At 40.9% G+C, this 61,765-nt stretch overlaps 7 protein-coding genes across 7 annotated transcripts; all 7 read right to left on the bottom strand.

The window, feature by feature from the left end:
* Positions 1–1,920: 1,920 nt before the first annotated feature.
* On the bottom strand, positions 1,921–4,314 carry LOC103195457 (protocadherin beta-16). The gene has a single exon (XM_007939036.1). It carries the CDS (start codon positions 4,312–4,314, stop codon positions 1,921–1,923), a length of 2,394 nt encoding a protein of 797 aa, XP_007937227.1.
* A 5,527-nt stretch (positions 4,315–9,841) lies between these two features.
* LOC103195459 (protocadherin beta-13-like) lies at positions 9,842–12,238 on the bottom strand. Its single transcript, XM_007939037.1, has one exon. The coding sequence runs from the start codon at positions 12,236–12,238 to the stop codon at positions 9,842–9,844; it is 2,397 nt and encodes a 798-aa protein (XP_007937228.1).
* Positions 12,239–15,006: 2,768 nt separating this feature from the next.
* PCDHB7 (protocadherin beta 7) lies at positions 15,007–17,397 on the bottom strand. Its single transcript, XM_007939038.1, has one exon. The coding sequence runs from the start codon at positions 17,395–17,397 to the stop codon at positions 15,007–15,009; it is 2,391 nt and encodes a 796-aa protein (XP_007937229.1).
* An 8,461-nt stretch (positions 17,398–25,858) lies between these two features.
* LOC103195461 (protocadherin beta-17-like) lies at positions 25,859–28,249 on the bottom strand. The gene has a single exon (XM_007939039.1). It carries the CDS (start codon positions 28,247–28,249, stop codon positions 25,859–25,861), a length of 2,391 nt encoding a protein of 796 aa, XP_007937230.1.
* A 3,012-nt stretch (positions 28,250–31,261) lies between these two features.
* LOC103195453 (protocadherin beta-6) lies at positions 31,262–33,634 on the bottom strand. Its single transcript, XM_007939030.2, has one exon. The coding sequence runs from the start codon at positions 33,629–33,631 to the stop codon at positions 31,262–31,264; it is 2,370 nt and encodes a 789-aa protein (XP_007937221.1). The 5' UTR covers positions 33,632–33,634.
* A 6,667-nt stretch (positions 33,635–40,301) lies between these two features.
* LOC103195452 (protocadherin beta-5) lies at positions 40,302–42,689 on the bottom strand. Its single transcript, XM_007939029.1, has one exon. It carries the CDS (start codon positions 42,687–42,689, stop codon positions 40,302–40,304), a length of 2,388 nt encoding a protein of 795 aa, XP_007937220.1.
* An 8,215-nt stretch (positions 42,690–50,904) lies between these two features.
* On the bottom strand, positions 50,905–59,499 carry LOC103195449. The gene is given in 2 exon segments (XM_007939025.2): positions 50,905–53,361; positions 57,142–59,499. Coding segments are annotated over 2 exon segments (4,815 nt in total).
* Between the last annotated feature and the right edge of the window lie 2,266 nt (positions 59,500–61,765).

Genomic DNA, 61,765 nt, shown 5'->3' with positions numbered 1-61,765 from the left:
TTTTTTTTTTTTTTTCATTTTTCTTTTTCTTTCTTCTCTTTTTTTTTAAGAATGCTGAAATAGAGAACTATTCACGTTGTTTGGATTCTTCACTGCTTAATGGGAAAATTCAAATGTTATAACTTGAAGATATTTCTACCGGTAATGTCCACAATAGTGTTAGATTTTGCTCTTTTCAGGCATTTAAACTCCTGACACAACTCCCACGCAATGTCAGGAACCAGAGGGGTAATTATGGTGATCTCTGGCACTATAAACATAATAGATTTTACTTTTCCAGGAACACTGGGCACAGGAACACCTAAACTGACAAAAGAAACTTGTTTCACACCTTCTTCATTCAACAAACTTCTTCCAAATCTTATTACATTGCCCAAACAGAATCATTGCTACACAGACCAGTTCAGAAAGCATTTAGGCTGTCCCTACTCCGTGTTCTCATCAAAGTGTATGTAAATATCTTGCTTCTTGTTTCATGCCAGTTCATCCTTTCTTCAATATGTAAGCTACTAAAGCACAAGAACTATGTCTTCATCATCTTTGTTGGCACATAAGATGCTCACTAAATGCATGCTGAATTAGAGCAGGCATGAATAAACTCTGGTAAGTAAACATGAAACAATTTTCAGTGCCCTTCAATCCCTATCATTTGAACACTGTATTCTACCATTTATTCATTCTTAGTCTATACGTCCATCACTCACTGCAGTTTCTATTCCTGTTCTTTTGATTTCATCTTGTTTTTCTGATATTAGCCTTAAATTACTTGCAGAGTAAAATAAGTGTCTGACCTTGGGTGGCATAGTGCCTAAGGCATTTGACTGCTAACCAGAAGGCTGGCAGTTCAAGCTACTCCTCAGAAGGAAAGTTGGGCAATCTACTTCCATAGTGATACCACCTCAGAAACCCAAGGAGGGATCACTATGAGTCAGGATCCACTTGACAGCAGTGAGTTTGTTTGCTTTTTTTTTTTTTTTTTTTGGTCTAAATGGAAATCTAGTGGGATCAAATTTCTCTGCACTGACTAAAGGTAGTAAAGAATAGACTAATGCCTATCCTAACACTTTTGAAAGTAAGAATAACACTGGAACATCTGCTTCACATAGAAATTTATTCAAAGGCATAATAGTTATTAGGGAGCTCTATTTACCCTACAATAAGCAAGAGATATCATTCAAATGAAGAGATATACTGGGGAACGCTAGATACCATGGAAACAACACTCTAATTCTTGACTATAAAAACCACACTATATAATCCTCTACTTAATTTCTATTGAGCTTTTTTTAAAAAAACAAAACAAACAAACAGGAAGGAACTTGTTAGCCAGTTATTAAAAACTTAACAAGGACCTCTGTTTTTTTTTTTTTTTTGAATTAAAAGCAATAAATTATTAAAGATTTCCATATGATGTTATGGAATGTCTAAGCTTTGCTTTTTATCCCCTCCAAACTTAAATTCACATACACACACTTACAATGGATTTTCTTCTTATTTTTAGAAAAGCATGGTTAGTTATTTATTTCTCAAATAATTCATAATAGAAACATTCCAAATAAGGACATACCACTAAAGTGACAATAAAACTTTGTGTAAGAACTTGACACAGTTAGGAAAAAATTGTTATAAGGAAAACCATGGATGATAAACCAACAATAATACCAGTTTTGAAGGGAAAATAAAAGGAAGAATATCAAATAATAAATACATGTATCACATGCTACACATTGTGTTAAAAATTTAAGAAGTTCTAGGAAAAAGAAGTAACATGAATCATGTCAAGATATACATGTATACATAGAGTAGAAGGAAATTAAGGATAGAGGAAATGAAATGATATCTTATTGGTGGTGGTGGATACAAGCTTTAGCTAAACATCAAGAAAATATTAAATAAATGTCTTTATTAGATGGGCTTCTATCAATAATTAAACCCAAAGCTATTCTGGAAATTAGAATTTTCCTCGATTTCACTAGTAGTGCCCTGTGGAGGATAACAAGAAATAATTGGCTTAAGAAACTGGAATTCGCTGGTCCCAGAACCTCTCGTCAGACACACCTCATATTGGTAGCTCTGGGACAGGGTCCCAGTGCCATTAATGTCTACTAAGTGGCCCGGAAAGTGGCCCTCAGGCACCGAGCAGCGACCCACCAAGGCGGCCCTGTTCCTCCTGCACAGCCGCACTGCGACAAACAGAAGCACTGAGAACAGGAAGAGCGTCGAAACCGACGCCAGCGCAGTGACCAAGTAGATGGTGAGCGAGTCGGCCTGGGTTTCATCCAGGGGCACTTCCGGGAGCGGCAGGTAAGGCTGCGAGAAACCATCCACCAGGAGCACGTGCAGTGTGACGGTGGCCGACATTGAGGGCTCACCATTGTCCTTCACCAGCACGACGAGTCTGTGCTTGGTCGCGTCGCGCTCGCTCAGGAGCCTGGCGGTGCGCACCTCGCCATTGTGCGCCCACACTCTGAACAGCCCGGGCTCTGTGGCCTTGAGCAGCTGGTAGGACAGCCAGGCGTTCTGGCCGGAGTCGTTGTCTACTGCCACCACCTTGGTCACCAGGTAGCCCGCCTCGGCCGCCCTGGGCACCAGCTCGGTGCAGGGCGCAGAGCCGTTCTGCAGCGGGTACAGCACAAAGGGCGAGTTGTCGTTGTCGTCCACAACCACCACGCGCACCAGCGCCTCGCTGCTCAGCGCCGGGGAGCCTGCGTCGACCGCGCCCACGCGGAACTCGAAGGCTCGCAGGGCCTCGTAATCCAGCGACCTCAGAGCGAACAGATGCCCATTGTCCGCGTTGATGGAGACCAAGGAGGCGATGGGAAGGTGAGGGTCCTGGGGCGGCAGCAGGGAGTAGGTGACTTGAGCGTTGGTGCCTGAGTCTCTGTCTGTGGCGCTGACAGTACCTATGTGCAGGGCTGGGCTGTTGTTCTCCCAGACAAACAAGGTGTAGGAGCTTTGATTGAAAGTTGGAGCGTTGTCGTTGACGTCGGAAACCACTACCATTATGTTGCACTGGGTTTTCAGTCTGGGCGTCCCCAAATCTGTGAAAGTGATGGTGATATTGTACTCAGCTCTTGCTTCTCTGTCTAGTGCTCTCTCGGTTACTAGAGTGTAGAAGTTCTTGACGGAAGGTTTCAAAAGAAAGGGAAGGTCCTCCTGGATGGAGGATACTGTCTTCCCGTTGTCCCCAGAGTCAGGATCCCAAACACTGAAAACAGCAACTACAATCTCAGGTGAGTTCTCTGGGATGGGGCTGGTGAGTGCAGACGTGGTCACTTCCGGGGCGTTATCATTCACATCCACCACCTGCAGGAGAAGAGTGCATTTTCCCGAAAGACCTCCGCCATCCGTGGCCTCGATGTCCACTTCAATAGACAGAATTGTTTCATAATCTACTTGTGTTGTCAGTCGAATTTCTCCGGTGATAGGATTCACCTCCAAAATTTTGCTAATATCTTCCGAAGGCTGAAAGAGTGTGTATGATATTTTTCCATTGAGTCCGCTATCTAAATCACTGGCAGAGACGGTGACAACTAGGGAGCCTATGGGGCTGTCCTCAGGAATCTGGACCTTATAGAGAGCCTGCTCAAACTCAGGGGCGTTGTCGTTTATGTCCACGACTTCGATGTGGACCTGAGAAGTCCCAGACCTGGGCGGAGAGCCGCCATCCAGCGCCGTGAGGGTTAATCTGAGTTCAGCCTCCTCTTCCCGATCCAGCTCTTTATCTAGCACCAGCTCAGGGTACTTCCTGCCATCACTGCGGTTGCTGGTTAGAACCCGGAAATGGGAATTGGGGCTGATGTTATATTCCTGAACATTGTTGCTTCCTACATCCAAGTCCACAGCGTTTTTGAGAGGGAACATATTCCCTAGAGGACTGTTTTCTAGTATTTTTAGAATCATTTCTCTTTCGGGGAATATGGGAGAGTGGTCATTTATGTCTCTCACTCTCAGTTCAGCCTGAAATATCTCTAAGGGCTTTTCCATTAACACTTGGAAATGTAGTACACAAGGTTCAGTGGGGCCGCATAGCTCCTCTCGATCTAGTTTCTCATTTATGAGCAAATCCCCGGTCTGAACCTTCAGCTGCAAGTGCTCTCTGTTCCCCTGGGAGATGATCCGGGCCCCTCGGGTGGAGAGCTCTGTCAACCCCACCCCCAGGTCTTTCCCTAGGTTTGCCACAAAGGAACCTCTGTCCGTTTCTTCCACCACTGTATAAGGCCCCAACGCGGTGCCCGCCCTAGACAACCCGAGCAAAACATAGAAAATTAGGACTTGCCTTTGTCTCGCATTGTGCATCCATCCAATCTCCATTGTTCTTTTCCTGCAAATTTTGCTCACAAGAGTTTCATGGACGGCCAGGATTCTGGGAGCGCAGTCTTGCAGTCCGGAATCTCAGAATATGCAGCTGAATAGATTTTTTAAGACGTTCACATCCACTCTGAGAAAGCTTTTCTTTTGCTTCCGGGACGGGTGAGTTTGGCTGCGTAGGGAGGCTGGTACTGGAGCTATGGAGGCAATTCTGCTTTCCAACATCTTAACCTGCAGCGCCACCATGTGTTCTCACTGTGTTTTACATTTTCTAGTTTAACACTGAAGGCAAAATTCTCCTAACTATACTCAATAGGCAAGGTAAACGGTGCTTTGTAATGCAAAACACTGAGTTCTATTTTCATGTCATGTTTATGTGTTCATATAGAGCTCTTGGTTATTGCACAGGTAAAAATACAAAAGCAAATGATTTCACATTTTATTGACTGTTCAATGTTGTTGAGATATTGGGTAATTAAATAAAATAATTTAATTAACATAAATCAGAAAAATATAGGAGCAAAATGTTTCTGAAGTAATAAGAATAGTTTCACAACCATATATATATATATATATATATATATATATATATATATAACATACTATGGATTTACAAATGAGTGGATACTGTAAATTGCAACCAATGGCAGTTCTAAAGATAGTATTTGACCAATGCTTCTTAAAGAGTTGATTACTTCCTCTTCTTTCCACCACCTAAGCATAAGAACTGTGAGTTTTCCCAAAGTATGAAAAATTACTTGCCAAATACGTAGATCTTAAGATTGAGCCACCATTATTTTGGATTCTTTTGTTGAGACATTTCCATATTTTAATTGAATTGTACTAAAGATTCATGGTATCTTTATTAAGTCATTGCTTTTGTTAATAACTTTTAGAACTCTGTTAATTGCCTAAGGAGCTCTGATCCCATAGTGGTTAAAGCATTAGGCTGTGAACCAAAAGGTCAGAGGTTCAAATCCCAGCTGTTCCATGGGAGAAAGATGAGGCAGTCTGCTTCCATACAGATTTACAGCCTTGGAAACCCTATGGGGCAGTTCTACTTTGTCCTGCAGGGTCACTGTGGGTTGGAATTAACTCGATGGCAATGGGTTTTGGGTTAATTGCCTTGTCTAAATTAAAACACCTAATCAATAAGGCCTAAGTCCCTGGCATGAAGACCTTCACATACCCTCCTTTGACCACAGAAGGTACTATTGGACTGGATAATTCTCTTTCAACCAGCCAAACTATGGTAGGCAGAATCATGGTGCTTCAAAGATGTCCACATCCTAATGTCCAGAACTCATGAATATATTACCTTACATGGCAAAAAGGAAGTTGCAGATGTGCTTAAATTAAAGACCTTGGGAAGGGGAAATTAAATTATCTGAGTGGGTCCAATTTAATCATATGGAATCAAAAAGAGTGGAATACTTTCCAGGCTGTGGCAGAATGGTCGGAGAGATGCAACACTGCTGACTTTGAAGATGGGGGAAGAACGCTATGAGCCAAGGAATGTTGGTAGCTTTTAGCTAAATGAGCAAAGAAACAGATCCTTCCTGAGAGTCCCCAGAAAGGAATGGATCTCTGCTGACACCTTTACTGTCAGACCCGAGTCAGACTTCTGACCTTAAGAACTATATGCTAATAAATTTGTTTCAAGCCACAGAGGTTGGGATAAATTTTTACATCAGCAATGGAAAGCTAACACATATAGATTCTCATGCACTACCACCCGAGTAAATAAAAATTCAACACCCTTTATAGGAAAAGTATTAGAAAAGAAAATGCTGAAGAATGCCTGATTCAACTATGGTTATTCTTCAGACCAAAGTGACTTAAATGACCTGTACATGTATTTTTTCATCCTAATTTTAAGAGGAGTTACCAAAGATATACGACTCATTTTAACAAAAAAAAAAAAAAAAAACAACTGAAGCCGAGCAGCTTTTTCTGATTAAATTTCAAGAATCTCTAAGTTATTTAGTGATAAAAATTCCTCCAGAACATTGCCTATATTTCTATGAACTTAATTACTATATTACATTTAGAATCAGTACTAGAATAGCAACAGCTTTCAAACAAATGGAATGTTAAAATGAATACAGTATATTTAGTTTGAATAAGTAACTTATAAAATGCATATCGTAAAGTTTTAACTTTCTAAAGAAAATAGAAAGATATAATATTGAGTTGACAGAAAAAGATAAAGAAAGAATACAAAAAACAAATTCAATAAATAAAATCATAGGGTAGCTTCATTCCCTGTTCAAGATACTCATATCTGCAATAATGAATGTCGTATGTTGAAAAGATGCAGAAAGATAATTAGGCTTATTCTCTCATGATGAAGAGAAATTGTGGTGTCTGATCCAGCTTACTTAGGCTGGTGCTTCTGTAAGAAATTTGGTGTTATTGGTCCAGAGCAGTGAGGCTTCGGTAAAGAAATAAATGCAAACTACAGGCTGTAAGTTTCATTTCTACATGAGAGTTCAGGCTATAGAGAAGCACTAGGAATAATTGATGGATTTTATTTCCTTAGTTATGAAGACAATGTAATCAGTTAATGTCAACAATATAGCATATTGATTAAGAATTAGGACAATGAAGTCAAACAGACTTAAATTTAAAATACCACACCCATATTTTTCAGAATTTTGAGCAAGTTACTTAACCTTTCTAAGCCTCAGTTTCCTTGTATGCGAACTCCAAAAATCAAACTCAACTGCCATCGAGTTAGATACAACTCATAGCGACCCCTCCTTGGGTTTCAAAGGTGATATCACTATGGAAGTAGATTGTTCAACCTTCTTTCTGAGGAGTGGCCGGTGGATTGAACTGCCAGCCTTCTGGTTAGCAGTCAAATAGGCACTATACCATGCTAACCTCCATTGATTTTGGCACAGGAGTAAAAAGATGATGCATATGAAGCACTTGGGCACAACTTTTAACTGAATTAGAATGAAAGATCAGGTCAGTCAAACTGTCTATTTAAGATCTGTGCATTTTCGTGTATGTATGTAACATCTTATTAAAGCTCACTGTAAAACAACAACTAGGATTAGATTCCACTGGAGGTACCACAAAAGCTAAAATAATTGTGGCTTAAATGAGATGTTGCTGTTATATTATTGTTATGCCATCGAATGGATTCCAACTCATAGCAACCTTATTTACAACAGAATGAAACACTGCCTGGTGCTATGCCCTTCTTACAATGGTTGTTATGGTTGAGCCCATCATTGCAGCCACTGTGTCAATCCATCTCGTTGATGGTCTTCCCCTTTTTCACTGACCCTCCACTTTAGCAAGGACAATATTCTTCTCCAGGGAATGGTCCTTTCTGATAATATGACCAAAGTAGGTGAGACGAAGTCTGGCCATTCTTGCTTCTAAGGAGATTTCCAGCTGCACTTCTTCCAGGACAGATCTGTTTGTTTTTCTGGTAGTCCATGGTATTTTCAGTATTCTTCGCCAACACAGCAATTCAAAGGCATCAATTCTTCTTTGATCTTCTTTATTCATTGTCCGGATTTCACATGCATATGAGGTGATTGAAAATACTATGGTTTGGGTTAGGTGGACCTTAGTCCTCAAAGTGACATCTTTGCTCTTCAACATTTTAAAGGGTCTTTTGCAGCAGATTTGCCCAGCGCAACATGATGTCTGATCTCTTGACCACCGCCTCCATGGGTATTGATTTAAGTGACACTGCTGATCTGTCTGTTGTACTATGGTGGCTTTTGTGTTGCTGTGAGGCTGGAGGCTATGCACCATCAGTATTTTGAGTACTAACAGGGTCACCCATAGTGGACAGGTCTCAATGGAGCTTCCAGACTAAGACAGACTGGAAAGAAGGATGGGGCCATCTACTTCTGAAAAACCTGGCCAATGGATACCTTATGATTAGCAAAAAAACGCTGTCTGACATATTTCTGGAAAATTGTATGAAAAGCAGTGAGACAATAAATGAGTTAGAAGGCTTTGTTTCTTAAGTAAAATGAGTTCAGAAGAAGATAATCTATGGATGATGTGATAAATTCATTATCATCAGTTCCCTTTGTTCCTTCTAAGTTTATTCAACATGGTTTTAGTCCATTATTTACATCACTAAGTTTCCTTCATGGCCCAGCATGGCTTTGTGCACCAGTCATGACATCCACATTTCAGGCAGCATCGAGTAGTTTCAAAAACCAAAGCAAAAGCCAGTCAGAATCGATTCTGACTCATAGTGACACCACAGGACACAATAGGACTGAGCCATAGGGTTTTTGAGGCTATAAATCTTTATAGAAGCAGACTCCCACATCTTTCTACAGAGGTGTAGCTGGCGGGTTTGAACCACCCATCTTTTGGTTAGCAGATGAATGCTTTAACAACTATGCCACCAGAGCTCCTTAAGAAGCAGTTAGAGAAGGGGAAAAAAGCTGTGGTGGCATAGAGGTTAAGGCATTTGGCTGCTAACCAAAAGGTCATTGGTTTGAACCTACCAGCCACTTCATGAAAGAAAGTTGGGGCAATCTGTTCCCATAAAGATTTACAGCTTTGGGAACCAATGTGAGTTGCAATCAACTGGATAGCAGTGAGTTTGTTTTGGTTTTCCTAGATACATCATCTCCCTTTAAGTAGACTAATTGGAAGTCTCCCATAACATTTGCACATAATCCCATGGACCATAACCTAATTAATTGTATAGCCAGTCATGGCTGTCAAGGAAGCTGGAAAATTTGTTCTTCCAACTAGACACATTAATGTCCTGAACAATATTTGAAATCTATTACAAAAGAAAAAATGATTCATGGATCTTGGGTGGCTACTGCAATTTCTGTCACAGACAATTTATGTTTAATGTTTCTAAAAATGGGAAAAGTCACTTTCACTACCATGCTGCGTCATCTTATAGGATATACACAGTGCAGCATGTTTTCCTCTTTGAAAACTGATTAAAATAATTGAGAAACCATTTAAAAGCTATATTAGAACCAACATGGGTATATTAATGAAAGGATGCACAACTAGCATCATATTTTTGGCATAACATTTTAAGGAAAAACTATTTTAAAGAATTTTATGACTAAGATGGCTGCATAAGGCAAGAACCAGGCATTCTTTCTGCACAAGTTTTCTTTCCTTCCCAACTAGGCATACTTCAATGTCACTGTTAATGCACCACTATTCTGCAGGTACCCAATAATTTACAACTAGTGGAAAAAGTTTCCATGAAAAGAAAGCTGATGATGAGTTAATTTTCCAGTTGTTTTTTTCTTAACACATTCTCCAGTTATTCTAGAACAAGGGTTTGTGAAAACATTGACTTCATGCATGCTCCAAGAGGCAAGATTCAGGACCGTTATCTTTATATAGACATGAAGAAAAGATAAGACACAATTTTTAAAACATATGGATAATATAAATCTTACAAGCAAGTTTGGTGCAATTTCAAATCAATAATAGGTTGGCCCAAAACCCATCATTATCATGAATTTACCATGAAATTTTATAACATACGGAATATGAAAAACAATTACTATCACTTAATACTGAAACCAAAATCATTCCTAAAATTGGAGTTTTCTTCTATTTCTGACCCAGATGAACGGCTCTGGAAATTGGGTAAAATCGGCTTCAAGAACTTGAACTCGCTGTTCCCAGAGTCTCCAGTCAGGCAGATCTCGTACTGGTAGTTCTGGGACAGGGTCCCTGTCCCACTGACTTCCACCACGTGGCCCGGAAAGTGGCCCTCAGGCACTGGGAAGCTATTCACCGGGGCCGCCCTGTTCCTCCTGCACAGCCGCACCGCGACGAACAGGAGCACCGAGAACAGGAAGAGCGCCGAAACCGACGCCAGCGCCATGACCAAGTAGACGGTGAGCGAGTCGGCCTGGGCCTCGTTTGGGGCCACCTCCGGGAGCGGGAGGTAGGGCTGCGAGAAGCCGTCCACCAGGAGCACGTGCAGCGTGACGGTGGCTGACATTGGCGGCTCACCATTGTCCTTCACCAGCACGACGAGTCTGTGCTTGGTCGCGTCGCGCTCGCTCAGGAGCCTGGCGGTGCGCACCTCGCCACTGTGCGCCCACACGCTGAACAGCCCGGGCTCCGTGGCCTTGAGCAGCTGGTAGGACAGCCAGGCGTTCTGGCCTGAGTCATCGTCCACAGCCACCACCTTGGTCACCAGGTAGCCCGCGTCGGCCGCCCTGGGCACCAGCTCGGTGCAGGGCGCGGAGCCATTCTGCAGCGGGTACAGCACGAAGGGCGAGTTGTCGTTGTCGTCCACAACCACCACGCGCACCAGGGCCTCGCTGCTCAGCGCCGGGGAGCCTGCGTCGACAGCGCCCACACGGAACTCGAAGGCTCGCAGGGCCTCGTAATCCAGCGACCTCAGAGAGAACAGGTGCCCGTTGTCCGCGTTGATGGAGACCAAGGAGGAGATGGGGAGGTGCGGCTCCTGGGGCGGCAGCAGAGAGTAGGTGACTTGAGCGTTGGTGCCTGAGTCTCTGTCTGTGGCGCTGACGCTGCCGAAGTGCAGGGCGGGACTGTTGTTTTCGCGGATAAACAAGGTGTAAGAGGTTTGGACGAAGGTGGGCTCATTGTCATTGACGTCAGATACCAGTATGATTACATTGACCTGTGTTTTCAGCCTTGGGGTTCCCAAGTCCGTGACGGTGATGCTGACATTATACTCAGATCGACTCTCCCTGTCCAGCGGTCTGTCTGTTACCAGAGTATACAAGTTTTCTAGAGAAGATTTCAGGAGGAACGGTAGATCATCTTGAATGGAGCAAACTAATCTTCCGTTTTCTTCGGAATCAAGATCTGAAACGCTGAAAACGGCAACCACAGTCTCAGGAGAGTTCTCGGGGATCGGACTGGTAAATGCAGAAATGGAGATTTCTGGGGCATTATCATTCACATCCATGACTTGAACCAAAACGGTGCATTTTCCGGAAAAACTTCCAGCATCTCTGGCCTCCATATTGACCTCATAGGACTGAATTGTTTCAAAATCAAGTTGTTTATTGAGCCGAATTTCTCCTGTCATGGGATTTACCCCAAAAGTTTTACTAATCTCCTCTGAAACTTGGAAAAGGGAATAAGAAATTTCTCCATTGGCTCCTATGTCTTTGTCAGTAGCAGAGACCCTGACAATCAGGAAGCCTATGGGACTGTCCTCAGGGACCAGCGCCCTATAGAGAGGCTGCTCAAATTCAGGAACATTGTCATTGGTGTCCATGACTTCGATGTGCATCTGGACTGTTCCAGACCGGGGAGGAGAGCCACCATCCTGGACCATGAGGGTTAACCTGAGCCTGGGTTCCTCCTCTCGATCCAATGCTTTCTCCAGCACCAGCTCTGGGTATTTCCTGTTATCACTGCGTTTGCGGGTAAGGACCCGAAAATGGGCGTTGGAGCTGATGATATAATTCTCAATATTATTTTGACCTACGTCTGCATCCTGGGCATTCTTCAGAGGAAATGTAGTCCCAGGAGCACTGCTCTCTGATATTTTCAGTAATATTTCTCTGTCCAAGAACACTGGGTCATGGTCATTTATGTCTATTACTTGCAGCTCAGCTTGAAAAAACTCTAAGGGATTTTCTAGCAACACCTGGAAACGCAGCACACAGGGCTCTGTGTCACCGCACAGTTCCTCGCGATCCAGTTTCTCATTTAGAACCAAATCCCCGGTCTCCGGATCGAGCTGCAAACGCAGTTTGTTCCCTTTGGAAATGACCTTAGCACCCCGCCTGGAGAGTTCCCTCCGCCCCAGACCCAGGTCCTTTGCTACATTGGTCACGAAGGAGGTGCCCTCAGTTTCCTCCACTACAGAATAGCGCCTAGGTTCCGCTCCCACCAGAGATAAACTCAAGAGGATAAAGAAAGAAATGACTTGCCTTTGTCTGCAAATGAGTTTCCTGCTGGCTTCCATTGTCCTTGCTTGGTACAGCGTCCTGAATGGATGGATTTGCGGAAGTGTAACACTCCAGTGTCTGAGACTGATTAATCCAGCAGATACCTTGGAAATATTCTGGAGACGAGCCCTTTCACCTCCCAGTTCTCCTTCCTTGGTGTCCAAGCTTCCCGTGGGCTTCCAGGCTTTGTCCCTAAATTTTGCCTGTTAATGGAGTCAGAGCTGCGGTTCCAGTTCGTACCATCTTATCCTGCAGCGCCACCATGTGTCCTAACAGGATCTTACATATTCTGGGATGGAAATGAATGCACTGTTTCCAACTCTGTAAGGTATGTACTACCGGGTAGGTAAGGGTACAACACTATTAACACCTGCACTTACTGCACAGACAAGAGCCTGAGGACCACACAAGAGAAATGTTATTCAGTAGAAGGGATTCTATTATTTATTGAGTTCTGAGCAGAAAAAAGATACTTGGTTTACTTCCTGGTTGGGAAGAAAGAATATATTCAGGAACAATTTTCAAAATATAATGGGAGTGACACAGAAATTATATACTTCTATTATCATGAACTGTGAGAATGCATACTAGCTGTGGACCTTGGACTAGTTTTTAGTCTCTCTGGCTCAAATTTCTCATCTGTAAGGTGAGGATAATAAATGTACCTACCACATAGGGTTATTGTGAATCGCCCCTCCTTTTACAAATGAGGAAACTGACAGATTTAACCTTTTAAATCAACTTTACCTACTCATCTATTCATAGAATCATACCTCGCAAAAAGTAAACTCTTTAAAAACACTTGGCACTTATTGTAAGTTGTCAGTAAAAAAATGAATTTCTCTAAAGAATCGAGCTCTGGTACCAGGAGCTCTGGTAGCATACTGCCTAAGGCACTTGACTGCTAACCAGAAGGCTGGCGGTTCAAATCCATCAGTCACTCCTCGGAAGGAAGATGAGGCAATCTACTGCCTTGGAAACCCAAGGAGTGGTTGCTCTGAGATATGTCAACCCAGTGTAATCTGTAGACCTGTTTGGATCTTGATTCACAAAGCAACAAAAACAACTTAGAAAGAACTGGAGAAAATTGAATATAGGTGTAAATAATGTTGTTGTTGTTGTTGTTATGTGCCGTGGAGTTGGACCCGACTCATAGCGACCCCTCCTTGGGTTTCCAAGGCAGTATCACTACGGAAGTAGATTGTCTAACCTTCCTTCTAAATAGTGGCTGGTGGGTTTGAACTGCCAGCATTCTGCTTAGCAGTCAAGTGCCTTGGGCACTATGTTACCAGAGCTCCCAAGTAATATGTACTACATACAATGTTGCAGGGTAAAATTTGCTGATGTTATCATTCTCAGATGTTCATTTGCAGATGTTCAGTGTTATGGTTTACTACTGTTCAAAACACTGCCTCAAACAGGCTATGCAAATTTTAAAAAAAAGTGTTTGACTTACTTCAGAACCTGTATGTGACAGAGTTATCGGAATGCAACCCCATCATAAGTCAGGACTACCTCTACTAGTTTAGAGCCACCATGATCAGTCTGTAATATTTTCAGAATACACCTTTGCAAAATCACCTGAATAATTTGTAAAGAAACAAGAGTTACAAATTACTATAACAGAGCTTCTCATTAACTCCCAGAATCTTTAAGTAATTTAGGGATGTTTTTCTTTAATGTTACATATCCAAAACTATTTGATTTCTTATAATTTCCTGATTTAGTATTGCAATATATGGAGTGTGAAACTCTTATAAAATAAACCTTCCAGTTAAAGCAGGAAAACATATTACACAAGTAGGTAAGGAATACTGTAGAAAGATTACTGAAATGTATGGAAAACACAGAAACCAATGTGCAATAAAAATTATATAATGATCCTATTCATGAGCACTCATCTTTTCTGTGAAGTGAACTGTAACTGTTCAGATAACAAAAATAAAGTGTAAGTCGATCTTTCAATCTTTTAAAATTGAAATTTGGCTAGATTGGAGCATTAATAATAATTGATTGATTCAGAAAAGCTGGACAGTTGGTCTATAAGAAAATACAAACTATAGACCAGTACATACATTATTGTTTGTGAATTCAGTAAATCTCTGAACAGGAGTATGAACATGAGAGAAAGATTTCTTCTCCACCGCTAAGAGGGAAATTTGGCATGTGCTAAAATATGCTGACAGAATTCAGTGAGGCGTGGCGACAAAGTCACTGGCCTAGAGTCAGACAGACCTAAGGAGAGATACTCAGCTTTCCCACTTAGTTGGTGAGCTCAGTGAACTTACTGAACCTTTAGGAACATTCTTTACCTCTCTTAGAACATTCTCCCCTTGTGGGTTTACTTTTGAAGTCTAAAGTGTTAAAATAGTGTATGATGCATAGGAAATGCTAAAATTATTAAAGTTTAAAAATCCTAAAATCTGTGCTTTCAAAATTTACTGTATGCATGCTTGTACAGCACTCTAATCAGCTCAGAAAATTAAAGAAGAGGGATAAAGATGGAAGACAAAAAAAAAAAGCAATTTAAATTGTCTCGACAAGATTTATTATGTAATACACTGGGCATTAAACATAATTGTTTAAAATAAAATATGATGCAAGAAAATTCCATGCTTTGTAGGGCTGACGCTGGATCCCTTTCTGTGTAAAGAAAATCATTCTTGGACTTGCAGAGTACTTGGAATAATCTGAGAGCTCTTTCTCTTTCTCACAGGTGCCTCAGAAGAAATTTCTTAGTAGGAATATGTTTAGAGACACAGTATCACTTATTTTTAATTTCTTATCAAAAGCCCAAATTATTCTGAAATGAGAGATTTTCTTCCACTTCTCGAATCTCAGTGCTCTGGGGTGGAAGATTGGGGATAATTGGTTTCAGGAACTTGAATTCGCTGGCCCCAGAACCTCCTGTCAGACATACCTGGTACTGGTAAGTCTCGGACAGGGTCCCAGTACCGCTGAAGTCCAGCAACTGGCCCGATAAGTGGCCCTCAGGCACCGAGCAGCGACCCATCGGAGCGGCCCTGTTCCTCCTGCACAGCCGCCCCGCTACAAACCAGAGCACAGAAAACAAGAAGAGCGACGTGACCGACGCCAGCGCAGTGACCAAGTAGACGGTGAGCGAGTCGGCCTGGGCCTCGTTCAGGGTCATCTCCGGGAGTGGGAGGTAAGGCTGCGAGAAGCCGTCCACCAGGAGCACGTGCAGCGTAACGGTGGCTGACATTGGCGGCTCGCCATTGTCCTTCACCAGCACGACGAGTCTGTGCTTGGCCGCGTCGCGCTCGCTCAGCAGCCTGGCGGTGCGCACCTCGCCATTGTGCGCCCACACGCTGAACAGCCCGGGCTCCGTGGCCTTGAGCAGCTGGTAGGACAGCCAGGCGTTCTGGCCTGAGTCGTCGTCCACTGCCACCACCTTGGTCACCAGGTAGCCCGCCTCGGCCGCCCTGGGCACCAGCTCGGTGCAGGGCGCAGAGCCATTCTGCAGCGGGTACAGCACGAAGGGCGAGTTGTCGTTGTCGTCCACAACCACCACGCGCACCAGCGCCTCGCTGCTCAGCGTCGGGGAGCCAGCGTCGACCGCGCCCACGTGGAACTCGAAGGCTCGCAGGGCCTCGTAATCCAGCGACCTCAGAGCGAACAGGTGCCCGTTGTCCGCGTTGATGGAGACCAAAGAGGCGATGGGGAGGTGCCGGTCCTGGGGCGGCAGCAGCGAGTAGGTGACTTGAGCGTTGGTGCCTGAGTCTCTGTCTGTGGCGCTGACGCTGCCAATGTACAGGGCAGGGCTGTTGTTCTCGCGGACGAACAAAGTGTAGGAGGTTTGGGCAAATATGGGCGCGTTGTCATTGACATCGGAGACCAACACCGTTATTCTGTGCTCTGTTTTTAGCCTGGGTGACCCCATGTCGGTGACAGTGATTGTGATGTTGTACTTGGCGTTCCACTCTCTGTCCAAAGGTTTCTCTGTTACCAAACTGTAGAAATTCTCTACTGATGGCCTCAGGAGGAAGGGAAGATCGTCCTGGATAGAGCACATCATTTTTCCATTGCTCTCTGAGTCTCTGTCTCTAATCCTAAAAACAGCAACTACTGTGTCGAGCGAGTTTTCTGCAATTGGGCTAGTAAGCGATGACATGAGCAGTTCCGGCGGGTTATCATTTATATCTGTCACCTGCACTAACACAGTGCATTTTCCAGACAGCCCTCCGCCGTCTTTGGCCTGGATAGTCAACGTGTAAGTTTGAATTGCCTCATAGTCCAACTCGGCTTTAAGATGGAGATCACCAGATGTTGAATTGATATGAAACGTTTTGAGAATTCTTTCAGTGGCATAAAAAAATGCATAAACTACTTCCCCATTGCTTCCGGTATCTAAGTCCCTAGCTGACACGGCGACAACCAGAGAGCCAACGGGGCTGCTCTCGGGCACTTGCACCTTGTAGAGTGGCTGCACAAATTTAGGGGCATTGTCATTTATGTCCAAGACCAAGATGCGTACCAGGGCGGTCCCGGATCTAGGCGGAGAGCCGCCATCCAAAGCTGTGAGGGTTAAACTGAGCTCAGGCACCTCTTCGCGATCCAGCATTTCATCCAATACCAATTCCGGATAGATAGTCCCCTCCTCGCCACTACGGACATTCATATGGAAATAGGCATTTGGGCTGATGGTATAGTTATTCAGGCTGTTGACTCCAACATCTGGGTCCTGTGCACGTTCCAGGAGAAATGCCTCCCCTGGAACGGTGCTTTCTAATATTTTCAAGGGAATTTCTCTATCTAGAAATACTGGAGAATGATCGTTGATGTCTGTGACCCATAGTTCAGCACGGAAAATCTGAAATGGCTTTTCCAGTAATAACTGAAAGGGCAACACGCAGGGGTCAGTGGGGCCACACAGTTCCTCTCGGTCCAATTTCTCATTTAGTATTAAATCACCAGTAAGCGGATTGAGTAGTAAAAATCTCACGTTCTGGTCTGAAAAGATGCTACATCCTCTGGCTGACAGTTCCTCCACCCCTAACCCCAGGGCATTTGCAAGATTGGCCAGAAATGTGCCTCTCTCGGTTTCCTCCGCCACAAAATAGCGAAGAGGTTCGGCGCCAGCCCAGGACACCCCCAGAAATACACAAAGAAATAAGACTTGCCTTTTCTGCACAGCACGCTCCAAGCTGGCCTCCATTTTCCCTTTAAGCCTTTAAAAAAAAAAAAAAAAAAAAAAAACTTCCACTCGGCCTCAGGCAGCTCTCGGAAATGGCAGCAACCGAAATCCTTAGAAATGAGCTGGATAATGGCGATGTTTATGAGGAGGTAGCCTCATTTTCCTCCAACTCCTGTCCCCACGATTTACTTTCTACTTTTCTGGTCAGATTTCCTCTACGCTGGAATCTGCAGGGTCCTTTGTGCAGGGTTCCCCCCCCCCCTTTTTTTCTTCCTTCTTCCTCTTTTTAGTCAACAGCGCCACCTTGCGTGTTTTGTATGTTATTCCCATTCTCAACAATAGAACAAAAAGATGGTGGCTTAAAGGAACTCTCGTAACAGGAGTGATTTTTTTCCCAGTGTTTTGGTTGTTTCATGCCATCTTTTCCCTCAAATAGTCACTATAATGCCAATAAGTGCTTACATTGTTTCCCCTTCTGATAGTTTGAATTTGTAGAAGAATCAGTCTGTTGTTTTCTTAAATTTAGAGCCATGAATTTAAACTCTGGTTCCCCACCAAGACTATTCCCCACCAAGAATAACTCCTAGGAAAACCTCCCATTTTAAAAGTTGATGGTAGAGAACATATAAGCAAATGACTCCTCTATCAAAAAGTCTACAAATATTAGTTGAGAACCTTTTATTTATTTGTAAATCACTTAATTGTGCCATCCATTCTGTGGAGTTACTTACCCTTTTACAGTTTCTTGTGAGTTAAACAGTCTTTCCGGTTCAAAAAATGAGACCTCGTAGCTCAGTGGTTAAAGAACTCGGATGCTAGTCAAAAGGTCAGCGTTCCAACCTATCAGCCCCTTCTTGTTGTTGTTATGTGCCGTCGAGTCGGCCCCGACTCATAGCGACCCCTCCTTGGGTTTCCGAGGCAGTATCACTACGGAAGTAGGATTGCCCAACCTTCCTTCCGAGGAGTGGCTGGTGGGTTTGAACCGCCAGCCTTCTGGTTAGCAGTCAAGTGCTTTAGCCACTATGCTACCAGGCTCCTAGGAGGAAGGAAAATGTGGCAGGCTGTTCCTGTAAAGATTAGAGCCTTGGAACCCTTTCAGGGCAGTTCTCTTCAGTCTGTAAGGTCACTATGAGTCAGAATCCACTCCATAGCAATGGGTTTTTGGTCTTCACTCTTTACCCAAGGTATTTCCTGTAAACTTTCTGACACCCAACTCCACTCCATGACCTGTTTTAACTATTAGATATAATTTATTTTTTCATATAAAAACTCAGTTGCTAGGATCTTGGAATACTAGTAAAATTAGTAGTAGCAAGTAGATCATTCTTGCCTTTGTAGGTGTGCTCCTAATATTTCACCAACTGATGGTTGATCTAGATTTAGAATATTCCTGTTTATTTTTTGTCTAAAACGTTTTCTTCTATTCCTTTATTCTTTCATGCATTTGAAGCATTTTTGATACCTGTTTAAATTATATTTCTATTCTATAACCTTTTGATTCTTGAGTTAGAGTTATAAACCACATATCCAAACCAAAACCAAACTCACTGCCGTGGAGTCGGACCTGACTCATAGCGACTCCTCCTTGGGTTTCTGAGGCAATATGTCTATGGAAGTAGATTGACCAACCTTCTTTCCAAGGAGTGGCTGGTGGGTTTGAACCGCCAGCCTTCTGATTAGTAGTCAAATGCCTTAGGTACCATGCCACCAGAGCTCCCGAATAACATTTAACCGTCATGTATTATTCTTTTAATGCACAATTGAATTTGGTTTTCAGGATTTTTCTGGCCTATAGTATTCTCTCTCTCTCTTTCCTTCTCTTTCTCTTTTTGTTACTTTCTATGGTTTTGGTACTACATTATTGTGTCCTCATGGATGGGTTAGGATGCTATCCATCCATTTTATGCTAAAGAATAGTTTTCACAAATAGATAATGATCTGTTTCTACATGATTAATTAGATCTGGACTTTTCAGGTGGTTGGGTTGGTGGTTTCTCTAGTGGTAGATCTATATTACCTGTTCCATTTGGTTCTTCATCTGTTCAGGTTTTATATCCTTTATTAAGTAATTTGTATTTTATTTTAAAATAATTAATTTTATCTATATTTTCAAACTTCTTAGTATTAGGTTTCATTGTATTATTTCTTTATCTTTAGTTATGTCCTTTTTCTAATTAGTAATGTTTAGTATTTTATCTCCTTTTTTCTTGGTGAAACTTGTAAGAGCTTTATTTTATTCATTTTTTAAAATGTATTTTCAGTTTTTTCAAAATAATGTGTGCCCTAAGTTCAAAATCAAATAGTGGGAAGAGGATTGTAATAAAATACAATAGTTTTCTCTCCTTTTCCTCTTCATCTTTTTCAGTTGCCCTTTCAAGATAGTTATTTTTAAAAACTCTTTTGGTTATCACTTCTGGCATCAATCTGTATTCTGCTGTATTTTGATTACTTGATTTTAGATATCATCAATTGATTTATGCTGCTGTACAAGTTTTAGTTCTCATATATGTACAAAGCCTTTGCATTTCTTCTATCACTTATAAGGTTGTTGGGAACATTGTCATGTACTAATTATATTTTCTTTCTCATTTGTTTTTGAAGTTAACAATTGCCTTGCTTTTCATTTACTTGTTGTTATTTGCCGTCGAGTCAAATCCGACTCATAGCGACCCCTCCTTGGGTTTCTGAGGCAGTATCACTACAGAAGTAGGATCGCCCAACCTTCCTTCCAAGGAGTGGCTGGTGGGTTTGAACCGCCAGCTGTCTGGTTAGCAGGCAAGTGTCTTAGCCACTATGCTACCAGAGCTCCCTTCATTTACTTAGCCTTCCTTATGTACCTATCACTTATTCTTCCTGTACTTCCATTTTCCTCTCAACACAACTTCTACATGGTCATTCCTATCCCTCGTGATACATCCATTTTCCTTTAAATTGGATGGTTGCTTTCTAAGATTGCTGCATAGCTGTTGTCCTGGAATTTCCCTTGGCTGTCACTACTGGAGTTCCTTTTATCTTTTATTGTGTTGGATTCCCTATTTCTTGGATTTCATATCTTTCTCTTTTGATTTGCTCTTTTGCTTAATAGTGCACATTCTCCAATGGTTTCATCTGGTTGAAAAGATGGTATAATGCCAGTGGACTCACTGAGGATGTCCCCCAACATGGCTGTTTCTTGGGTCCCACAGGTCCAGATTGGTTGCTCATTATGCCCGAGCTCAGCTGCCATTCTACTCTCATCCTCCAACACCATCTGGAGATCCTTTCACTTCCGTAATGTGTTGGATCTTCTAATTTTGTTTCCTCTGATGTCATCTCACTTGGTTTACTCTCTCATTTTGGTAGATATCTTCTAGTAATTTCCAGAGAAGGATATACATGAGTTAAATTTTGTTGTTTCCTTGAATATATTATAGCATCTTTATTCTACCATCAAATTTGATTGGAAGATTGAGTAATTGATGAATTAATTAAGTAATTGTTATTTTTGGATACTTATAGAGTATTAGGTTGGAAACATCTTTTTTCAGAGTTTTAATGTATTTGGTTAATGAGTTCTCTAAGCCAATGTGTTTGTGAAGAAGTCTGAAGATTATCTTATTTCTCATCTTCCATATGTGTGTTGTATTTTTATATCTTTTTGTGGGACTTTGTTATCATTCCAAGCCTTTAAAATTACACAGTGATGGGCTTGTTTTCATCCATTGTACAGGACAATTGGTAAGCCATGTCAACAAACAGATTTTCTTCAGCTCTTAGAAATTAAAAAAAAAAAAAAAAAAAAACCCTTAATGATGATTGCTTCTGCTCTCATGGTTTTGAAATTCTCATACTCAGATGTTGGACCTCTGGTACAGTTCTCTAATTTCCTTAATTCTCTAATTATTATTAATTAGAGGTTATTATTAATCTTAATTATTCTCTCCTGTTTGCCATTTAAACATTTTTATAATATTCCCTATTATGTTTTCTTAACATTATCATACAGTCCTTATATTGAGATTTTCACTTTTTTATTATGTTAATACTTTCCAAGAACTCTTTTTGTACGTATTTCTTAGGTTAAATAACTTTCTTTTTCATCTGATGATATGAATTATAGTTGGTTTCAAGTTTTCTTCTACTTGCAAGCTTTTTATTTTCTCCAAGTCATCTTTTTTTCTTTTTCTTTCTGCATTGAGTTTTTCATTTCTGGATTTCTTTTTAGAAACTCACTTATAATCATTTGTAGTTCATTTGCTCTTCATTTAGTCTGGCAGACTGAAGAGCTGAGTGATACCTTTGAACATGTTGTTGTTATTAGCTGTCATCGAGTTGATTCTGACTTCCAACAACCCCATGTGCACAGAGGATAATGGCTCCATATAGTTTTCAAGGCTGTAGCTTTTTAAAAACAGATCACCAGTTATTTCTTCCAAGGCTCTTCTTGGAGTCTGAACCACCAACTTTTCAGATAGTAGAGTGCTCAACTGTTTGCAGCACAGAGGATAATGGCTCCATACAGTTTTCAAGGCTGTAGCTTTTTAAAAACAGATCACCAGTTATTTCTTCCAAGGCTCTTCTTGGAGTCTGAACCACCAACTTTTCAGATAGTAGAGTGCTCAACTGTTTTCACCACTCAGGGACTCCTCAATATGTCAATGTTGTTGTTGTTGTTGTTATGTGCTGTCGAGTTGGACCTAACTCATAGCGACCCCTCCTTGAATTTCTGAGGCGATATCACTATGGAAGTAGATTGCCCAACCTTCCTTCCAAGGAGTGGCTGGTGGGTTTGAACTGACAGCTTTCTGGTTAGCAGTCAAGTGCCTTAGGCTCTATGCTACTGGAGCTCCTCAACATGTTGATAGGGCTTGTTAACTTTGATCTTCACTCCACAGTGAACTGGCTATGCTGGTGCTTTGGTAAACCTCAGTGTGATTAGACCTTTACAATTGGACTGATGAGATTCTTCTACTTTTCAAAATATTCTACCCAAAAGGGAAATGTATGAAAACCAGAATTTGGGGACTTCAGTAGAGGAAGAGGGGTAGAAGTCTGCATCAATCCAGATAGGTGGAGTGAGGCTTCAATAATTAATAAATCCCCTCACATCTCAATGACATAACACATTAAGGTTGATTTGTTTCTTACACCACACGTCCAGTGTATTTAAACATGGGACCTCTCCTCATAATAGTCACTTGGGGATGTGAGCTGATGGAGACTCCATTTCCATGTGTTGTTGTTCTTAGGTGCCAAAATGTCAGCTCCAATTCACAGTGACCCTATGTACAACAGAAAGAAACACTGTCTGGCCCTGCGCCAGCCTCACAATCCTCACTATACCTAAGCCCATCACTGCAACCACTGTATCAATCCATCTCATTTAGGGCCTTCCCCTTTTTCGTTGACCCTCCACTTTACCAAGCATGATATCTTTCCCCAGAGAATAGACCTTTCTGACAACATGACTAAAGTAGGTGAGACGAAGTCTGGCCATTCTTGCTTCCAAGGAGCATTCTGGCTGCCCTTCTTCCAGGACAGATTTGTTGGTTCTTCTGGCAGTCCATAGTACTTTCAGTATTTTTCACCAACACCACAACTCAAAAACACCAACTTTTCTTTGGTCTTCCTTATTCATTGCCCAGCTTTCACGTGCATATGAGGTGATTGAAAGAACCATGGCTTGAGTTAGGCACACCTTAGTCTTGAAAGAAACATCTTTGCTCTTCAGCACTTTAAAGAGGTCTTTTGCAGCCTAAAACATTTGACTGCTAACTGGAAGACTGGTGGTTCAAACCTACCAGCCACTCCTCAGAAGGAAGTTTGGGCAATCCACTTCCATAGTGATACCACCTTGGAAACCCAAGGAAGGGTCGCTATGAGTCGGATCCAACTAGAAGGCAGTGCTTTTGGTTTTGGATTCTTTGCCCAGTGCAATACATCTGATTTTTTGACTGCTGCCTCCATTGGCATTGATTGTGGAAACAAGTAAGATGAAACCTTTGACAACTTCAATCTTTTCTCCATTTATCTTGATGCTGCTTATTGGTCAAGTTGCGAAGATTTTTATTTTCTTTATGTTGAGGTGTAATCCATACTACAGATTGTAGTCTTTAATCTTCATCAATATGTGCTTCAACTCATCTTCACTTTCAGCAAGCAAAGTTGTGTCATCTGCATATCACAGACTGTTAATGAGTCTTCCTCCAAACCTGATGCCATGCTCTTCTTCATATAGTCCAGCTTCTCAGGTTATTTGCTCAAAGTACTGAAGTCTAAACTAGACTGATTCTCAGCTTTTCCCCACTCAGACTTGGCAATTGGTTTGCCATATATGCTAAGTCTACTTTGTCCTATAGGGTTGTTATGAGTCAGAATAAACTTAATGATGATGGTTTTATTTATTTTTCTTTTTTGGATTCTTAGTAATATCTTGCAGCACATAATTTGTTGGTGTTATCATTCTCAGATGTTCACTCAAAGATGTTCTGTTTTATGATTCACTGTTCAAAACACTGCCAGATTTATAGAGACTGATAATGAAAGGCAAAAATATGAAAACTAACCTCCCCTTGAAATATTTGACTAAGTCAGAATTGACTTATGATGGAAAACCTCTCCATAAGTTGGGGACTACTGACTACTTCATAATTAACCAGAAGTCTGGTTAACTCCAGAAGAGATGACTTCAAGGGAAAAAAAAAAAGTGGAACTGTAGATTTTTAAATGAATTTAACCATATAATGTGGAGCTTTAGAGTTTAGAAAGTATTGTTGTTGTTGTTGTTGCTATTTGCCATCCAGTCAGACCCAACTCATAGTGACACTTCCTTGGGTTTCCGAGGCAATATCACTACGGAAGTGGATTGCCCCATCTTCCTTCCAAGAGGTGGGTATTAGTTAAGTTAAAAATATGTAGATAAAAAAGTGAGCAAAGTTGGAAGTGAAGAAAGTGGGAAAGGGAGCAATTTTTAACTTAAGGGCAAAGGAAAAATATATAATATTTGCACCATGAGGCAATATTTACACAATAATAATTATGTAAGCACTAAATATTTAACACAATTATTGTATTGTTATATGACAGGATGGAGAAGAAGTATGCAAGTGGGGAGGGCATACCTCAAGAACAGAAGTAAATGGATAATGTCTAAAACTGAATTTCAGAATGACCACTTTACAAACATATTATTTAGAAACATAGAAAAACTATGGAAGGGTATAGTTAAAAGCATCCAAAGTCATTACCTCTGGGCAGTCAGAATCTTGAATAATATTGAAACAAACATATTGTGACTTTGAAGTAAATTTTTAAAAATGTAAAAAGTCTAACAATAACTTGGATTATTTTTTTTTAAATACATTGTAAAAGTCATAAACATTGAGATGGTAGCAGTATATAGATATAACAAAATGTATAAAGTAAGGGGAGGATAGGAAGGAGGAAGTGTTAAAAACAGTGATTTCCTCATTTTTAATTACAGATAGTCAAGCAATGGGTTAAGTGATGTTATTATCTTTATGGGTCATAATCTTGTTTTTAACATTACAGATATTATTTATCTCAGCTTAAGAAAATTCTATACTTTCACATAATTTTATTTTATTTATTCAAGTAAAATTAATTCTTGTATATTTAATTCTAAAGCTGCAATTTATTATAAATCCATTTTTAGAAAATTATTGTTTCAATTATATATGCCTGAACAGAAATATATTTGAAATAAAGTTGATTTAATATTAATGATGATTATTTCTGAGCAGTGAAATAATAGTATTGATTTTCATTCTTTTTTTGTACTTATTGTATATATTTGAATTGTATTTGAGTAAATATTGTTTTTAAAAGAACAGTAGTCATTATTTACATATGAAAAACCATTTATTATGAAAACATCACAAGCCTGCCAACTATTTTTTCTATTTACCAAGGATTTCATTTAGAATAGTAGCACATGCACTAATTAAATACCATTTTTGAAAGAAAAAGGCAGCATAGAAAATATCACCTGAAAATATTGATTCATTCGAGCAAAGACAATAGAATGTTTTTGAAATGACACTACAGAAATCAATAATTTCAAGGTCACAAAAAGTTTTGCATCGATGAAAAGTATTTTAAAAACTGAATGCCACATTCACAATAAAACTAGATTTTGGATGATGATACTTGAAAAAACTGGAATGCAAATCTTTCAATCATAAGATGTCAACAAAACATGCTCAACTGTCAGGAACCTGAAAACAGTTGTGACTCCCAAAGATCTGACCAAATAAAACCCTGAGAAACACCTTTTCAGAGCTATTGTACTCACATGCAAAACGTGAGATGCCTTACAAAAACCAGAGGAGACGTAAAGTACTTAAACAATTAGAAATAGGTATAACTATGGCAGTGAGAATACTTACTGAGAATATGCGAGCTCTTTCTGTGAATTAAATGGTTAAATTATACACAGATCAGTAAATGTTATCATTAATCAGGTCTTTTCAAAATCTGATTTCTAATTTAACCCAAAATGATTCCTAAAGTTGGGGTTTTCCTCGGTATCCCTACCAGTCTCTTTGACCAAAAAGTTTGGGAGTATAGGTTTAAGAAACTTGAACTCGCTGGTCCCAGAACCTCCTGTCAGACAAACCTCATACTGGTAGCTCTGGGACAGCGTCCCAGTGCCACTGACATCCACCAAGTGACCAGAAAAGTGGCTTTCTGGCACAGAGCAGCGGACCATTGAGGCATCCCTGTTCTTCTTGCACAACCGCACGGCGACAAACAGGAGCATAGAGAACAGGAAGAGTGACGAGACCGATGCCAACGCAATGACCAAGTACACAGTGAGTGAGTTGGCTTGGGCCTCATCCGGGGCCACCTCCGGGAGAGGCAGATAAGGCTGCGAGAAGCCGTCCACCAGGAGCAGGTGCAGCGTGACGGAGGCCGACATTGGAGGCTCGCCATTGTCCTTAACCAGCACAACAAGTCTGTGTTTGGCAGAATCGCGCTCGTTTATCAGCCTGGCGGTGCGCACCTCGCCATTGTGCGCCCACACGCTGAACAGCCCGGGCTCTGTGGCCTTGAGCAGCTGGTAGGACAGCCAGGCGTTCTGGCCGGAGTCGCCGTCCACCGCCACCACCTTGGTCACCAGGTAGCCCGCTTCGGCCGCCCTGGGCACCAGCTCGGTGCAGGGCGCAGAGCCGTTCTGCAGCGGGTACAGCACGAAGGGCGAGTTGTCGTTTTCGTCCACGACCACCACGCGCACCAGCGCCTCGCTGCTCAGCGCCGGGGAACCTGCGTCGACCGCACCCACGCGGAACTCGAACGCTCGCAGGGCCTCGTAATCCAGCGACCTCAGAGCGAACAGGTGCCCATTGTCTGCGTTGATGGAGACCAGGGAGGCGATGGGGAGGTGCGGGTCCTGAGGCGGCAGCAGCGAGTAGGTGACTTGAGCGTTGGTGCCTGAGTCTCTGTCTGTGGCGCTGACGCCGCCTATGTACAGGGCTGGGCTGTTGTTCTCGCGGATGAACAAAGAGTAAGAGGTTTTGGCGAAGGTGGGAGCGTTATCATTGACGTCTGAGACCAGCACAGTTATTTTGTGTTCGGTTTTCAGTCTGGGGGTACCCAAGTCTGTGACCGTGATGGTGATGTTGTATTCCTCTGTACTCTCTCTGTCCAGTGTCTTCTCTGTTACCAGAGTGTAGAAATTATCTACGGTTGGCTTCAGAAGGAAGGGAAGATGATCCTGGATGGAACACATCATTTTCCCATTATCTCCGGAGTCTGGATCTGAAATTCCGAAAATAGCGACCACAGTCTCGGGGGAGTTTTCTGGGATATCACTGATGAGTAATGACATGGTCAGTTCGGGGGCATTGTCGTTCACATCCAGCACTTCTATGGCCACCGTGCATTTTCCTGAAAGGCCCCCGCCATCTGAGGCCTCAATTTCCATACGGTAAGATTGAATTTCCTCAAAATCCAAAAATTTTTTCAATCGAATTTCTCCCATGACTTCGTTTATTTCAAAGGACTGAATGACTTGATTCGAAGGATGGAAAAATGAGTAGGAGAGCTCCCCATTGGTTCCAACATCCATATCTCTAGCGGTGACAGTAATAACAAGGGAGCCTATGGGGCTATTTTCTGGGACCTGCACCTCGTAGAGCGGCCTAGTAAATTCAGGGGCATTGTCATTGATATCCAAGACCAGGATGACAACCTGGGACGTCCCAGTCCTAGGTGGTGACCCACCATCCAGCGCCGTGAGGGTTAACCTGAGCTCAGGCCGCTCCTCACGGTCCAGCGCTTTGTCCAGCACCAACTCTGGGTACTTTCTGCCATCGCTGTGAGTACGCGTGAAGAGGTGGAAATGGGAATTGGGGCCGATAGTGTAGTTCTGAACTGTGTTGCTGCCTACGTCCAAATCCTGAGCTATTTTCAAGGGAAATACAGTTCCTGGACGGCTGTTTTCTGAGATTTTCAGAAGGATTTCGCTTTCCAAGAATTCTGGGGCATGGTCATTTATGTCTCTGAGCTGTAGTTCACCTTGAAAAAACTGCACCGGATTTTTCAGTAACACCTGGAAATGCAGTATACATGGATCCGTGTCACCGCACAACTCCTCCCGGTCCATTTTTTCTTTTAGGAGCAAATTTCCACTCTTCTGCTGGAGCTGCAAATGCTGTGTGCTGCCTTTGGAAAGAACTCGGGCGCCCCGCGCGGCCAGCTCCCCTAAGCCCAGCCCCAGATCCTTCGCTAAATTGGCCACAAATGACCCGCTGTCTGTCTCTTCTGGAACGGAGTACTTAATGGTTGCACTGCCCGCCTCCCACCACAGTAATAGAATAATAATGGCGGCCACTTGCCTCTTCTGCAGGGTCTTTGGGAGCGGCGTTTCCATCGTTCCTTTGGATCCAAAAATTGCAGTATTTAATCAAAATAAGTGTTTTACAGTCAACCTAGCTGTCTTGGCTCAATAATCTGGAGTTAGTTCTTTTTAACACTGACTGATACAGTAGAATAGCTACCTCTCCAAAATCTTCGATCCTCAGCAGTGTAAGATACTTCTTTCGTTCTGCGAGCTGCCGGAAACTGCTCAGGTTTTTAATGGACTCACGGGAGTCCGGCGGAGCCAGTTTTTCACTTTCTTAGCCTGTAGCGCCACCAAGCGTTCAGCTTCACAGCTACATGTATTTTTCGTTTTCAAGAGGATTTTAATAGCTAAAATGTGTCTCTCTCCCCAACCCCTTTCAGGTCATAGAGAGTTATATACACATACTTTCTCCTGTGCAGTCTTATTCGGGTAGCTAATAATAATTGTGAGAGCAAAAATCTTCCTTAATAAGGTTTAAGTGCAGTGCACAAAGCTCTTTCTGCTGAAGACAAAATTCATTGTTTCATTTAACAAGTATTCATCTGTGCAGGCATCCTTCTAGTTTCTGAGGATAAAACAGTGAAAAAACAAAAATTCCTGCTCTCATGGAGTGTACAGTCTATCACAAAACAATAACTTGTTCTGTTAGAAGAGTATTTATGAATGCATTAATCCAGTTTCTATGCTCCACAAGTTTTAATGTGTTTGAAACTCCTGAAAGCAAATGAAAATGTGATTGCTTGCCTAGCCCTGGGTTACACAGCTCTTGAGAATTTCCTTCCTTGCATAAATTCATTGTGTACAATGCCCCATAAATTTGTGAAGAAAAATTATCATTAGTTTTATTAGAACTCAATAAAAGGTCAGCATTTAGGCAATATCCTTTCTACATACATGAAGAAACTAATAAAGTCAATGAGGTTTAAAACAAAACTAGCTGGAGAAGGGTTCTGACCTGTCTTCTTTGAACAAGGGTCTTTCCCAGTGTATGTCCTCTGGGACTGTGGAAATGAAGTTATTTAAAATCACCCCTGCTCCAACCAACTAAAGCCATGGAATTGGAGTGAGAATAGTGGAAGCAGTTCCCCAAAAGAAGAAAAATGCTATTCCAAGGAGGAGAGGGTAAATATCTACAAATAAAGCCACATCCTCCTTTTAATGCTCTTCACAGATATTTCACACACCCCCATGGAAGGTTTGGGGTAATCCTGCATTGAGCAGGTCTATCAGTGCCATTTTTCCAACAGCACATGCTCACTTCACACCTTTGCGTCACATTTTGGTAATTCTCATAATACTTCAAACTTTTTCATAATGCTATCACACTTATAGAGTATGGTATAGTGTAAACATGACTTTTATATGCACTGGGAACTAAAAAAAAAAATCATGTGACTCACTTTATTGTGATATTTGCTTTGTTGCAGTGGTCTGGAATCGAACCCACAATATCTCTGAAGTGTGCCTGTATAAAACAGGAAGGGCTTCCTACACTCATTGAACCAGTTGGTAATCATCTAAGAGAATTCACTTATTTGAACAAAATGCAGCCAAATATAGTTTAGGTGTCCATTTTTATTTTAGTTGGGAGTAAAAATAAAATATTTGCTCAATAATCCATTTCCTTTGATAGGAAGTTGAAAATGGGTATTTCCCATAAAATACCACACATTTAACTGACATGAATAAGGCTAAATATGGGCTAAAATGTGAACATAAATGGAGTTATGGTCAATAAAGACAAATAATGCTTACTTATATAGCACTGGAGGAGAAAATCTGACATCACCTAATGACTGGCCACTAAGCAGGGGTTAAAGCGCTCAGCTGCTAAAGGAATAGTCTGTGGTTGAAACTGCTCCATGGGAATAACATGTGGCAATCTGCTCCCATCAGGATTATATATAGCTTGCCCCAATGGGCAATTCTACTCTCTCCTATAGGATGACTGTGAGTGTGAATTTAAGTGGGAATTGACTCCACACACAAAACACCACCACCAAGACCTTATCGAGGTCTTAGCAAGTATCACATAAGTGGAAGGAGGAGTTTGAAAAATGTAATGTGGATTTGACCTAACAATACCTTCAAACTTGCAAATTGTTTGTCAAGCACAAGGACACAAAATATGCTCACAAACATTTTATGTTCTGTAACAGAATTTAGGGTGACTGGAAAGGTATTTTGTACTTAGAAAGCAAAAAAAGTGATTTCACTAAGCAGTGATAGTAGTTTCACACATTGGCAATGATACTATATTGCAAAGGAAACATTAGTATTTCTTTGTTCCTTGAAAATGTATTATTTTATATTCACAACTGGAATGTTAAGGAGCTCTGGTGGCACAATGCCTAAGGCATTTGACTGCCAACCAGAAGGCTGGTGGTTCAAACCCACCAGCTGCTCCGTGAAAGGAAGACAGGGTAATCTACATCCGTAAAGATTTACCAACTCCAAAACCCAATGGGGGTCACTATGAGTGGGAACTAACTCAATGGCAGTGAGTCTATTTTTTCAGTTTGTTGGAATGTTACTAACATTCAACAACTATTCATTAAGCATTTATCATTGGCTTTTTAAAAAATATATCTATCATTACCTTACAAGAATGCCACAAACTGATGTGTTGACTTTAATTTAATGTGTTTACTAAAGAAACTACATATTGACTGAAATAGACATAAATATGAGTGACTGCCTTGGTGTTTCTCTTTACTCTTTCAAACTGTAGCAATTAACCCAAAATGAGACTTACATTGGAAGTTATATTGAATATAACAAATATTCAAGTTGTAAAGATCATCTTACATAGTGATAGCAATAACTAAAACCAATATTTAAAAGTGTAATCTTAAGGATTTTGGAGAACTAAAATTATTTTGAGAACATGATATGTAATCCCAGATTGATACTTTAAAAAATACAAAGAATCCTAGTCAAATCAGCAAGAAACAGACCAGAGATAACATGCATGAATAAAGGGTAAACTTACATTATGTGATCTGCAAACTTAGTATGTAAGGTTTAATAATCCAATACTTAACTGAATTGGACGCTGTTCCGAAAGGTGAGGTTTTCTTCCATTGCCCTGCCAGTTTCCTGGGGAGGGAAGTTGGGGCAAATTGGCTTCAGGAACTTGAACTCGCTGGACCCTGAGCCTCCCGTCAGACACACCTCATACTGGTAGTTATGCGATAATGTTCTGGTTCCGCTGACGTCCACCAAGTGACCAGGAAAGTGGCCCTCAGGCATCGATGTGGCCCTGTTCTTCCTGCAAAGCCTCACTGCGACAAATAGGAGCACGGAAAACAGGAAGAGCGACGAGACCGACGCCAAGGCAATGACCAAGTAGACGGTGAGTGAGTCAGCCTGGGCATCTTCCAGGGCAACCTCCGAGAGAGGGAGGTAAGGCTGAGAGAAGCCGTCCACCAGGAGCACGTGCAGCGTGACGGTGGCTGACATCGAGGGCTCACCATTGTCCTTCACCAGCACGACGAGTCTGTGCTTGGTCGCGTCGCGCTCGCTCAGCAGCCTGCCGGTGCGCACCTCGCCATTGTGCGCCCACACGCTGAACAGCCCGGGCTCCGTGGCCTTGAGCAGCTGGTAGGACAGCCAGGCGTTCTGACCCGAATCGCCGTCCACTGCCACCACCTTGGTCACCAGGTAGCCTGCCTCGGCCGCCCTGGGCACTAGTTCAGTGCAGGGCGCGGAGCCGTTCTGCAGCGGGTACAGCACGAAGGGCGAGTTGTCGTTGTCGTCCACAACCACCACCCGCACCAGCGCCTCGCTGCTCAGCGCAGGGGAGCCTGCGTCGACCGCGCCCACGCGGAACTCGAACACTCGCAGGGCCTCGTAATCCAACGACCTCAGAGCGAACAGATGCCCGTTGGCTGCATTGATGGAGACCAAGGAGGCGATGGGGAGGTGCGAGTCTTGGGGCCACAACAGAGAGTAGGTGACTTGAGCGTTGGTGCCTGAGTCTCTGTCTGTGGCGCTGACGCTGCCGATGTGTAGGGCGGGACTGTTGTTCTCGCGGATGAAGAAAGAGTAAGAGGTTTTGGCGAAGGTGGGAGCGTTATCATTGACGTCTGAGACCAGCACGGTTATTTTATGTTCGGTTTTTAGTCTAGGGGTACCCAAGTCGGTAGCGGTGATGGTGATGGTGTATTCGGCTCTGCTCTCTCTGTCCAGTGCTCCTTCTGTTACCAGGGTATAGAAATTTTCTATAGATGGTCTTAAAAGGAAGGGGAGATTGTCATCTACAGAACAAACAACTTGTTGGTTAAGTCCAAAGTCTGCATCTGAAACACTGAAAACTGCGACTATTACCTCTGGCAAGTTTTCAGGGATGGGGCTGGTGAGTGACGACATGGTCAATTCGGGGGCATTGTCATTCACGTCCAATACTTTGATGAACAGGGAACATTTTCCTGATAGTCCACCACCATCTGTGGCCTCAACCTCCACGTGATAAGCCTGAAACTCCTCAAAATCCAATGTCCTCCTCAGTCGAATTCCTCCTGTGATTGCGTTTATTTCAAACGGTTGGTTAATGTCATCTAGCTGAAATAGGGTATAAGATACCTCCCCGAAGGATCCTTCATCTAAATCTGTCGCTGAGACAGTAACAACCAGGGAACCTAGGGGATTGTTCTCGGGGACCTGGACCTCATAGAGTTCCTGAGCAAACTCAGGTGCGTTGTCATTGCTGTCCAAGACCAGGATCTGAATCTCTGCGGTTCCTGACCTGGGAGGAGACCCGCCATCCAGCGCCATTAACGTTAGCCTGTGTTGAGGCTGCTCCTCCCGATCCAATGCTTTGTCCAGGACCAGCTCTGGGATCTTTCTGCCGTCACTGCGATTTCGAGTGAGAACATGGAAGTGGGGGTTGGGGCTGATTCTGTAGCTCTGAAGGCTGTTGCTGCCAGTGTCTAAATCCTGTGCCATTTTCAAAGGGAATATCTTTCCTGGTGCAGTAATTTCTGATATTTTCAGGAGCATTTCTCTTGTGGGGAATTCTGGGGCGTGATCATTTATATCTCTGACCCTCAATCCAGCCTGAAAAAACTGCAAAGGATTTTGCAATAACACTTGGAATGGTAGTACACACGGCTCAGTGGAGCCACACAGCTCCTCCCGGTCCAGTTTCTCATTTAGCAGCAAATCTTGTGTCTGTGGGTCAAGCTGCAAATGCTGTCGGTTCCCTTTGAAAACAACCCGGGCGCCTCTCTCAGCCAGCTCTCCCATCCTGAGTCCCAGTTCCTTTGTCAAGTTGGCTACAAACGTTCCACTTTCTGTCTCCTCCAGCACAGAATACTGCAATGATTCTGAACCCACCTCCCATAAAAACATCAATATAATAAAACTCTCTACTTGCCTTTTCTTGTGTTGAACTTTTGTTTGCTCCATCTCTATTGTGATGTCAGATGAGAGAGGAAAAAAAACCTTTTCAGCTCCCAACTGTTCACTCCACCATCCACGATCGACCTTCTTTTCAATAGAATTTCCAATTTGTTCTGATAACTAGTATGGTGACAACAGCCTTGTTGAACACGTCTTTATCTCTAGCTGTAACTGTATTCTGTGTTTTCGTTTCTGCTTTTTGGTGTAATAGAGTCCACTGAATCTGTGGAGCTTTTAAATTCACTCTCTTAGCCTGCACTGCCACCACGCGTTCAAATCAGTAACTTCATGAAGTACTCTTAAGTCCATACTATTTCTAAAATCTGTGCATTGCAAAAATATCAAATTATGTGAACCACATAATAAAGAATTACCTGGGAGTCTTTTTTTAAAATAATCTGATTCTTTCCAGATTTTGGATCAAATTTCTCCACTAGTGCTAAACACATATTTCTCATTAAGTGGTTCTTATGCACGCTCACATTTAAGAATTACTCCTTGAATGTAAACTTCCAATAATTCAGGTTGATTTTCCAGCTGTGCAATTTATCTCTGATGAGCAGTGTGATTTGTAAATCCAAGAAGTGCACTGAACCTGAACCACATCAACAAACTATACAAACCTTGTAAGAAGATGATCAGCAATATTGGTAACTCCCCCCCCCCACTGGAGGTAAAACAAAAGAGCTCTGGTGCTGCAGTGGTTAAGGCTGCTAACCAAAAGGTCAGCATTTTGAACACTCCAGCTGCTCTGCAGGAGACGGATGTGACAATCTGCTTCCGTAAAAAAACTTTCAGTTCTGGAAACCAATTCTACTCTGTTCTATTGGGTCACTGTGAGTCAGAATCAACTCGATGGCAGTGAGTTTGAGTTTGGTGGTAAAAAAATCATTCATCTAAGTTGCATGACTTATATAACATACTTGCTTTGTTATGTGGTTACACTTGTACAGTAAAAGGAACAATTAAGCTATTAGGAAGAAAATTCAGGCCAAAAAAATATAAGTAACTAAGCTAATGAAACTATTTAAAAGAAGGAGTAGTAGCAGTCCAGTATTTGTCATAATCATTTTTCAGATTCCACTTCCATTTTGTTTGGGTAGAATTGGTTGTGATTTTAGAGGCTTGTTAATTTTATAGTAGTTTTTGGGCATCAAATTCCCCTCTTTTGCTAATTGATTAATCACGGTCTAAATATATATCAGCAGCATAATACAGTGCAAAAAACAAACATTCACTCAGCAAGAAAGACATTAGATTTGATAAATATAGACTAAATAAGTTGGTGTAAAAAGATGTTTTTAAAGTAAATTACATTTGAGTGGATACCAAGGCATTCTGTGATGTGCCATTATGCATAGGTCCATTCCTATCTCACCAGCTTTTCTCAGATAAATTAGAAAATGCATTTCTAAATATCCTGAAAATGTATAAAATAGCACTGCACCAGTGCACTTATAAATACACAAAATACTCCAAGCATAATTCAGTTCAGATTGGCTTCACATTTATTGAAAGGTAGAGTCACTGAGTTCAAGCAAAATTCATTGAAAGTCAAGATGATGGAAGATGAAAAGTGAGGATATTTTTTCAAAATAATTCAAATGTAGGTAAAGTAAAATCTAAACTCTGAGCAGATGAGACCATTTTGTAGTTGAAAATGACTTTTATCTACCCAGAAGAATAAAGAGAAGAGCAGTGTGCCAGCCTCTAGGGTTCACTTGATAAATGCTACTGAGAAAAGATTGTTATTTTTGGATATTAATAGCCCATTTCTCTGACATTAAAAACAAATTGACTCATGAAGTGAAACAATCATAAACATCTTGGATGGGTTTCATTTCTTCTCAGAAACAAGCCTATTTCCAGCACAAGCCCAAATGCTTCTTCAGTGAGCATTCTGAGTTGTGTCACCTTAATGACATCCCTGGGATCTGAAGGGTCCTTTATTCCCCTGTCTTTGCCTGCAGCAAAGACATCCTTTAACACAATCTATACATTTTTTTTTCATTTTAAAGCAAATTTTAATAGTAACACACCAGGTGTCTCATTCAATTTAGTCCATTGAAATGTCTTTTTAAGTGTTTCACAATTCAATTATGTAGAATACTGATATTTATGATAGATAGAAAGAAGATAATATCTCAATAGACTGGAAAAATATATTAATTAAGTACGTCAAGAAACTACTTTTTTATTTAAAGGAGATTCCATTAGATTCCTTCAGGAGAAGCTTCTGTGCTTGATCTCACTTGTTTTGATTTGACTTGCTCTAGAGTAGACCCACCAGCCACTCCTCGGAAGGAAGGTTGGGCAATCCTACTTCCGTAGTGATACTGCCTTGGAAACCCAAGGAGGGGTCACTATGAGTCGGGTTTGACTCGATGGCACATAACAACAACAGAGTAGAGTTGAACTTAACTGCTTTCTTAAGCGTGTTCACATAAGGAATCATCTAAAAGCTTATTATGGAAAAATTCTAACACAAAGGAAACAAAATAGCATCATAAACTTCTATATACCCACCACCCAACATTACAAAACTCTTGTCATTCTTGTTTCACCTGTGCCTTTCTCTCCACTCTCTGCCTCCCACTCAATAATTACTTTTACATAGTTCTTTTCTTTAGGTAATGATCACATAAATTGAAATGCACAATCTTAACCTTATCATTTTAACAAACTGATATGGCTTTGTAACCCACAAGATATAGAATATTTCCATCATTCACTAAATTCATCTTAAACATATTTCTTGGTTTAATTTTAATAATTGAGTGGCAAAATCTTGGTCTTCTCTGGACATAACATGGAAAATGAGACAATGGGAAAAAAAAAAAACCCAGCATATCCTGATCATCCACGCCAACCTGAAATGATGGATATGTATAAGATTGATTCAGCTGGATGCTTACCAATGAGCTGAAATATTAAACTGATGAAACATTGTAAGGTATATTAAACTTAATTTTCTTTAGTTAGCTTATAATTACTGTATAGTTGAGCTGAATTTCAATTTTATCCTACAAATATTTGCTTTCCTCTAATGCCATTGTAATTTACAAGTTTGAAAATAAGAAATAAAAGATGTTTGGCTAAATTACATTTCAAATCTCAAATGATTGCATAAAAAAGACATTTTGTCAGTCTTGCCAGAGGTTTGTCGATTTTATCGGTCTTTTCAAAGAGCCAGCGTTTTCTTCCATTGATTTTTCTCTATTGCTTTCTGTTTCAAATTTCATTGATTTCTATGTTTATTTTTATTATTTTCTTTCTTATCCTCGCTTTGGGTTTATTTGCTCATACTTTTATAGTTCTTAAAGGAGCTCTGGTTGTGTGGTGTTTAAGGCCTTTGGCTGCTACCCAGGTCAGCAGTTCAAACCCACCAGCTGTTCCACGGATAGGACAATATACTTCTGTAAAGATTGACCACCTCAGAAATGCAACAGGGATCGCTATGAGTGGGAAACGACTTGATGGCTGTGGTTTTCTTCTTCTAGTTCTTGAGGTGCAACCTTAGATGATTGACTTGAGACTTTTTCTCTTTTCTCAAGTACACATTTTAGTGCAAAAACTTTCCCTTTTAACATTGTTTTAGCTATGTGCCACAAATTTTGATATTCTGTAATTTCATTTTCAATTCAGTTCAACGTACTTTTTAAATTCTCTTAAAGTCTTTTAAAGTCCCCTTTGACCCATGGATTATTTAGTAGCATGTTTTCTGGTTTCCAAATGTTTGAAGATTTTCCTGGTGTCTTGCTGTTACTGATTTTTAGTTTGAATACATTGCGTTTGGAGAGCATAGTTATTTAACATCGGTCGAAGTTTGTTTTATGTCCCAGGATGTGGTCTGTCTTGTATATATTCTGTGAGTATTTGAAAAGAATGTGTATCTTCTGTAGTTAAATAAGTATGAATTAGATCCTGTTAGCTGATGACATTACAGAGTTCTTCTATATCCTTGTTGATTTTATGACTAGCTGTTCTATCAGTTGTTGAGAGAGAGGTGTTGAAGTCTGTAGCTATAATTGTGGATTTGTCTTTTTTTCTTTCAGTTCCATCAATTTTTGCTTCATGTAGTTCTGTTGTATGGTGCATACACATTTAGAATTGCTATGTCTTCCAGATGGATTGACCCTTTTTCCTTATACAATGTCCCTCCCTGTCTCTGATTATTTTCTTTACTCTGAAGTGTACTTCATATGGCATTAAGATGGCACTCCAGCTTTCTTTCGATTAATGTTTGCATAACATATTTTTCTGTTATTTTACTTTCAACCTGCTTATATTGTTATATTTGAAGTGACTTGCTTGTAGACAGCATACAGTTGGCTCAGGTTCTTTTTTCTTTTTCTATTTTTAATCCAGTCCTCCAATCTCTTTCTTTTGATTAGTATATTTAGGCCATTTACATTTAATATGATTATTGATATGTTAGAGTTTAAGTTTGCCATTTTATTTTTTGTTTTCTGTTCTTTCTGTTTGTTTTTTTGCACATCTGTTTTCTTTTTCCTACCTTACTGGGTTACTAGAACAGTTTTTGGGATTCCATTTTCATGTGTTTATGGTATTTTTGAGTCTATTATTTTGCACAGCTTGTTAAGTGGCAGTTCTAGGTTATTATATTTACTGATGTTGTTTTACTTTAGAAGTGTGACAACAAGATGTGACATTTTGAAAAGGAATCTCCTGGATTATGAACAAGTTCCATTCCTAAGTCTGTCTTTAAGTCAAATTTGTATGTAAGTTGGAACAGTTAGGTACAGTTCATATCTAATGTCAGTTAGTCAAATGTTCATCTTAGCGTATTCTAAGCATAAAAAACATTAAAGAAACACCACTTCCAGATACACTAAAACATATCTATAATATAGTAATAATAATAATAATAATGTTTTGATGTATGTCTTAAAGTAGTGCCAATTTATTACTATGAACCATTGTATGTAACCTTAAATTTTTAATATCATAGGCTTTATAGGGATTGGCTTGTAACTACAGGTTGTACATGAGTTGTATGTTCATAACCTGAGACTTCCTGTACTGGCTTACAAATCATTCAGTCCAGATGGGAGCAGAAAGATAAAGATCTTTAAGTAGGGGAAATGGAATTATAGACACTTAGAAAATATTTAAAGATATGGTAAAGCCGACTATTAGAATCTAAAATGGTGAATCTATTTGATTTTGATTTTGAGAATATTCTACTTTGACACAGGAAGCACAATACTGGAGTCAAAGAGCAGGAAATATAGTATTTATCACTAAGTAATGTGGCTCTGCAATGAACAATGTTTTGAGAAAACCAGTTTCTGACAACCAGGAATTGGCCTGGCACTCACAATGGTCTTCTCCTATTGAACATAAAAATTTTCCCAGAAAACTAACACCAGGAGGACTACTGTGACTCTGATGGAGCAAGATAAAAATAAGATTACTTCACAATCATGTTTGAGCATAACATGATAAAAACAAAAACACTGCCCAAACCACAAAAATGACCAGAGAGCCCCACTTCCTGGCTAACATGACTGAATGTCACTTCTTTACCAATTAAAGTTTCAACTCATTTTGTTTTTCCTACTTCCTAAATAAAAATCAATTAAGATCATAGAATCACTCCTACTTCCTTGAAAGCATCCAATTCAGAAATGCATACACATTTGCCAAAAGATATGTACAAGAATGAGGAGAGCAGCATGGTTCATAATAGGCAAACCCTGCACGAACCCAAACATTCATCTACAGTGTGATGGATAATACATCCAAGGCATATTTAGACATTGGAAGTCTGTATAGTAATGAGAATGAAAGCACTAAAATTAAAAGTAGTATCATGGATAAAGTTAACAAGTACCATGTGAAAAGAAGCCAGCCACGAAACAGTTCATGCTCTGTAATATTCCATTTATATAAATTCAAAACAGGCATAACTAACCCATGATATTGAAAATGAGGATCTCTGTTATCCTCACTTGGGTTTGTAGTGATTGTAAGGGGCAATTTGTGTAGAATCTGAAGTGCTGGTAATGTTTTCTTTTTTCATCAAGCTACTGGTACCAAGTTTTTTCACTTTGTGAAAACAGATTGAGCTGAACATCATAAAGGTATGTAAATCAATGAAGAACTTTGTTTTTAAAATGTTAGCCAATGAGAATCAGGGTTAGGGAAGAAGAGGAAGGAGGATATTGTTGCCTTTCTCCATAATGCTTTCTCACATATCAACTTGCTGTATGCATGTATTCCTTGGAAAGCATCTAAAACAAAATTATGTAAACTTCTTAATTTTGCTATTTATCATCAAATATATGTAGCATTTTATGAAACAGAATACTGAGAAAATACAATTAACATTTGAATTTATTAAGATGATTCATCATGACAAATTCCAATAAAAAGAGCAAAATTTTCAGGAGAATCAATGTGATACATCGATTTGGAATAGACACTATGTAAACAAATGTAAATGAATCTACACTGACTTTTCCAAATTTGGATAAGAGAAAGCTCAACGGACAAATCCATTACAAAAAAAAAAAAAAAAAAAGTCAAGACTATACCTGAAGGTGGAGGTATGACCTTCTGTCAGGTATAGCCTTCTCCATGACACTTTCAAACTCTATATGTAGGGAAGTTAAGGATAAATGCCAGAACAACTTGTATCATGATCAAATTCCTAATTGAATCCAAAGCTATTCCGGAATGTGGTGTTTTTATCAATTTCTTTGCTAGTGCTCTGGGGTGGGAGATTGGGGATAATCGGCTTCAGGAATTTGAAGTCATTGGTCCCGGAGTCTCCTGTCAGACATATCTCATACTGATAGCTGTGGGAGAGTGTCCCAGTGTTGGTGACATCCACCAAGTGGTCTGGAAAGTAGCTCTCAGGTACTGGATTGCGACCAACAGAGGCGGCCCTGTTCCTCCTGCACAGTCTCACCGCGACGAACAGGAGCACCGAGAACAGGAAGAGGGTCGAGACCGAGGCCAAAGCAATGACCAAGTAGACGGTGAGCGAGTCGGCCTGGGTCAATTCCTTGGCCACCTCCAGGAGCGGGAGGTAGGGCTGCGAGAAGCCGTCCACCAGGAGCACGTGTAGTGTGACGGTGGCCGACATTGGCGGCTCACCATTGTCCTTCACCAGCACGACGAGTCTGTGCTTGGTCGCGTCGCGCTCGCTCAGCAGCCTGGCGGTGCGCACCTCGCCATTGTGCGCCCACACGCTGAACAGCCCGGGCTCCGTGGCCTTGAGCAGCTGGTAGGACAGCCAGGCGTTCTGGCCGGAGTCGCCGTCCACTGCCACCACCTTGGTCACCAGGTAGCCCACGTCGGCCGCCCTGGGCACCAGCTCGGTGCAGGGCGCGGAGCCGTTCTGCAGCGGATACAGCACAAAGGGCGAGTTGTCATTTTCGTCCAAGATCACCACCCGCACCAGGGCCTCGCTGCTCAGCGCCGGGGAGCCTGAGTCGACCGCGCCCATGCGGAACTCGAAGGCTCGCAGGGCCTCGTAATCCAGCGACCTCAGAGCGAAAAGATGCCCGTTGTCCGCGTTCATGGAGACCAAGGAGGCAATGGGTAGGTGCGGGTCCTGGGGTGGCAGTAGCGAGTAGGTGACTTGGGCGTTGGTGCCTGAGTCTCTGTCTGTGGCGCTGACGCTGCCAATGTACAGGGCGGGGCTGTTGTTCTCCCGGATGTACAGGGTGTAGGAGCTTTGAGAGAAGGTGGGTGCGTTGTCATTGACGTCAGAGACCAGCACGGTTATGTTGTGCTCTGTTTTCAGTCTTGGGGACCCCAAGTCTGTGACGGTGATAGTGATGTTGTACTCGGCTCTGCTTTCTCTATCCAGTGGCCTCTCTGTCACTAGCATGTAAAAATTCTTGAATGTGGGTTTCAGGAGAAATGGGAGGTCGTCCTGGATGGAGCAAATCATCTTTCCGTTGTCCCCGGAGTCTGGATCTGAAACACTGAAAACAGCAACTACAGTTTCCGGGGCGTTTTCTGGAGTAGGGCTGGTGATGGTAGACATGGTCAGTTTGGGGGCGTTGTCGTTCACATCTACCACTTCCACAGCTACAGTGCATTTCCCTGAAAGGCCCCCGCCATCTGTGGCTACTATTTCCACGTTATAATATCGAGTTGCCTCGAAATCCAATATCCTTTTCAGACGAATCTCTCCCGTAATTTCGTCTATTACAAATGGTTGCGTAACTTCATCTCCTTGGAAGAGAGAGTAGGCTACATTCCCGTATGTTCCTGCATCTAAATCTCGGGCAGAGACAGCGACAACTAAAGATTTAAGGGGGCTGCTCTCCAGGACCTTTGCCTCATAGAGTGGCTGTGAAAACTCAGGGGCGTTGTCATTGATGTCAACGACTTCAATGCGGACTGCGGTGGTCCCAGACCTGGGCGGAGCCCCCCCATCCAGGGCAGTGAGGGTTAAACGGAGTTCAGGCTGTTCCTCCCGATCCAGGGCTTTGTCCAGCACCAGCTCCGGGTATTTTCTGCCATCTCCGCGATTATGCGTCAGAACGTGAAAATGGGAGTTGGGGAGAATTGTGTAGTCCTGAACAGTGTTGCTACCTATGTCAGAGTCCAGAGCTGTTTTCAAAGGAAACACAGTCCCTGGCTGAACGCTCTCTGGGATTTTAAGGAGCATTTCACTCTCTAGGAACTCTGGGGAATGGTCATTTATATCGTTGAGCTGCAGTTCAATTTGGACAAACTGCACCGGGTTTTCCAGTAATAGTTGGAAATGCAGTACACAGGGTTCTGTCGCCCCGCACAGCAACTCCCGGTCTAGTTTTTCGTATAGAAGCAAATTACCGGTCTTTACATCAAGCTGCAAGAGCTGTTTGTTTTCTTTGTGATGGATTCTCGCGCCCCGAGTGGCCAATCCCCCCACCCCGAGTCCCAGGTCTTTTGCCAGGTTGGCCACAATGGAGCCACTTTCTGTTTCTTCTGGCATGGAATACCTAACTGCCTCAGAGTCAGCCTCCCACAAAAGCAACAGTATAGCAAGAAAGGTAACTTGCCTGTTCTGCGGCGTTTTTGCTAGCGCAGTCTCCATTGTTCAGTCCTGGTCCAGAAAATCAGTTTCCTCAGCTCGGTATACGATCAATCCAGAAGATTTGGTTAAATAACCTTGAATTAGATATTCCTGATTCTGATTTGCACTGGTATGCCCTCTCTGAAGACCTCTGTCCCTAGAGCTTACCTAACATGCTTTCTTTTAGTAAGCATTTAGAGTTCTGATTCCCAGCTTAATGGCGCCTGGTGGGGGGATCCACAAACTGTTATTCACACTCTTAGCCTGCAGCGCCACCAGGTGTCTTTTTAAAATACTACATATAGTATTTGCCTTTTCATTCCAAACTTGAAACCTTGTAGGTATCAAAATTCTTTTGAATCACAGAAGCATTTCTCATAATATTTCCAACTGTTATTAGAAGATCTAAATAAATATTTGCTGAGTGAATTTTCAATGAAAGAATATTTTTGAGAACAAACTAAAATTATATGTTAGTATTCTCCATAAGGGAGCTCTGGTAGCATAGTGGCTAAGACACTTGCCTGCTAACAGACGGCTGGCGGTTCAAACCCACCAGCCACTCCTCGGAAGGAAGGTTGGGCAATCCTACTTCCGTAGTGATACTGCCTCGGAAACCCAAGGAGGGGTCGCTATGAGTCGGGGCCGACTCGACGGCACATAACAACAACAACAACATTCTCCATAAACGTACCTCTTGAGTACATGAATAAATTAGTATTCTCCATAAACGTACCTCTTGAGTACATGAATAAATTACGTTTTGTGGGTTTCTTATTTGATTATAGCCAAGAAAAATTATAATGGATGTAAATTTTTATAAAAACTTTTAAATTTATTTTTAAGTACCACATACATCCAGAAAGGCACAAATCCTAAGTGTACAACTCAATGGCTTCTCACCAAGTAAATACATTAATATAAGCAGAATCTATATTAAAAAAAAGAAAATATTACCAAAACTTAAGAAACCCCTTCCTGCTATTGTTTGGTCACTACCCCCCTAAAGGTAAGCATTATGATCATAAATTTTCTCTTTGGGGGAGAACTTTTATATAAATTGAATTCTATTTACTTTTTTTGTGTCTAGCATCTTTCACTCAACATTATGTTCGTGAAGTTCATCTGCTGCATGTTGTTCTAATTAGTTTTACTCTCATTGGCTTATATTATTCTATTTTATGAATGCACTAAAATTTGTTTATCATTCTCCAGTTAATGGACATTGGACTTTCACTGTGGGAAAATTCTGATTAGTGCTTCTATGGTCATACTTGTACAGGTCTTTTGGTGGTTATATTTATGTATTTATGGTGGATATATTCCTAGGAGTGGGATTACTGTGCATTAAGTTATGCATGTATACTTAGCTTTAGCAGATATTGTGAAGCAGTTTTCAAAAGTAGTTATACCAAAACTAGAGTTCCAGTTGCTCCATATCCTTGTTAACATTTGATTTTATCTTTTTCATTTTAGACACTGAGTGAGTATGTGGTGGTGTCATATTGTAATTATAATTACCATTTCATGATAATTATTTAAATTGAGCACATTTCACATCTTTATTGACCATTTAGATATCTTTCTATGTACATATTCAAATCTTTTGTCTATTTTTTTATTTGAGGAAATTCCCTTTTCTTCTTATTCTATAGAATTTCCTTAAATATTCTGGACATAAGTCCTTTTTTCAGATGTATGTATTGCAAATATCATCTCCCACTCTGTTTTATTTTTTTTTAAGTTGGACTGTTTAGTCTAACTGCATTTAATGTATGTAATATTTTATATCTTTCTGTTTATATTTACCATCTAATTAAAAATAATTAATTTAGTTTTTGTTTGTGGCTCTTGTTTTCTTTTTGATTATTTCAAATTATTTGTTATCAAGTTTTCTTTACTTACTATTTTAGGTATTTATTTATTCTTAGTGCCTAAGGCACCTGACTGCTAACCAGAAAGCTGGCGGTTCAAACCCACCAGCCACTCCTCGGAAGGAAGATGGGGCAATCTACCTCCATAGTGATACTGCCTCAGAAACCCAAGGAGGGGTTGCTAAGAGTCAGGTCCGACTCAACAGCACATACCAACCAATGAACCAAGAGATTATAGCCTGCATCTATGACTCACAAAGAGCTCTGGTGGTGCAGTGGGTAAAGAATTTGGCTGCTAACCAGAAGGTTGGTGGTTCAAACCTACCAGCTTCTTTGTGGGAGGAATATGAGGCAATGTACTTCCATAAAGATTTACAGCCTTGGAAACCCAATGCAGGGGTCTCTATGAGTCAGAATCAAGTTGATGACAGTGGGTTTTTTGGTTTGGGTTTTAACTTACAAGCTTTCAACACAAATTATTATTTTCCACTTTCATAATAATGCCTAAAACCTTACCAAATCCAACCTTAGTAAAGGTAAACTCCATTTATCCCTTCTGCCTTTGAAGTTATTGATATTATGAATTTAGATTTCGTACACATTTAAAACCCTTTAAGAAACTACTATTATTGCCCTGTATTGACAATATTCTGTCACAATTAATTTATATTTCTCTTTCCTGTTGTTCTTCACTCCTTCTTGAAATTCTGTTATTCTTTTAGCATTCTTTTCCCTATGTCACATTAATTCAAATTAGTATTTCTAAGGCTGGCAGTTCAAGCCCACCAGACACTCCTTGGAAGGAAGGTTGGGCAATCTACTTCTGCAGTGATGCCACCTCAGAAACCCAAGAAGGGGTCACTATGAGTCAGATTCGACTCTACAGCCATGAGTTTGGTTTGTTTTTTGGTTTAGTGTAGGTATTTGTGTATCTGAAAACTTCATTCCTTTTTTATAAGGTAATAGAATTGTAGTTTGGTAGTTATTTTATTTCAAGAATTTAAAGAGAATATTCCTTTGTCTTCTTTTTCATAATTTATGTTAAAAAGTCAGCTCTTCAACTTATCATTGCTCCTTTAAATGTAATGTCAGCTGGAATGCTCCTTAGAAGCCATAATGGCCAGACTTCATCTCACCTACATTGGTTATGTTGTCAGAAGGGACCGGTCCCTGGAGAAGGATATCATGCTTGGTAAAGTAGAGAGTCAGTGAAAAAGAGGAAGACTCTCAACAAGATGGATTGACACAGTGGCTGCAATAATAGGTTTAAGTATATCAAGGATCATAAGGATGGTGCATGACCAGGAAGTATTTCTTTCTGTTGTGCATAGGGCCACTGTGAATTGGAGCCAACTCAAAGGCACCTAACAACAACAAATGTAATGTGACATTTTCCTGTGATTGTTTTGGAGATTTTCTCCTTGGCTTTGACCTTCAGTTGCCTTCCTATCATGTGCCTAGTTGTACTTTGTTTTTTATTTATCCTGATGGTGTTTCACTGAGTACTTCAAGAAGTGAAGGTTTTTCATCAGTTTTGTTAAATCTTTGGTCATTTCTCTTAAAACATTGCTTATTCTCCATTCTTATCCTCTCTTTTCAGTTTAGGATTCCAATCACACATATATATATATTAAAAATTTTTATTATGTTTCACATGTCACTAATGTTCTTTTCTCTATTTTTCATTTTTTTTTTCTCCTCTGTGTTTCTGTTTGGATATTTTATATTGATCTGCCTTTCATTCATTCATCCTGTAGTCTTTTATATATCCTATGCCCTTAAACCCACCAGCCACTCCTTGGAAGGAAGGTTGGGCAATCTACTTCTGAAACCCAAGGAGGGGTCACTATGAGTTGGGTCTGACTCAATGGCACATAACAACAACAATAACATGCCCTTAAAACATATAAATCATTTTTCATTTCAAATATTTCTCAGTTCTGAAATTAATTTTCATTTTCAAATCTCAATAAGTCATTCTTACTTATCATCATTGTCAGTTAATTCAGTTAAAAACAGCATGAGTCATTCATGCTGTTTTTGCTCTTGGTTTTATCCATGTCATCCAGGGTTTTTTGGTGCATGCTTAGTAATTTTTTTTTTAATTGAATACTGAATATTTATGTGAAAAATGTCCAGGATCCAGATGATATTATCTTCATCCAGAAAGAATTTACATTTTTCTCTGTGGCTAATAAAATGGCCTGAGTCTAAGAAGCATTCTGTTCATCAACTTTCTTTGCAGTCTTGAATTTTCAATAGAGAACTTGGTATATTCTCCACAGCCAGGTTCCATGAGGTCTTAAATTCTAATCTAGTACAGCAAGGGTATTAAAGCTTCACTTTGCCTAGTTTTTAATCATCTTCTCTGGACTGTCCCAGTGTCTTGAGGTGGAAAAGTGGCCATAAGTTTGGAATCTCAATCTGCCAATAGCTATTGAGGGTACTCCGTCCCTAAAAGGAGAAATTTTTTCTATTCTCAGACTTAGCATATTTTCTCACAGTAAAATTGACTATAGAAGTCAATTCACATCTCCAAGGATTCTCCTTTCCAGGAATCTTTAGCTTCTTCAGTTCCTATTGTATCATCTGCTTTCTAATATTTCAAACAAATGATATCTGAATTTTAACCAGAATTTATAGTTGTTTTCTGCTGCTAGATAATCCATTTAACCTGGAAGCAGAGCTCCACCAAATATGGGCATAACTTTTAACCTCAAACTATTTAAAATCTATGTTTGTAACCTTTGGCAGTCAAGGAAGAGAAGATCTTAAAGATTGTTGGCTACATTGCTTTGAGTAGAACTTCCATTCCCCATACAGCATGCATTAAATTAATTAAATGCTGCATCTAAAAACAATAAAGGAATTGTGAAACATGCACATATAATAGAAACATTTAAGAAAATATGTATGATTAAAATGGGTGTTATTATCAAGACATTTGACCTCCATTTGTTCAACAATGGAATTGACATAGTTTTCAGAAAGTATATTATTTTGTTATTTGGATCATATATATTCTAAATCTTTATAATTAAATTTTTTAAAAAAGTCAATGGATTCTACACTAACGTCTGGTTGTGGACCTTCACTGATAACAAATGACCCATGTTTTATGATGTGAGTTCTGTTTTTTGGCCAGTCTCATTTGGGTGATTACAAATTGGAGTTTCCTGGTATAAAACAAAAAAAGTGAACTTTGATTTTTGTGATACTGAAATACATTCGTGAAAACTTCTATAAGATTTCTTACTTGTCATCAAACATAAAAGCTATTTAATTTAATTAAAAAAAAAAAAACTGCCATCAAGTCGGATCCAACTCATAGCAACCCCTCCTTGGGTTTCTGAGGTGGTATGACTATGGCAGTAGATTGCCCAATCTTCCTTCTGAGGAGTGGCTGGTTGGTTTGAACAACCAGCCTTCTGTTTAGCAGTCAAATGCCTTAGGCACTTTGCCACATTTAATTTAATAGCTAATAATAAAGAAAGACATGGAAGTTGCCTATATTTATGTCTATAAATTTGTGTTTAATTCCATTCTCACTTTTATCACTTCCTCATTTCAATTTTGAGATTGGATGAAAACTAAAAGCTATGTTTTCAGAATAACATGAACAGTCAGTATGCCTTCTTTATTATTATTTTTTTTTTTTGTTACACCCTTAGGAAAAATAGTGGTTTAGAGAAAAATATATATACTTAAACTATAGTAGAATAATACTTGGTATTTCAAAAAATAAGTGGATTATAAAGTAAGCTCTTTAATGCTCATATTGTATCAATAGTCTAATGTGGTGATCTATATAAATCTCTGTAAATTTATCTATATGAAGTTGCTGTTGCTAGGTTGATTTGCCACCAACTCATAGCAACCCTATGTACAATAGAAGGAAGCTGCCAGTCTTGAAATATCCTCACAATATTTGCTACACTTGAGCCCATTGTTGCAGTCACTGCGTCAATCCATCTCATTTGGTGTCTTCCCCTTTTTCACTGACTCTATTTTACCAACCATGATATCCTTCTCCAAGGACCGGTCCCTTCTAACAACATGATCAAAGTACGAGAGACAAAGTCTGGCCATTCTTCCTTCTAAGAACCATTCCAGCAATACTTTTTCCACAACATAATTGTTTATTATTCTGGCAGTCCATGGTACTTTCAGTTTTCTTCACCAACACCACAATTCAAAGGCATTAATTCTTCTTCAGTCTTCCTTATTCATTGTCTAGCTTTCACATGCACATGAAGCAATTGAAAATACCATTGTTTGGGTCAAGCACACCCTAGTTTACAAAGTGGCATCTTTGCTCTTAAACACTTTTAAGAGGTCTTTTGCAGCAGATTTCCCCAGTGCATTAAGTCTGATTTCTTGACTGCTGCTTCCATGAATGTTGATTTTGCATCCAGGTAAAATGAAATCCCTGATAATTTCAATCTTTTTTCTATTTATCATGATGTTGCTTATTGGTCTAGTGGTCAGACTTTTTGTTTTCTTATGTTGAAGTGTAATCCATATGGAAGCCTGTTGTTGTGTTGTTATGTGCTGTTGAGTCAGACCTGACTCATAGTGACCCCTTCTTGGGTATCACTACAGAAGTAGATCGCCCAGCCTTCCTTCTGAGGAGTGGCTGGTGGGTTTGAACTGCCAGCCTTCTGGTTAGCAGTTAAGTGCCTTAGGCACTATGCTACCAGAGCTTCTATGGAAGAATGTAGTCTTTGATGTTCATCAGTAAGTGCTTCAAGTCCTCTTCACTTTCAGCAAGCAAGGTTGTGTCATCTGCATATCACAGGTTTTTAATGAGTCTTCCTCCAATCCTGATGCTGCATTCTTCATATAGTCTAGCTTCTCAGATTATTTGCTAGGCACACAGAGGATCTCTGTTGGTGAACTGGTTAAAACGTTCAGCTGCTAACCAAAAAGCCAGTGGTTCTAACCCACCAGCTACTCCTTGGGAGAAAGATAAGGAAGTTTTCTTCTGTAAAGATTTAAACCCTATGGGGGCAGTTCTACTCTGTCCTATAGGGTCCTGTAAGTCAGAATCAACTCAGTGTCAGAGGGTCTGTATAAATTTAGCTAGTTGGAAATCACATAATCAGCTTACTTGACTTTTTGAACACAACATAAAACTATTATAATTCAGTTAATCATTGTTCTTATTTATTCAGGGACAAAATAATTTTTATTTCATACAAATGCAACTTCAGCATATTTGAAAAAAGTAATTTCACACAAAATACTTGAAAGCTATATTTAAGAAAAAGAACAGAACTTGAAAATAAAAAAAGCCATTATTTTGTTGATAAAGACTGCCCATGTCTATGCTTAATTTAAAGTGAAAATCTGAGATAATCTGATAATTAGTCTCGAACATTCTAGAACAGCAAATGTTCAGAAGAAACAATCCTTTGAAAGATGGAGAGAAGCTGCAGGAAATCCAAGAGAAATTCATGCATTTAACTTCACTTGAATGTCTATTTTTATACACCAAAGAGAAACATCATGCCATGAAGAATCTTAAATTCTTTTAAAGGATTTAGGGTACATTTAAAGTTATGAGATTTTTTTAAAAAAGGAGTATATCAAGCAGTGAATTAAGAGTTTTATTTAGTGAAAGGGATATCAAATTATATGAGATTTTCTCTTCATTATTATTTAGAAAGATGGCAATAATTTTTGCAAATTTGACATTGGTGAGTACTTAAGAGAGCACTTACAATGTACTAGGTAGGTAGCAACCAAATCAGTAAGATTCTATCTACCATATATAGTGCTCACAATGGAAGAAGAGTCACACTTTTAGTATATTGATATTTAGTAAAGTTCATGTTTACATAAAATTTGGGAGAAACAAATATGCTAAGTTACATGTTCAGGCTATTCGGGTGGTTTAGCCATGCATAGTTAACAAGAAAGGCTTCGGTATCTATGGAGAATTTGAAACGCTCTACCCTTGCAAAGATATTTATGTGGTAAAGACAACCACCAGAAACGTGTAGAAATGCAAGATTACCTAAAAGCTATAAAATGTTTTATTAATAAAACGCAGTAACTAATTTAAGAAATTGTTTAATTTTTTTTTTCTTATTCTACTTAGGTAATGTATAATTATGGAACCATGAATCTCCAAGTGAAGATCACATATGCAGAAAATACATACTTAATATTCATTATAACTAAAAATATTAAGTGCAACTAATATCAGCTTAAAAAGGAACAGATTTAACACTATCGGAGACATGCATAGGTTGGAATAGTGGTATGAATTTAGACAGCAACATAACTTCTAATGGGCCATTTAATTAAAGTTAGATTTGCCAAAATTAATGAGCGATTCACTGGACCAAATACAATACTTAACTGCATACAAAGCTATTCCTACAGTTTCCGTTCACTTTTCTCCCAGTATTTGATACCAAGAGGTTGGGGATTATGGGCTTCAGAAATTTGAACTCACCAGTCCTAGAATCCCCCGTCATGCATACTTCGTACTGGTAGCTCTGAGACAAGGTTCCGCTGCCGCTAACGTCCACCAAGTGGCCAGAAAAGTGGCCCTCGGGCACTGAGCAGCGACCCAGAGAAGCAGCCCTGTTCCTCCTGCACAGCCGCACAGCGACGAACAGCAGCACCGACAACAGGAAGAGCGACGAGACAGACGCCAATGCAATGACCAAGTAGATAGTGAGCGAGTCCGCCACTTCATCCGGTGCCACTTCCAGGAGCGGAAGGTAGGGCTGCGAGAAGCCGTCCACCAGGAGCACGTGCAGCGTAACGGTGGTCGACATTGGCGGGTCGCCATTGTCCTTCACCAGCACGACGAGTCTGTGTTTGGCCGCGTCGCGCTCGCTCAGCAGCCTGGCGGTGCGCACCTCGCCATTGTGCGCCCACACGCTGAACAGCCCGGGCTCCGTGGCCTTGAGCAGCTGGTAGGACAGCCAGGCGTTCTGGCCTGTGTCACCATCTACTGCCACCACCTTGGTCACCAGGTAGCCAGCCTCCGCTGCTCTGGGTACCAGCTCCGTGCAGGGCGCAGAGCCGTTGTGCAGCGGGTACAGCACAAAGGGCGAGTTGTCGTTGTCGTCGACGACCACCACGCGCACCAGCGCCTCGCTGCTCAGCGCCGGGGAGCCTGCGTCTGCCGCGCCCACGCGGAACTCGAACCCTCGCAGCGTCTCATAATCCAGCGACCTCAGAGCGAACATGTGCCCGTTGTCTGAGTTGATGGAAACCAAGGAGGCAAGAGGGAAGTGAGGGTCCTGGGACGGCAGTAGAGAGTAGGTGACTTGTGCGTTGGTGCCCGAGTCTCTGTCTGTGGCGCTGACGCTGCCGATGTGCAGGGCGGGGCTGTTGTTCTCGCGGATGAACAAAGTGTATACGTTTTGGGTGAAGGTGGGCGCGTTGTCATTGACGTCTGATACCAATACGGTTATCTCGTGTTCGGTTTTCAGTCTGGGGGTACCCAGGTCAGTGACACTGATGGTGATGTTGTACTGATTTGTTTGCTCTCTGTCCAACGGACTCTCTGTTAACAGGGTGTAGAAATTCTTGAAAGTTGGTTTTAGAATGAATGGCAAGTTACTTGGAATAGAGCAAATCATCTTTCCATTATCTCCGGAATCTCTATCTCGAATTCTGAAAATAGAGACTACTGTCTCAGGAGCATTCTCTGGGATGGAGCTGGTGAGTGAAGATATGGTCAGCTCCGGGGCATTGTCGTTCACGTCCACCACCTCTATGACCACAGTGCCTTTCCCGGAAAGGCCCCCTCCATCTGTAGCCTCAATTTCCACATGGTAAGAGTTAATTTTCTCAAAATCCAATTTTTTGGTCAGTCGGATTTCTCCTGTGACTTCATTTATTGAGAAAGTTTGTTTAATTTCATCTGATGCTTGGAACAAGTTGTAGGAAACGCTTCCAAATTTTCCAGCATCTGCATCCCTAGCCAAGACTCTAATTATTGGGAAGTCCAGTGGACTATTTTCCAGGACCTGCACTTCATATGGTGTGTTCACAAACTCGGGGGCATTGTCATTGACATCTATGATCAGGATTCGGACCATGACAGTACCAGACCTTGGTGGAGACCCACCATCCAACGCTATGAGAGTTAAACTCAACTCATGCTGCTCCTCTCGATCCAGCGCTTTGTCCTGCACCAAATCTGGGTATTTCTTGCCCTCACTATGATTCTGAGTGAGAACATGAAAATGAGAATTGGGACTAATTGTGTATTTTTGAAGACTATTGCTGCCCACATCCAAATCCTGAGCTGATTTCAATGGAAACAGAGTCCCTGGCCGACTGTTCTCCAAGATATTCAAGAGCATTTCCCTATCAGAGAATACTGGAGAGTGGTCATTTATGTCCTGGATCAATAATTCTCCTTGAAAAAATTGCACAGGTGTTTCTAGGAACACTTGAAAATGCAGCACACACGGTTCAATAGGGCCACATAGCTCCTCCCGGTCTAGTTTCCCCCTCAGAAGTAAATCTCCAGTCTGACGGTCCAGCTGCAAACGCTGCTTGTCATCGTCAGAGACCACCCGGGCGGACCGGGCGGCCAGTTCCCCAGTTCCCAGGCCCAGGTCTTTGGCCAGATTAGCTATAAAGGAGCCACTCTCTGTTTCTTCCAGCATAGAATAACGAATGGGCTCTGAGCGAGTTTGAGACAAGAACACCATTAAAATAAAGACTACTACTTGCCTGTTTGGTTGAATTCTCTCTAGTGCCTCCATTTTAGATTCCGGATGCAAACAGCCAATCCCTTTCAGCAAACACAAAAAAGACTGCAGACATTCAGTTTTGATTTCTCGCTGAAATAATCGTCACAAAGTTGTTTATAATCTTAAATTTGCTCAGTATATTGTTGCCCAAACTTGTTGGGAACCTCGTACTGCTTGCAAATTTCTCTCCTGAGCTTTTGTGTCCTGAAGTACAAAGAAATCTGCAAGCTTTTTAGGGCTCTTTACTCACAATCTTAGCCTGCAGCGCCACCCTGCGTCTCGATTGAGAAATTAATATTTCCAAGTCAAAGCACCAAGTGTTGAAATCAGTCACTTTAGCTTTGGTGCATAGAGATCTTACAAACCTTATTTTCATTAAATTGCATACTATATACGGTTATTTCACTAAATTCCATGAACTAGAATCATTGTGAGCACAAAGCAAAATAATATATCAATCTCCCCACAACCTTATCAGTGGACCTTCAAAGAACTGCATTTCCCCTTTGCATAATCTAACCAGGGGGGGATAAGCTCTTTAAAAGTGTCAATCTAATTAATAATAGTTATCTATGCTTTTTCAAGTGTGTGAAGACTTTAGGATGATGCAAAAGTTTGTTAAGGTGTTCTGTACCATATGACTTAAAGGAAGAATACTTTTTCAGGTTTTATTTTCTTATGTTGGTCTGTAAATAGTAATATAGTTGAATAAAGAGGCACCTTGCTTTGTGGTAAGTCATCTTACAACGTGAAACCACATTAGACTTAGAAGTCAAGCAGATAGTGTTGGAATCACAGATTCTCAGATCCAGAGAGAAAATGAAAGGAGTTCCACAGATAAGGAAACTAGAGCTTGGACATAATTATTCTACTTGATTATTATCAGGGTCATATCAAGATAAAACCAACTGTTTTAAAATCATAAAACTTTGTTAAGATAAAGGATTTCTCTTATATATGATAGTTATTGCACTGAATCTGAGGACCTATTTGGGGGGATATTGCCATTCTAACAGTATTAAGACTTCCAGTTTTGAACAATTTTCATTTACTGCTTGTTGTTGTGCCATGGAGTCTGTACAACAGAACGGAACAGTGCCCAGCCCTGCCCCATCCTCACAATCATTGCTACATTTGAGCCCATTGTTGCAGCCACTGTGTCAATCCATCCTTTTAAGTATCTTCCTCTTTTTCATTGACCCTCTACTTTACCAAGCATGGTGTTCCCATACGGCACATTGGTCTGTAATTTTCTCTGCTTGTGATATCTTTGTCTGGTTTTGGTATCAGGGTAATCCTGGCCTCGTAGAATAGGTTGGGAATTGGTGGTCACTGCTCTTCTATTTTTTGGAAGAGTTTGTGTTAAATCTTTACATGTTTGGTAGAATTCAGTAGTGAAGCCATTTGGTCCTGGGCTTTTCTTTGTGGAAAATTATTTTGATTACTGATTCAACCTCTTCACTTATTCTAAGTCTGTTGGCATTTTCTGTTCCTTCTTCAGTCAGTTTTGGTAGTTTGTATGTGTCTAGGAATTTGTCCATTTCATTGAGGTTTTCTAATTTACTGACTTGACTGTTTGTATTGTTACCTTATAATCCATTTTGTACCTGTAAGGCAGGTAGCAATGTCTCTCTTTCATTCTTGAGTTTAGTAATTTGAGCCCTCTCTCTAAGTCTGGCTGAAGGATTGCCAATTTTGCTGACCTTTTAAAAGAACTGTCTTTTGGTTTTGTTGATTTTCTCTATTGCTCTTTTTTTTTCCTATTTATTCCCACTCCAATCTTTATTTTCTTTCCTTCTGATTTGTGTTTTGTTTGTTCTTCTTTTTGTAGTTTCTTAAGGCATAAAGTTATGGATTGTATCTGTTATTTTTATCTTCAGAGACTAAGTGACTTCTCAGACTATGGGTCCTCCAATGTTGGTCCTAGATCATTTACCAAAAAGGAAATACCTTCACCCAACTCATACTGGAAAAATAAAAAAATAAAAAAAAAAGGAACTACCTTTATACTTCCCACCATTGAATACTTCCCTGACTCTGGCACTAAGCCACTCAATTAAAGAGAATTCTTGATCGTCATTCTGTACCTTCTTGTTGATCTTCATGGAAACTCAGTTTAGTGTGAAAAGAAGAAAAATTCTAAACCAAAGAGTCAGATTCAAGACATCTCTATAAAATACTTAATGAGGAAACCATTTATAATGAGTGAAAGGAGACCCATCATTTATAATCCTATTATTTCCTCGATTATTAAGGATTTATGCATTCAATTCTTAGTTACATAAAATGATGCTATTTTAATACGATCATAACTAAACTCTAACAAATGACTGAAGTCATAGCAATCTTAAATTCATTTTCCATTTTGGGAATTCCCAATTTTTTTAAAGAAACTTCAGTTCTCACTCTTCTGATTATGAGTATACAATTTCTCTCTGCCTGAGAAAGTGCTTATGAAAATTTATTTTGTCCTGATAAATTTCTCTAGTTAAAGAAAAAATATTTTGTAACTTAACACAAGCTTTTCTTATATCACTGAAATTGCATGAAGATTTGAGATTTTGACTGTTTCTGGATTTTATTCTTAATCGTGGCTAACTTATGTTTTCTTAATGACACTGTCCTCATCAGAACTTCCCATTCTTGCACGTCTTTTAATTACACTGTCAGAGGTAGAAAGTTGATACTATGGCCAGTGATTATCCCAGAAAGATCATATATAATGCTAAATCATGTCAAACTAAATCTGAAGCAGGGCAAATCAAGAAAGGAGACAAAGAAAATACTTCCCTCATATATCACTACATAAAAGTTAAGTAGGTTTAATAATAAAGCAGGATTGGATCCAGTGATTTTTACCATCAAACATTTAGAAAAAAAATCAAACTCACTGCCATTGAGTGGATTTTGACTAACAGCAACTCATAGAGACTCCCTTTGTGTTTCCAAGACTGTAAATCTTTAGGACATAAATTGTGTGTCATCTTCCTTCTGCAGAGCCCCTGGTGGGTTTGAACGGTTAGCTGTCAAATGCCTTAGGCATCACACCACCAGAGCTCCTTTATCAAGCATTTAGAGAATAATAAATGACCTGAAAGTTAATAACATTTTCATCTCAGAATTTATAAACTGAGTTGTCATCCTACCAGACAGCTTACTAAATAATGTCTTCACATCAAATGGAAAAGCAGAATCAATTGTTTAAAATACATTAATTATTTCCCCTCAGCCATCATGAATTCATTTTAGGCAAACATAAGAGTAATTTGCCGTATATTATAATTTTTGTCCACCTATGGCCATTACTTGCATGTACAGCATTGAAATAATAATTGCAAATATCAACACAGAAAATGAATGAAATGTCCTATTTTATTTGAGTCCCATGCTTCTGAAACATGATACACCACTATATCTCAAATAAAACACATCTTTATCTATACTTAAACCTCATTAACCATAGGCAAAGCTGTTTTAGGAGTACTATACAAAACATTATATGAATATATTCTACATGATACATTATAAGATTGGTGGTTTGGGGCTCTCTCTATATTACTTTGTATATAAAATTTGAAATTATTATTATTTTTTAAAAAAAAACCTATTTGAATTAACCATTAAATATATGATGGATTTATTTTCTCACCTATTTGAAAAAGAAAAGAATTATGATTATAAAAGAGGAAGCAAGAGAAAAAAAAGAGACTATGAATGGATTAATTACATAGAAAATGCAACCAATATTTAGACAAAATGTTATATCAAATAAACACTCTTGATTTAAAAAAAAAAAAAAATCCTAGCATCACCTAATAACTACTTTTTGATTCTTTTGTGCATGAAAACTTAAGCCACTCCTGCAATTGCAGTTTTACTCTAGTCTTGCTCAGCCTCTTGAACCAGCCCACTGGGAATAATTGGCTTCAGGAATTTGAATTCATTTATTCCGGAGCCTCCGGTCAGACACACCTCATACTGGTAGCTCTGGGATAGGGTCCCGGTGCCGCTGACTTCTACCAAGTGGCCCTGACAGTGGTTCTCACGTATCTGACAACAACCCACCGAAGAGGCCCTGTTCCTTCTGCACAGACGCATCGCGACAAATAGGAGCACAGAGAACAGGAAGAGCGACGATACTGATGCCAACGCAATGACCAAATAGACTGTGAGCCAGTCGGCCTGGGCCTCTTCCCGGGCCACCTCCAGGAGCGGCAGGTAAGGCTGGGAGAAGCCATCTACCAAGAGCACGTGCAGCGTGACGGTGGCCGACATTGGCGGCTCACCATTGTCCTTCACCAGCACGACGAGTCTGTGCTTGGTCGCGTCGCTCTCGCTCAGAAGCCTGGCGGTGCGCACCTCGCCATTGTGCGCCCACACGCTGAACAGCCCGGGCTCCGTGGCCTTGAGCAGCTGGTAGGACAACCAGGCATTCTGGCCTGAGTCACTGTCCACTGCCACCACCTTGGTCACGAGGTAGCCCGCGTCGGCCGCCCTGGGCACCAGCTCGGTGCAGGGCGCAGAGCCGTTCTGCAGCGGGTACAGCACGAAGGGCGAGTTGTCGTTTTCGTCCACGACCACCACGCGCACCAGGGCCTCGCTGCTCAGCGCCGGGGAGCCTGCGTCGACCGCGCCCACGCGGAACTCGAACGCTCGCAGGGCCTCGTAATCCAGCGACCTCAGAGCGAACAGGTGCCCGTTGTGGGCGTTGATGGAGACCAAGGAGGCGAGAGCTAGGTGTGGGTCCTGGGGCGGCAGCAGTGAGTAAGTGACTAGGGCGTTGGTGCCAGAGTCCCTATCTATGGCGCTGACGCTGCCCACGTGTAGGGCGGGACTATTGTTTTCTCGGATGAACAGGGTGTAGGAGGTTTGGGTGAAAGTTGGAGCATTGTCATTGACATCTGAAACCGTCACCGTTATGTTGTGTTGTGTTTTCAGCCTGGGAGTACCCAAGTCAGTGACAGTGATAGTGACATTGTACTGGGCCCTCTTCTCTCTGTCCAGCACTCCTTTTGACACCAGAGTGTAAAAATTCTCTATGGATGGCTTCAGGATGAAGGGAAGATCATCCTGGATGGAACACATCATCCTCCCATTGTCTCCAGAATCTAGATCAGAAATTCTGAAAATAGCTACCACCGTCTCCAGTGAATTCTCTGGGATGGGGCTGTTAATTGACGATAAGGTCAGTTCTGGTGGGTTGTCGTTCACATCCAACACCTGAATTATGACTGTTGATTTTCCAGAAAGGCCTCCGCCATCCTTGGCCTCTACATCAACTTCGTAAGTATTAATCACCTCAAAATCCAAATATTTGACTAATTGGATATCACCAGTAATTGGATTTAGTTGAAAAGTTTTGCGGATTTCTTCAGAAGCAGGAGCAAATGCATATGCTATTGTCCCAAAATTTCCTGTATCTAGATCAGTAGCTGAGACAGTGACAATGACAGAGTTAAGGGGACTGTTCTCTAGAATTTGAACCTCATAGAGAGACTGTGTAAATTCGGGGGCGTTGTCATTTATGTCTAAGACCACGACGTTGATCTGGGCTGTCCCAGACCGCGGAGGAGATCCGCCATCCAACGCTGTGAGCTTTAAACTGAACTCCGGCTGCTCCTCGCGATCCAGTGCTTTGTCCAGCACTAGTTCTGGGTATTTCCTTCCGTCCCTACGACTACGTGTAAGAACGTGGAAAGGGGAATTAGGCACGATCGTGTAGTTTTGGAGACTGTTTCTTCCCACATCCAAGTCCTCAGCATTTTCCAAAGGAAATTTTGTTCCCAGTGGAGTGCTTTCTAGGATTTTCAGCTGCATTTCCTTTTCAAGGAATACGGGAGAATGGTCGTTTACATCTAAGACCTGGAGCTCATTGGTAAACAGCTGCAAAGGGTTTTGCAGCAATACCTGAAAATCCAGTATACATGGCTCTGTGAGGCCGCACAGCTCCTCCCGGTCCAATTTCTCATTCAAGAGCAAATCACCGGTCTGATGGTTGAGCTGAAAATGGCGTTTGCTCCCTTTGGACACAACTTGGGCCCTCCTCGCGGCCAGTTCTCCTGCCCTCAGCCCCAGATCCTTTGCTAGGTTGGCTATTAAAAAGCCCCTCTCTTTTTCCTCAGCCACTGAATAGCGACCGGAGTCGGACACTGCCAGAGACCCACCCAGAAAAATAAAGAGAAGTAGGACTTGCCTTTGTCTGAGAAAGCGCTCCCCTCTGGCTGTCATTGCACTTTCCGCCATGGTCTTCCAGGAAATGTCGACAAGCTGAACGACAGGCAGCGCTGGGAAAGTCAAAATTCCCAAAGTTTGGAGACAGTTTGGCGAATAATCCTTTCCAGAGGCTCTGATTTGCTTGCTTACAAACCTGCCTAGATCCACAAACCTTCGCTTATTGCGCTAGATATTTTGCCCTGCAGAGTATGCTAAGCACAATGGTTGTAGTTTATTTCTCCTTGTTAGTCAACAGCGCCACCACGCGTTGGCTCGTAGTTTCAAATTATTGGTGAAGTTCTTGTTTTTATTTTAAACTGCTTATTCTCCTTATTAGACCCAGTTGACGCTACTAGAGGGGTTACTTGTGTAATATAAGCTAAATAAATAAACCTATAAGGAAGTAAAAAGCGTTATTAACTAAAAGAAATGATTGCCCCTAGTAAAGTCCTCATTCATACGATTTTGCGGAAGTATTTCTACCCCCTCTGTAATTATTGCACTTAAGAAAATATTTTGCTCTAAATGATGAAACGCTGAATTATCTTACGTGTTTGTCATTCCCCCCCAAATTTTGTAGAATGTGCATGAGTTGTCTTTAGAGTCAGAAAAATGCTATGAAAAGATGACCTCATATAAACTGATAAAAAAAATTATAATTGAATTCAGGGGTTAGATCCAGAGGGCCACTAAATTCCTTCCACCTTTTCACAGCCACTCAAAGAACATTTCCACTGCTTTCTCCTATACTTATTTAACAGTAATTTTACAGTGTTGGTTTTATCTATATTAAGGTATTTCCACAGACATTTATTGAGTTTGTAGTAGAAGTTAGGCTTATTGTGCTAACAAGATAGACAATGTCCATATATCTTATTTGGTTTTCCATCTAATGAGGTGTACAGACTTTAAACAGATGTTCATACAAACTATGTGGAAAGCTATATAAAAATATACTGCATATTGCAAAGTTGCAATAGGGGGATCTAGCTCTCCGGGTCTGAGAAAGTTCTTCCAAGGATGTGCCATTTAATCTGGAGCATGAAAGATGAGAAGAATTTTTTCAGGCTAAGACTGCATGATGGGAAGAAGATTTTATATATAAGAAATTGATATGCAAAGGCCAAGACAGTAAAAGAGGACCTTTGGTGGCATAGCACTTAATGCACTTGACTGCTACCCAGAAGGTTGGCGGTTCAAACCGATGAGCCACTCCTCAGAAGGAAGGTTGGGCAACCTACTTCCATAGTGATACCACCTAGGAAACCCAAGGAGGGGTCGCTATAAGTCGGGTCCTATCAATGGCACATAACAACAACAGGACAGTAAAACAGATGTTCAAGATAAAGGAAGAAGAGTTTACTCATACTTAGATGGCAGTGAGTTTGGTTTGGTTTTGGTTTTAGCGTTTCAAGAGTGAGAGAGAAGAGGAAGCTGAAGAGGTAAACTAGAGTCAAACAATGGGTGTTTGGATCTCATTCTAAGAGAAAAAAGAAAGCCATGGCAAGGTTTTAAGCAAGAAGTGAAACAATGCAGATGGCACATGTTCAATCTAGCTTCTTCTTGTACTTCCACACCATTACTGGAAATGTAATGAACAGGCTCATATACTGAGTTCACTTTCAATATAAGTGATACTAAAAATAATAGCTATTACACTTTCATGTCTTCATATTATCTTATTTAATCATAGTGGTAAGCTATTAAAGTAGCTGTTATACTTTTGGGGTAACAGAAATTACACGACTTCCCAAGATTCTATAGGAAATAAGTTGGTTGACACAAGACTTTTTATGCTGACATAGTGCTCTACATCTCTACCAATATTAAAATGAGACCTTAAAAATTAATATTTTAATGGTAATACTAGAGGTCCTTCAAACATATGGAAAAATACAAAAATTTAAAGATAGGCTGAAGAACATTAAGAATTGAAACTTGGTTTTCATGTAAGCTTGAGAAATTAAGCTGCTAGAAATGAAAAATTTGGATGAATCATTTAGGGAAGTATAGAGGGGATAACATAGTGCCTAAGGCACTTGACTGCTAACCAGAAGGCTGGCGGTTCAAACCCACCAGCCATTCCTCGGAAGGAAGATGGGCAATCTACTTCTGTAGTGATATTGCCTCGGAAACCCAAGGAGGGGTCGCTATGAGTCAGGTCCGACTCGACGGCACATAACAACAACAACAGAGGGGAACCAAAAAATTAAAAACCACATTTTCCCTACATTTCCTTAAGCAAGTGGGGAGAAGACTCAAGTTAAACAGGAAGAACAAA

The sequence above is a fragment of the Orycteropus afer genome, unplaced genomic scaffold, assembly GCF_000298275.1.
Source record: "Orycteropus afer afer isolate SDZICR_OR568_19922 unplaced genomic scaffold, OryAfe1.0 scaffold00056, whole genome shotgun sequence".
Classification (NCBI taxonomy): Eukaryota; Metazoa; Chordata; class Mammalia; order Tubulidentata; family Orycteropodidae; genus Orycteropus; species Orycteropus afer.
Note: the sequence above shows the minus strand (reverse complement) of the source record. Positions and strands in the feature narration are given on the sequence as shown.

What these genes read in the sequence shown, in the direction of transcription:
- LOC103195461 (XM_007939039.1), bottom strand. Translation starts at nt 28,249, where the DNA reads ATGGAAACGCCGCTCCCAAAGACCCTGCAGAAGAGGCAAGTGGCCGCC.
- LOC103195453 (XM_007939030.2), bottom strand. Translation starts at nt 33,631, where the DNA reads ATGGAGCAAACAAAAGTTCAACACAAGAAAAGGCAAGTAGAGAGTTTT.
- LOC103195457 (XM_007939036.1), bottom strand. Translation starts at nt 4,314, where the DNA reads ATGGAGATTGGATGGATGCACAATGCGAGACAAAGGCAAGTCCTAATT.
- LOC103195452 (XM_007939029.1), bottom strand. Translation starts at nt 42,689, where the DNA reads ATGGAGACTGCGCTAGCAAAAACGCCGCAGAACAGGCAAGTTACCTTT.
- PCDHB7 (XM_007939038.1), bottom strand. Translation starts at nt 17,397, where the DNA reads ATGGAGGCCAGCTTGGAGCGTGCTGTGCAGAAAAGGCAAGTCTTATTT.
- LOC103195459 (XM_007939037.1), bottom strand. Translation starts at nt 12,238, where the DNA reads ATGGAAGCCAGCAGGAAACTCATTTGCAGACAAAGGCAAGTCATTTCT.